The sequence below is a fragment of the Juglans regia genome, chromosome 11 (assembly GCF_001411555.2).
Source record: "Juglans regia cultivar Chandler chromosome 11, Walnut 2.0, whole genome shotgun sequence".
In the NCBI taxonomy this organism is placed as follows: domain Eukaryota; kingdom Viridiplantae; phylum Streptophyta; class Magnoliopsida; order Fagales; family Juglandaceae; genus Juglans; species Juglans regia.
The window spans coordinates 6403024-6475112 of record NC_049911.1 but is presented as its reverse complement, the minus strand read 5'-3'; the positions used below and the strand labels follow the sequence as shown (position 1 = coordinate 6475112).

Below are 72089 nucleotides of genomic sequence, written 5' to 3'. Positions count from 1 at the left end.
TAAGGAGATCGATCCCTCATAAAACGGACGGACTCTCCACAAACTCTCTACACAGAAGCTCCCTACGCCCAAACTCCACCACACACAGCAACTCCAAAGGATTTTCCTTAAATTCCTCCATTGTATTGTGCGCTATGTGAGACCATGAGAGATTGTAAAAGCACCCATTATAGTAGATTTCACACCCAAACAACCCGTGGACGTAGGCATTATGCCGAACCACGTAAATCTTTGTGTCTCTTTATTTACTTTTATTCGCTTGTTTATTATTTATCATATGGATATACGCGAATAACACCGTATCGAAACCCGAAACTTCTCGTGGGCCGGGGATGATTCTTTTCTCCTTTCCAATTTGTTGTGCAAATTAAGACATTAACAAAGACTATTATATATGTATATATTGTTAATTTCAACTCTATATGAAATTAAAATAATATGTCATAAATATATATTCACATCTTATATCTTCGGGTAGTTTAATTAGATCAAAAGGATATTGTTTACTTCATTGTTTTTTTCTTTTCGAAACAAGATTATCGAACGTTCAAAATTATCTTCAAAAAAAATTAATGACGATAAATATTCGGTTTTTCTTTACAAGTTCTCTCTAGAAATTAATTTATGAGTACTGCTAGAGTCATCGCTTGTTGGAAGCTATCGCTGGCTCTAGCATGTGTTTATAGTTAAATTTGCAACATGGAACACCACAAATAAATTTAGAATATTATTAAAAAATACTTCCTTAATTATAAAGTAAAAAAAAAAATTATTAAAAAATACTTCTTTAATCACGAAGTAAAATAAAAAATTATATTTTTATTTTATTTCATCATTAAGAAAGTATTTTTTAATTATATTAAAAAATATTTATTTTTTAAAAATATTTAAAATTATTAAAAATAATTTCTATAAAAAAATTTAAAAAATATATATATAAAAAATTACGCACTAATACAAACGATAACTCTCACCGAGAATTGAGAGCGAAAGGCTTAGCATTTTTCTTAATTTATTTATCTCCAAGGCTAGCGCCAAGCAACCAGCTAGGCCTACCTACCAACGTTTTGTCCTCTTCCTTCTTTTCCACTATCTAAACAATTCAATATAAAATTATCTCCGACACAAACAAAACGTCAGAAGCGTACGTGGGACAGCTTGCATATAATATGTCTATTTGATGGCTTACCAAATAACAAACTGATTACTCTTCGTGAATTACCTTCTTTCTTCTTCTTATTTGTTGTATATTCGATGACCTCATGTGATGAGGTTTGCATGCTTCTGGTCGGTGGTGACGAAATCGAGTTCCAAGTCATGAGACGTAGAATTAAGGTGGATGCAGGAGTACACAAAAGTCGTGTTTACCGATCGAGCCCTTATTTGGTGTCGATTTTAGTGGAAAAAGATGAACAAATTAGCCACGGCACGTATTACATGCAGACGTAGAATCCTGGCTTTTTCTCGTACCTACCAACCTGTTGTCCTTCAAAAAAAAAAAACACTACGCCTCGTCCGTGAATCCTCTTGTACGTAGAAGGGCTGATCTATCTATAAATAGGTACCTTTCCCTTAACATAATCCCCACAAGCTCCCAGTTAGTACTGCAAGCGAAGAGAGAGTAAGAGAAGCGAGAGTTAGAGAGATGGAAGTTATGAAAGTGCTGCACATGAACGGAGGAATGGGAGACTCGAGTTATGCAAACAACTCCTTGGTTCAGGTGAACTCAGCAACCCTTTGCACGCATGTCACTAACATTTAAGTACAAACTTTGTGCACGCAACTCATTATTATAGATGACTCTCCAATTGTGCCCCCATTAAATTTCTTACGATATATGTACACACACATATATGCATATATGCCAGAGAAGAGGAATTAATTTTACGGTACTTTCATTTGAAGTTAGGCTTCTAGCTCATCATCGACTGCAATACTGATTTTACTAGCTAGTAAAAGTTCCCATCGGCCTCCTGGGTTTTTCCACCACAAGTCCTGTTCCATCACAAGTTAATTTACACTAGCTAGCTATCTTTTCCTAAGGACATTGGATTGCGTGCGCTATATTGCTGCATTTCATGTTAATCAGTTTTGTAAGTGACTTAATTTTATCCACTAGTGAGGAACGAAACGAAAACCAAATTATTTATGCACACTGTACGTTCATCATATGTTCTAGATAATTGCAAGTCATGTGATTCTCGCTGCATTTCTTCATGAAAATCATTGATATATATCAGTTAGTTTCACACTTTATGTGCACACTGTAGATTATATTTGAAGAACTCATGATCTAAGTTCATTCTTTTGAATTTGGACAGCAAAAGGTCATAACTATGACCAAGCCCATCACAGAGAATGCCATAACCCAACTCTACTACAGCACGTTGCCAAAGAACCTAGTCATCGCAGACTTGGGTTGTTCTTCCGGACCAAACACTTTGTTTGTAGTTTCTGAACTTATCAAGGTAGTGGATCAGCTTCGCCGAAAATCAGGGCATGATCAATCACCTGAATATCAAGTTTTCTTGAACGACCTTCCCGGAAACGACTTCAATACCATTTTCAAGTCGTTGCCAAGCTTCCAGAAAAAAATGCGCAATCAATTGGGGGCTGGTGCAGGTCCATGCTTCTTTACAGGAGTTCCTGGTTCTTTCTACGGCAGGCTTTTCCCAAGCAAAACTCTGCATTTTGTCCATTCTTCTTATAGCCTCCAATGGCTATCTAAGGTAATTAACATTTTCTATAAAAGATTAATGGAACATCTAGTACTCCCATACCCAATGATAAAGGATATATGGATGAAAGTGCGCGTGAAACCGTGCAATAAAGGAAATATATGCATATATAGTCATGTATAAGTTCGGTGCATGGAAAATTTAAAGATAAAGTAGACGAATTCAACAATTTTACATGGGATTCCACTTTTTAATGCTTAAGGATATGTCATAGAGGTCCCCAATTTCAACTGCTGAAGAATAACCTCTGCATTCAGTTAATTGATTATAAGCAAAGAAACAAGTAAAAGAATTAACTTTTTTAAGGAACTAGGGCTGGAGAAATCCACAAAGTCTTTCATCATAGATACTTTTGCAAACACCAAACGAAATTGAATCACAATGAAATAAATTCATTGCAACAAAGTGTGTCTGTCTTACTCACTTCAGAAGTGAATGTTACTGTTAACTAGGTTCCTGAGATGGTGGAGAGCAACAAAGGGAACATTTACATGGCACAGACAAGCCCGCCAAGCGTACTAAGGGCTTATCATGCACAGTTTCAAGCAGATTTCTCAATGTTTCTGAAGTGTCGTGCAGAAGAGTTGGTGCTAGGTGGACGAATGGTTTTAACATTTTTGGGAAGAAGAAGTGAAGATCCATCAAGCAAAGAGTGTTGTTACATATGGGAACTTTTGGCTATTGTGCTCAATGAAATGGTCTCCAAGGTAAACTATAATCCTAGTTATTAATTCCACTTAATTGACTAGGATTCATATATAAATATATATATATATATAGGAGAATAATGATCTATGAACCAGCTCACAATAATTGGTTATTATGTCTTAGTTATTGAGTTGATGAAAACCAACAACTTCATTAATTATATTTTTTTAGGAAATATGCTTCATCATCTACAGTAATTACAAGCTTCATTGATTAATTTTCTGATATAAAAACTTCTGTGTTTTTTATTTTCCCAATTACTAACTATATATATAAAAAGATCAGTTTGGTTATACAAAATCAAACTATTTTATCTCATCTCATCTCATATAATTATTATAATTTTCTCAAATTCTTATTCAAAATATAATAAATAATTCAACTTTTTCAAATTTCAAAATAAAAATAATATTATAACAATATTTTATTCAATTTTCAACAAAACATGTCATCTCATCTGAATTGCGTAATGAAACAAGACAGCTTCCAAGCTAAGACTTATGTTTTATTCTCTACATTCCTTACAGGGACTCATAGAAGAAGAAAAAATGGATTCTTTCAACATTCCTCAGTACACACCATCTCCATTAGAAGTGAAATCTGAAATTCAGAAAGAAGGATCCTTCTTCATTGATTACCAAGAGGTATCTGAAGTGAATTGGAGCGTTAATAATACAAGTTGTGAAATAAACTCATTTGATGATCAGTTTTGTGATGGCGGTTATAACGTTGCAAGCTGTATGAGAGCTGTGGCCGAACCCTTGCTTGTTAGTCACTTTGGAGATGCAATCATTGAGGAGGTTTTCAAGAGGTATAGGGAAATTCTTTCCGATCGGATTTTTAAAGAGAACACTCGCTTTTTCAATGTGATTGTTTCCTTGATAAAAAAGGAATGATCATGAACAAGAGATAAACACTAGCTAGAAGTACTACTGTCATATTTAGTTTGAAATAAAAGGTGGTTTCTTCAACTAATATAGCTAGGTATGTACGCGCTATACTTATATATCCAAGAATAGTTGATCTGTAGTTCAAGTTATGTATTGTATGTTTCTTTTCTAATTTCGGTGCAGAGGGTTCATTAATATATTATCCAGTAGTAGTACTTGTAGTACTGCATGCTTTGTTTTTAAATGTGTGCTGAGTTATGTGTATGAAAGTTTCCCTTGGAATTCTCAATTTTGTGAATTTGATTCCAGAGTTCTACAACATTTAAAAAAATCCGAGACCTGATCCACACAATTCTGCCAATTTGTTTTCAGAAAATGTCGAAGTGGCCTATATAATGTCACGAATCTTAGTCCACGTACTTAAAATAAAAACGAAAAATAAAAAATTTAGATAAAAGGAAAAGCAAAGAAAAGAATGTTATTAGTAAAAAAAAAATCCGAAAAAAGAAAGAATATTACTGTTACAGATCTCAAATTTGAGATCTAAAAAATATTTTGAAAAGTATTTTTTTTCTTCTTTTTTTTATATATTTTTTTAATCATTATATATATTTTTAAAAAAATAAAAATTTATAATATCATTAAAAAATATTTTTTTAATCATTTAATAAAAAACAATTTTCATTCAAGATATTTTTAAATTCCAAATCCAAAATCCAAAACAATGAAAAACCTCATCCCAGTACTCCTCTGTGATGGTAAATTTGAGGGGATCGCGAAGATCGTTTCCAAATAGGAAAATGTTACATGCCCCGCTGGGGGCTCCCGCTGGGCCTGTAGCATTTTTTTATATATTTTTTTTAAATTTATTTTTATATAGATATTTTTAATAATTTTAAATATTTTAAAAAATAAAATAAAAATTATAATATTATTTAAAAATATTTTCTTAATTAAGAAGTAGAATAAAAATTAATATTTAATGATTTATATTTTACTTTCTGATTAAGGAAGTGTTTTTTTTTTTTACTTTCTGATTAAAGAAGTGTTTTTTAATGATTTGTTTTTTACTTTCTAATTAAAGAAGTGTTTTTTAATGATTTTTTTTTTTTTACTTTCTGATTAAGGAAGTGTTTTTTAATGATATTTTAAATTTATTTTATTTTTTAAAAATATTTATAAGTGTAAAAAAAATCTATATAAAAAATAAATTAAAAAATTACACATAAAAAAGTATATGTTAAGCTCAACGGGTGCCCCCAACGGGGCTGTAATATGACTATTTTAAATATTTTTAAAAAAAATCATAATATTATTAAAAAATATTTTCTTAATCATGAAGTAAAATAAAAAATTATAAAAAAATATTTTTTTATAATTTTTTATTTTACTTCGTGATTAAGAAAATATTTTTTAATATATATTTTTTACTTTTAGATTAAAAAAATATTTTCTTAATAATATTTTAATTTTATTTTATTCTTTTAAAATATTAAAAAATCTATATAAAAATTATTTAAATAAAATATATATTAAATAATACTACAGTCCCAGTCAGAGCTCTCAACGGAACTGTAGCACTACCCTTCCAAATATGACCCATATACTCTTTCAGGGATATCTACATGATAAGACGGGGCAATCTTTTCCTGCAATTGAACAGTACGGAAGATTTGGTCATGTGGTGGAAGATTTGGTCGATGACTTTTGCTGCACAATTTTCATTATATATATTCTATATTCTACATTTTATATTTTATATTTTATATTTTTTCAATAATTTTTTAAAATGTATTCTTTTTAAATTATTTTAAATTTTAAATTTATTATTTATATAATAAATATTTGATAAAACTAAAAATTAAAAAAATATAAAATATAATATATAAAAAAGTTATAAAGATTTATTGATAGGAGATATCTACCATGCAAGATGCTTTAATGAAAGGGAGAAACTTCACAAAATACATCTTATGAAATAAACTAGGGGTGGGCAGCGGGGCCTCGTTCCCCGCTGACCCGCCCCGTTCGCCCCGCCCCCGCACATGCGGGGCGGGGGATCCGGCCCGCTAAAGCAAGGTGCTGGGGGCCCCGCCCGCACCCCATGGAAGATGCGGAGGCGGGGGGCGGTTGGGGCGAGGCCCCGCCCCGCTTGAGTTATATATATATATATATATATAAAATATAATTAAAACTATATATATATAAAAAAAAAAACAAATAAGTAGAGTGAAACGGCGCCGTTTTGTTATAGACAAAACGGTGCCGTTTCACTTAGGTCCGTCTGGTAAGTGCCGCCCCTCAACTAATAGTGAAACGGCGCCGTTTCACTATTAGTTAAGGTCCCCCCCCCTTCCCCGCGTCTGCTTCCCATTTCTCATTTCTGCATTCTCCTTCTCGAACTCTCTCCTCTCTCACTCTCTGTCTCTGAGTCTCTCGCCGATCTCTCACACTCACTCTCTCTGACTCAGTCTCGCACTCGCATCCACAAGCCTCTCTCTCTCTCAGTCGAATCTCCGTCTCGCACGAGCAGCACCACCGCTGCCACTTCTCCGTCTCCGTCTCTCACTGGGATTTCGCCGCCACTCAAAGGTAAGAAATCCGAAACCCATTCTTTTTTTTTTTTTTGTTTTGGATTGGAGATTGGAGGAAGGTTGGGTTGAATCGGAGATGGAGGATGGGAAATTTGTGAATTTGTGTGCTGTGGAGAATTTTGTTTGTGTGTTTGATTCGTCTGTTTCTTTGTACTTGTGTGTTTGTTTTTGTTTGTAGATTGGAACCCTAAATCAATTTAGGGGTTCAATCCGAAACCCTAAATTGATTTAGGGGTTCAATCCGAAACCCTAAAATTTTAGGGGTTTCAAAATTTAGGGGTTTCAATTGAAACCCCTTAATTTTCAATTTAGGGGTTTCAATTGAAACCCCCTCAATTTAGGGTTTCGGATTGAACCCCTAAATTGATTTAGGGGTTCAATCCGAAACCCTAAATTGAGTTAGGGGTTTCAATTGAAACCCCTTAATTTTCAATTTTGGGTTTCAATTGAAACCCCTAACTCAATTTAGGGGTTTCAATTGAAACCCCTAACTCAATTTAGGGGTTTGAATTGAAACCCCCTCAAGTTGAGGGGTTTCGGATTGAACCCCTAAAATTGAGGGGGTTTCAATCCGAAACCCCAAATCAAGTTTGGGGTTTCAATCCGAAACCCCAAATCAGTTTGGGGTTTCAATTGAAACCCCTAACTCAATTTAGGGGTTTCAATTGAAACCCCTAAAATTGAGGGGGTTTCAATCCGAAACCCCAATTTCAGTTTGGGGTTTCAATTGAAACCCCTAACTCAATTTAGGGGTTTATGTTTGGAATTATGTCGTACGTGATTGATAAGTGCATGTTTGGAATTATGTCGTATGTTGATTGATTTTTTTATTTTTTGTTGTGTTGTGGAATCAGGAATGTCTTCTCAAAGAGAGTTCACTGATAGCTCTCCCACCCCTACCAGTACCCCTGCCCCTACCAGTACCCCTGACCCACAACCTAACCCTACTCCAACCCCTGGGAGTGGGAATACACCTTGCCCCGCCCCTAAGCCCACACAAAGTAAGAAACCTGTTTCCGTAGTTTGGTCTCATTTTACCAAACTAGAGGGTGGTGACCCCAATAACCCACAAGCTAAATGTAATTATTGTGGGAAAATATATGGATGTCACTATAGGAAACATGGTACATCCCAGTTAAAGGCCCATTTAGAGGAACAATGCAAGAAGAGTCCAATATTAAGATCCTTAGTGGAGAAGGGTCAATCAAGACTAGAAATTGGACTAAAAAAAATGGCGGATGGGAGTAGTGGGGGTTCAACATTGAAGGGGTTCACAAAGTATAATGTTGATGAGTGTAGAAGGAAGTTAGCTCGTATGGTTGTCATAGACGAGCTACCTTTTCAGTTTGTGGATGGGAGAGGGTTCCAAGAATTGGAACCTAGATTTATGCTTCCTTCTCGCCACACTGTGGCAAAGGATATTAAAAAGATGTACTGGAAAGATAAAGATGTTTTGAGTGGCCCATTGGCGAGTTTGGTAGTTTGTCTCACTACCGATACTTGGACTTCAGTCCAAAATTTTAATTATATGTCTTTGACTGTCCATTTCATTGATTCTGATTGGATTCTCCATAAAAAGATTATCAAGTTTTGTCAAATAACTGATCACAAGGGTGAGACAATTGGGAAGGCCTTAGAGGCCTCAATCAAGGAGTGGGGGTTGAGTAGGGTTTTGACAGTTTCGGTTGACAATGCCTCGTCTAATGATGTCGCCTTGGGATATCTGAAGACTTATCTTAAAGAGGCAAATAAGACATTCTTGGGTGGTGAATATTTGCATGTTAGATGTTCTGCACATATCTTGAATCTAATTGTGACTGAGGGGTTAAAAGATGTTGATAACTCGGTTGCACAAGTTAGATTGGCTGTGAAATTTGTGAGGTCTTCTCCTTCTAGATTGGAGAAATTCAAAATTGCTGCGAAGAGTGTGGGCATAACATCAAAGATGGGTCTTTGTACTGATGTTCCCACCAGATGGAACTCAACCTTCTTGATGTTGGAGGCAGCCCAAGAATATAAAAAAGCCTTTCAATTATTGGGTGATGAAGACATTCAATATGTCAAATACTTTGATGAGCACGGGAGTTTAGGATTGCCTAATGATGATGATTGGGAGGTAGTTGCTACATTTGTTGATTTTCTTGGGCTGTTTTATGAAGTCACGTTGAAGTTATCTGCTTCTTTGCACCCTACATGCTATGAATTTTGTCAACAAATATGTAAGGTGAAAGAAGAATTAGACGACATGTGTAGGGGTTCCAATCTAAGGATGAGGGGGATGGCATTGACCATGAGGGTCAAATTTGACAAGTACTGGGGAGATTTGACTAGACTCAATATTTTGTTATATGTGGCTACTATTCTTGATCCCCGTCTAAAAATTTCTGGCATGTTATATGGTTTGGGACTTGCGTATGATCAGGCTTGGACTGATCTTATTGGTGAGATGGCCCGCGATACCCTTCATAGATTTTATGATGAGTTTAATGCAATTAAGGGTGGTACTACATCTACTACACCTACACATATCCCAACACCTCCTCCAGACACCGGGGCAACAAAGAAGCGTAGATTGGCATGGACGAAAACCCTCGCACATAATCCCACACTAGTCCATCAATCTACGGAGGTGGTTTCAGAGTTAGACAGTTATTTGTCAACGGATCTTATTCAAGATGATGATGATTTTGACATTTTAGGATGGTGGAAGGTAGCATCAAAGAAATATCCCATCCTTTCTGAGATTGCCCGTTGTATATTGGCCATCCCTATTAGCACCGTTGCCTCGGAGTCTGCCTTTAGTACCGGAGGGCGCATATTAGATCCTTTCCGTAGTTCATTGTCTCCTACAACTGTGGAGGCATTGATATGCACACAGAGTTGGACGATGGGAAATGATATTTATGTTCCGGATGTGTTAGATTTTAAAGAGACTGACGAAGAGGGTGGTGATCAGTCTGGATCTGGACCATCTGGTAATTATTGTTTTTATTTTATTATTTTGATTTATTTATATTCATTTCAATTTCATCAGTATTTATTTATATTCATTTCAATTTCATCAGTATTAATTTTAGTATTGATTGTTGTAGCAACACATGAGACGACTCAGACGATGTCTACCTCCACTGCTATATGAACATGTGCTCAAGCCTCAAGCCTCAAGACTACCCATCCGGCCGCCCCAAATGTCACAGTCAAAGACCCAAACCGCTCGCATCTTTTTTTTGATTATTAATTTCGTAGATTTTTAAATTTTGAATTAGTCTATCAGATGTATGTATTATATATTTTATTTGTAATTTTATAATGTTGATACAATGTCCCTTAGACACTTTTATTTGTAATTGTTTAGACAGTTAGACTTTTCATTTTATTTTTGTAATAGCTTAGTTATTATTATTATTTATTAGTTTATTAGGTAGTAAACTTGTAGTCTATACTCTATAGTAGTATTTCATTAGTCTTAATTATATAAAATTGTGTTTTTTTTTTTTTAACTCTTCTTTTTAAAAAAATGTAAAATATATTTTTATGGGCCGAAAATGGCCCAGAAGCTGTTTCTGGGCCATTTTCGGCCCATTACAGCGTTTTCTGGGCCAAAAAAGGCCCAGAAACCGCTTCTGGGCCTTAGGCCCAGTACTGCTGCAGGGGTGCGGACGGTGGACCCCCTCCACCCGCACCCCGTCAACCGGACGGGGTCCCCCGCCCCCGCACTCCGGGGGCGGGGGGCGGATGAGTCTATTCACCCCCCGCCCATGCGGGGGCGGGGGGCGGGGTGGGGGCTACCCCGCCCCGTACGGGGCGGGTAGCACCCCTAAAATAAACTCATGAAAAATGTTTCAATTGTTCCTCTAAACAGTGAAAAAACTCAATAAAACAAACTTGACTTTTGGAGAAAAAATCTGAATTTTGTCCATTCAAACAGTACTAGTTAGGAACAAAATCAATTGTCCTAAAAGTCATTGCCGGACGATTTACTATTAGTTGTTCGAATGATGATATTCATTTGAGTGTTTGAATGGTTTATTAATTAATGCATATAAATTGTAACACCATGTACCAAAAGGGTTAAGGAGATAGTTTCTGCCACTTAAAATCACATCCCAATAATATAGGTATAAATTTCAAAAGCTCTATAAAACGTAAAACTAAACATATACATTCCTCTATAAGGACATCAGTAAATTCCTACAATATATAGATATATATATATATATATATATATAAAATAAAGAACTCCAAAAAATCTCAATAAAATCACCAATATCCCAAATTCCCAATCCAAATATTGAATAAGACCCTCTATTAATTTCTTGTACCCTTTGGCACTTATCCTAGTTTGTGAATCCACTTGTGCATCTGAGGCACTACTCCACTACTTTCTACTATTTTTGCCCATGATGCTTCTTATTCTTGATCCTCAAGTACTGAAACATCAAAATTAATTGAAAAATAATAGAGATAATTAGGTGAGTTATCAACAACTTAATAGATAGCAAACATATACTGATATGTAAATATAAGTCAGTTACAGAATATAAAAAAGCAGAATATCAAAATAACTAAGCGATAGTTCACAAATATAATCAAAGGTGCAGAGACAAAGAAGGTGGAGAAGCTTAACAAAAAACATAATCAAAGGGCACGAGAGATAATGTGAAACACAGGGGGTAGAACAACGGAAAGAGAAGAGTTTTTTATAGGTTTGACAAGTGAGATGAGACACAAAATTCTTATCTCATCATTACAATTTTTTTAAATTTTTAAATAAAATATAATAAACAATTCAATTCTTTTAAATCTCAAAACAATAATAATTTTAAAAAATAATATTTTAAACTATCGAAACCTATCCTTTTGGGGAACTACAATAGAGACTCAAACACAGAAATCTATTGTGACTGCCCCAAAATATATTTCCAAAATGTTGATTCGGATGTTGGGCTCAGACGGAACAATCCCGAAAATTTTTACCATAATTTTGCTCAAAAACTTGTTTTGATCGGTCAGATCTAGATACTCCTAGAATATTCATATACCTTTGAGCACTCAAGAAAAAAAGATACCCATGTAGGACATGTATTTACTCTACACTAGGAGGAATTCCCTCGGAATCCTTTCCGGTTACCTCTTTCAATGCAGTATTTTATGCAATGTGCTCTCCACTTCATTCTCGACTGGTTGTTCATGGTTTAATTAGTTGGATGAGAGGATCAGTGGGTCTCCAATATTCATGATGATCAATTATTCTTGAGTTAAGTTCCATATAATTAATTTTCTGTGTTCTATTCATGGTTCATAAACATATTAAAATAACTATGAGTACTATCATATATCATAAATGTTTGTAACCCTATATGAAATTTAATTAATGCGTACATATATTTATATAATATTCCCTCCTTCATATCTTCATGAGGTATACTATAACAGAATGTGTCTTTTGTAACAGAGAAAACTGTGACAAAAAAATGGCAAACCGTCACTAAAGATATTTGGTGACGGTTTGAAACCGTCACCACGACCGTCACAGAAAACATTTGGTGATGGTTTACTATTCAACCGTCACAAAAAATATTTTTAGTGACGGTTGGAAGTGTTCCGTTCGGTACAACATTCGAATGTTCCTTTTTATGTGACGGTTGGGAACTGTCACAGAAAGTCACGTTCGGACGTAAAATTAAACGTTCGAACGTTAACCCGACCGATTGGCGTTCGAATGAAAAAATTTGACATTCATTGAGTATCGTTCGAACGTATCATATTTACGTTCGACTGTTAATACGTCTGAACGTTAATTACAATAAACGTTCTACTTTTCATTCGAACGTAAACGTAAATGTTCAAACGTAACACGTTTAAAGTTATGACGTTATTTCAAATGTAAACGAAGGAGCGTTCGAATGCAAGTGCTTTGTTCGTTTTAGTGTCAGGACGTTCAAACGTAGAGTTTTACGTTCGAACGTTGCTATCCAATTTATGTATTTAAGTTGAGCCAACGTTCGAACGTATAGATCAGAAATACTAATTTCATAAAATTTAAAAACATAATATCAATTGTATCATATTACATACAATCAATTAACAAGTAACAATGTCTTATAAAAGTACAAAATTAGATATTAAAACTAATCACAAATATTGATAAAATTTATTTCTCCTTTTTCCCTCGCCCACTGCGATTCTGTTGCAACGACATAACACGCTCCATTTGCACCATCATCTCCCGTTGTACTTGCTCTTGCACTTCACTACGTATTCTTTCCTTCTGGTCTCTCTGTTGGTCCTGCAAATGCGTCTCTGAATGAGACTGTCGTTCTAAGAAAGATTCTAACTCTTGCTGTCTCGACCTCATATACTCATTATCACGCCGTGTAGCTTCTAAATCTATCGTAAGATTATTAATTTGTGAAGGCGATGAGGTTGAGGAGGATGAACATCTATGCTTGATAAATCGTCCCAAACCTCTTGCCACATTAGACTGCGGCCCGAACACTTGCTTGAATATGTCTATGTCACTAGGAGAGGATTCCTCATAAGCCGATTGCATCTCCACCATTTTTTCCTGCAATTTAAAAGGTAATGATCGTAAATAATTAATAACGTAATAAAAGAAATAGAAATAAAAAATAAATTATTCAAATGTTATATAAATAATTTATTTAACAAAATTAACAATACTTACATCATTATCTACAGCGACAGGATCCATCCACTTAATATGCTCATTAGTGTGAGCAACATCATAGACATGAATGAGGAAAAAGTTTTCAGGATCATCACGTTTTTAACAAAGCGACATTAGCAATTTTAAAAAGATAATGTTAGTACTTAAATAAAAGAATATCAGGAAAATAAATGAATTCTATAATTTTTTAATTACCATTTTTTAAGTAAGACGGTGGAATGACCTTGAACCAACACGATGGTGGACAGTCAGAGCGGATCTATTATGTGAATTTGGAGAACTCAAGTGCTACAAAATAAATGAATTTTATATTTTTTTAAATTTTTAAATTTTTTAATATTTTTTTTTTAAATTTTTTTGAATTATTTCAAATTTTCAATTTATTATTTATATAATAAATATTTGATAAAATTAAAATTTTAAAAAATTTTAAAAAATATAAAATATAAAGTGTGAAAAAGTTGTAGAGGTTTATTGATAGGTCATATATACCATGCAAGATGCTTTAATGAATGGGAGAAACTTCACAAAATACATCCTTATGTGGGGATATTGGAGTACTAAAGATATTATATGTACAACGATCATGATAAAGTTACAGATTCAATGTACATGAAATAAACTCATGAAAAATGTTTTAATTGTTCCTCTAAACAGTGAAAACACTAAATAAAACAAACTTGACTTTTAGAGAAAAAATCTAAATTTTGTCCGTTCAAACAGTAATAGTTAGGAACAAAATCATTTATCCCTAAAAGTGATTGTCAGACGATTTACTATAGTTGTTCGAATGATGATATTCATTTGAGTGTTTGAATGGTTTATTAATGCATATAAATTGTAACACCATGTACCAAAAGGGTTAGGGAGTTAGTTTCTGCTACTTAAAATCACATTCCAATAATATAGGTATAAATTTCAAATGCTCTATAAAACGTAAAACTAAACATATACATTCCTCTATAAGGACATCAGTAAATTCCTACAATATATATATATATATATATATATATATATATATATTAGATAACTAATTCTGTTAATTAGTTATGTTGGTTATGATGCTTTTACTTTTATAGCCTTCAGTACTTTACATGTATAAAAGTAGAGCTGTAACTCCAGATTGAATACAAGAATACAATTCATAATTTCTTCTTCTCAGTTGATAATCTCATTTCATATCTTTCTAAGTTGTAACATGGTATTAGAGATGAAACTCTAGGGTTCCATCTTTTTTCTCTCGTTGTAATGGCTGATGTAGTCCCAAACTCTATTTCTGTTCACACGCATGATCAACTAGCGGATCCCTACCATCTGCAGAATGGAGATTCGACTGGTTCTGTGTTGGTTTCTCAAGTCCTCACAGGGGATAATTACCACACATGGTGTAGATCAATGCAAATTGCTTTGAAGAACAAGATGTGGTTCATCAGTGGAGTTATACAACAGCCAGCTAATTCTGATCCTTTGTATGAATCATGAGAGCGATGCAACAACATGATACTATCTTGGATTTTGAACTCTGTTGCGAAGGACATTGCAGGAACAATTATATATGAACAACTACAAAAGAAATGTGGGAAGAATTAAAGAATCAATTTTCTCATGGAAACGGGCCAAGAATTTTTCAACTACAGAAGGATCTTGCTTCATTGTCACATGATCAGTTATTTGTAAGTGCTTACTATCGAAAATTTAAGTGCTTATGGGATGAACTACTTAACTACAATCAGATTCCCAATTGTACATGTGGAGCATTAAAATCTTGCAGCTGTGGTGCTGTCAAAGTTTTTTTAGAATATCAACATAGACAGCATGTCATTCAGTTCCTTATGGGATTGAATGAAAATTTCTTTCACATTAGAGGACAAATTTTGCTTTAGATCCACTGCCACCAATTACCAAAGTATTTTCTCTAATCATTCAAGAAGAGAAACAACAAGAAGTTGGATCTACAAGTTCATCTAATGTTGAAATAGCAGCATTCTTGAGTAAGAAAGTAGAAAATCCTAGACAGAATTTTGGGAGGCAGCAAGTAAGAAAAGAAAAATTGCTCTGTACTCACTGTGGTATGACCAATCATACAGTTGATAAATGCTACAAGATCCATGGGTATCCTCCCAACTATAGGCAGCATAAAGGGAAATTTTCCACAGCCAATCAAGTCATGGCTCAATCTACGAGTAATTCTTTTGAATCCACAAATTCACTGCCTTTCTCTCAAGAAGAATGTCAGCTATTACTTGCTTTAATCCACAACAAACAACCATCTCAGGATATTCACCAAGCAGCAATTGTTTCTTCCATTCCAAACTTGTTATCCTCTTCAGCAGGTATAAATTAATCATATAAATATGTTTCCAGCAATTGCTTTAATGTAAACATGCCAAACATTTCAATTCCAAACACCTGGATCATTGATACAGGTGCCACAGACCATATAATTCATTCAGTTGATTGTTTTACAAACATCACTCAGAAACTCAATTCTTCTGTGCAACTTCCAAATGGTGAAAATGTTCCAGTTACACATATTGGAAGTGTACAAATATCTGATCAGTTAATTCTAAAAGATGTGTTATGTGTGCCATCTTTTTCATATAATCTAATTTCTGTCAGCAAACTAACCTCCAATCAGATATGTTGTTTTATTTTTACATCTAATGATTGCTATATTCAGGGCCTTACCCCATGGAGGATGATTGGGAAGGGTAGAAGAGTTGCTGGCCTATATCTACTGCAACAATCACAAGCTAATGTTGTTGACAGTTTTTCTACTTTTTCAAATACCAATTCTGTAATAAACTCAAAGTTCCATCTCTGGCATTGTAGACTTGGTCACCCATCATTAGCTAAATTGCAAGTTCTTTCTAAATCAATTCCAGATGTTTCTTTTCCAAATAAAGAGGTACATACAAATCATTGTTCTGTATGTCCCTTAGCAAAACAGAAAAGATTGTCATTTCATACACATAATTACAATGCTAGTTCTCCTTTTCAACTACGGCATTGTGATATATGGGGGCCTTTCTCAGTTCCTACCCATGATGGATTTAGATACTTTCTAACAATAGTTGATGATCATTCAAGATCAACATGGGTATATCTCATGAATTCTAAATCAGATGTGAGGAATATTTTCAATTCCTTTTATAATCTGGTTTTTACACAGTTTAAAGCAAAAATGCAAGGTGTAAGAACCGATAATGGTCCAGAGTTTAATATGTTAGATTTATTCTCTTCAAAATGTATTATTCATCAAAAATCTTGTGTGGAAACACCACAACAAAATTCCATAGTAGAACGCAAACACCAACATCTTCTCAGTGTAGCTAGAGCTTTGAGGTTTCAATCAAATGTACCTTTAAATTTTTGGGGTGAATGTATAATCACAGCCACATATATAATAAATAGGATTCCTTCTCCTCTTCTAAATAATCAGTCACCTCATGAAATTTTATATGGAAACATTCCTTCATATATAAACTTGAAAGTTTTTGGTTCATTATGTTATGCTTCAACTCTTATTCAAAACAGATCCAAGTTTGACTCTAGAGCTAGAAAATGTATAGTCATAGGATATCCTTTTGGCACAAAAGGATACAAATTGTTTGATCTAGAGACAAATTTGTTCTTCGTTTCTAGAGATGTTGTGTTTTATGAAACAGTTTTTCCCTTTTATTCTGATCTTAAATCCTCTCATGCTCCATCTCAAGTGGTAATACCCAAATACAATCCAGAAACAATATCTACTACACCTCAGACTAAAACAGTACCTCAATTTGAATCTAACATCATTGATTCATCAAATACTACTTCTTCAAACACACCAAACCAACTCAATATTCAAGATGAAACTCAATTTCCTCACTTGAGAAAATCTACTCGACAGCATAAAGCTCCTGGATATTTGCAGAATTATCATTGCCATCTTGCAATCTCTACCTCCAACACATCTCCTGAAGGTATGCTCTGTAAGCAAGCAGGTACTCCTTACAACATTTCTGATTTCATATCTTACTCAAAATTGTCATCCTCACATCGTGCATTCAGTGTATCCATTTCATCTCAAATAGAACCCGAATTTTATCATCAAGCTGTCTATCATCCTCATTGGAGAGAAGCTATGTCCCTTGAACTAGCTGCTCTAGAATCAAATCATACCTGGACACTTACTGAACTCCCACCAAATAAAATTCCAATTGGTTGTAAGTGGATTTATAAAATTAAATATAAGGCTGATGGTTCAATTGAGAGATATAAGGCAAGGCTAGTAGCAAAAGGATATACTCAAAGAGAGGGTCTTGATTTTTTTGAAACTTTTTCCCCTGTTGCAAAAATGGTGACAGTAAGGTGTTTTTTATCATTGGCTGCAATACATGGTTGACATCTTATTCATCTTGATGTCAACAATGCATTTCTATATGGAGACTTGGATGAGGATGTTTACATGAAGTTACCACCTAGATATCTTCGAAAGGGGGACACCAGAGTGTGTAAATTACAGAAGTCACTCTATGGCTTGAAACAGGCTTCTAGACAGTGGAATTCGAAATTCATAGCAGCCCTACTTCAACTTGGTTTTCAACAATCCAAGTCAGACTACTCCTTATTCACAAGGCAAAAAGGAACTGAATTTGTTGCTCTATTAGTATATGTAGATGACATACTTTTAGCTAGCAGTAACATGGCAGCTGTGGAATCAATTTAAATTGAAGGATCTTGGCCCTGTCAAGTATTTTTTGGGTATGGAAATTGCTAGAAGCAAACAAGGCATTTCCATATGCCAAAGAAAGTATGCTTTGGAGTTGATAGATAGTGCTGGTTTACTTGGTTCCAAACCAGTAAATTTCCCTATGGATACTCACTGCAAGCTCAGCAAGGAAGATGGGGAATTAATAGAAGATAGCACAAGTTATAGAAAAATTATTGGAAGATTATTATATCTTACCAATACACGACCAGACATTACCTTTTCTGTGCATCATCTAAGCCAGTTTTTGGATCAACCTCGAGTACCACACATGCAAGCTGCTATGAGAATTTTGAAATACATTAAAAAGGCTCCAGGACAAGGACTTTTTTTTCAACATCTTCTTCTATTCAATTGAAAACCTTTGCTGACTCAGATTGGGCTAGCTGCCCTGACACAAGAAGATCAGTTTCTGGTTTCTGTGTGTTCATTGGAGATTCACTTGTGTCTTGGAAATCAAAGAAGCAGAAAACTGTTTCCAGGTCATCTGTGAAATCACTTGGATTATTTCTCTACTTTTAGACCTGAATCAAACACTTTCCAAGTCTTCACTATTGTTCTGTGATAACCAAGCTACTTTATATATTGCTGCCAACCCAGTGTTTCATGAAAGAACAAAGCATATAGAGTTAGACTATCACATCATAAGGGAGAAAATACAAGTTGGCATTATTCGAACTTTACATGTATCTTCCACTCATCAAGTTGCAGACATCCTAACTAAACCATTGGGTTTTAATTCTTTCTTCTCTCTTTTGTCCAAGATGAATGTGCATAATATATACAATTCATTTTGAGGGGGACTATTAGATAACTAATTCTGTTAATTAGTTACGTTGGTTATGATGCTTTTACTTTTATAGCCTTCAGTACTTTACATGTATAAAAGCAGAGCTGTAACTCCAGATTGAATACAAGAATTCAATTCAGAATATCTTCTTCTCAGTTGATAATCTCATTTCATATCTTTCTAAGTTGTAACAATATATATATATATATATATATATATAATAAAGAACTCTAAAAAATCTCAATAAAATCACCAATATCCCAAATTCCCAATCCAAAGAAAATAACAAATTTTTTGAATAAGACCCTCTATTAATTTCTTGTACCCTTTGGCACTTATACCAGTTTGTGAATCCACTTGTGCATCTGAGGCACTACACCACTACTTTCTACTATTTTGCCCATGATGCTTCTTATTCTTGATCCTCAAGTACTGAAACATCAAAATTAACTGAAAAATAATATAGATAATTGGGTGAGTTATCAACAACTCAGTAGGCAGCGAACATATACTGGTATGTAAATATAAGTCAGTTACAGAATGTAGAAAAACAGAATATCAAAATAACCAAGCGAGAGTCCAAAAATATAATCAAAGGGGTAGAGACAAAGAAGGTGGAGAAGCTTAACAAAAAAGATAATCAAAGGGCGCGAGAGATAATGTGAAACACGGAAGGTAGAATAACGAAAAGAGAAGAGTTTTTTTATAAGTTTGGCAAGTGAGATGAGACACAAAATTCTTATCTTATCATTACAAATTTTTCAAAATTTTAAATAAAATATAGTAAACAATTCAACTCTTTCAAATCTCAAAACAATAATAATTTTAAAAAATAATATTTTAAACTACCAAACCTATCCTTTTGGGGATCTACAATAGAGACTCAAACACGGAAATCTATTGTGACTGCCCCAAAATATATTTCCAAAATGTTGATTCGGATGTGGGGCTCAGATGGAACAATCCTGAAAATTTTTACCATAATTTTGCTCAAAAACATGTTTTGATCGGTCAGATTTGGATACTCTCATAATATTCATATACCTTTGAGCACTCAAGAAAAAAAGATACCCATGTTGGACATGTACTTACTCTACACTAGGAGGAATTCCCTCGGAATCCTTTCCGGTTACCTCTTTCAATGCAGTATTTTATGCGATGTGCTCTCCACTTCATTCTCGACCTGTTGTTCATGGTTTAATTAGTTGGATGAGAGGATCAGTGGGTCTCCAATATTCATGATGATGAATTATTCTTGAGTTAAGTTCCATATAATTAATTTTCTGTGTTCTATTCATGGTTCATAAACATATTAAAATAACTATGAGTACTATCAAATATCATAATTTTTTGTAACCCTATATGAAATTTAATTAATGCATATATATATTTATATAATATTCCCTCCTTCATATCTTCATGAGGTACACTACAACAAAATGTGTCTTTTGTGACAGAGAAAACCGTGACAAAAAAATGGCAAACCATCACTAAATATATTTGGTGACGGTTTGAAACCGTCGCCATGACGGTCACCTAAAGTGCATCACAGAAAATATTTGGTGACGGTTTACTGTTCAACCGTCACAAAAAATATTTTTAGTGACAGTTGGAAGTGTTCCGTTTGGTACAACATTCGAACGTTTCTTTTTTTGTGACGGTTGGGAACTGTCACAAAAAATCACGTTCGGACGTAAAATTAAACGTTCAGACATTAACCTTACCGATTGGCGTTCGAATGAGAGAATTTGACGTTCGTTGATTATCGTTCGAATGTATCATATTTACGTTCAAATGTTAATGCGTCCGAACGTTAATTACAATAAACGTTCAACTTTTCGTTCGAACATAAACGTAAACGAAGGAGCGTTCGAATGCAAGTGCTTTGTTCGAACGTTAATCGCTTTATCGTTCGAACGGTTTGTTCGTTTTAGTCTGAGGATGTTCAAACGTAGAGTTTTACGTTCGAACGTTACTATCCAATTTATGTATTTACGTTCGAACGTTGGTTCGTATGTGAACCAACGTTCGAACTATTTTAATTTACATTCGAACGTACAGATTAGAAATACTAATTTCATAAAATTTAAAAACATAATACTAATTGTATCATATTACATACCATCAATTAACAAGTAACAATGTCTTATAAAAGCACAAAATTAGATATTAAAACTAGCCACAAATACTGATAAAATTTATTTATTCTTTTTCCCTCGCCCACCGTGATTCTGTTGCAATGACATAACACGCTCCATTTGCACCATCATCTCCCGTTGCACTTGCTCTTGCACTTCGCTACGTATTCTTTCCTCCTGATCTCTCTTTTGCTCCTACAAACGCGTCTCTAAATGAGACTGTCGTTCCAAGAAAGATTCTAGCTCTTGCTGTCTCAACCTCATATACTCATTCTCACGCTGTGCAGGTTCTAAATCTGCCGTAAGATTATTAATTTGTGAAGCAGATGAGGTTGAAGAGGATGAACATCTATGCTTGATAGATCGTCCCAAGCCTCTTGCCACACTAGACTACGGCCTGAGCACTTGCGTGAATATGTCTATGTCACTTGGAGAGGATTCCTCAGAATCCGACTGCATTTCCATCATTTTTCCCTCCAATCTAAAAGGTAATGATCGTAAATAATTAGTAACGTATTAAAAGAAATAGAAATAAAAAATAAATTATTCAAATGTTATATAAATAATTTATTTAACAAAATTAACACTGCTTACATAATTATCTGCAGCGACAGGATCCATCCACTCACTATACTCATTAGTGTGAGCAGCAGCATAGACATGAATGAGATAAAAGTTTTCAGGATCATCACGTTTTTAACAAAGCGACATTAGCAATTTTAAAAAGATAATGTTAGTACTTAAATAAAAGAATATCAAGAAAATAAATGAATTTTTTAATTTTTTAATAACCATTTTTTCAGCAAGACAGTGGAATGACCTTAAACCGGCACGATAGTGGACAGTCAGGGCTAATCTATTCTGTGAATTTGTAGAATTCAAGTGGTACAAAATATATTAAGAATGTTAATTGTAATATGTATACATATAATATATAGAATGAATGTGAATGTAAATAATTAAAAGATATAAATGTAAAATACCTGATAATCTGGAGATGCGAAAAGATCACAACACTTTCTCCAATCATCTGACTTCATCTACTGAAAAGGAAACTGCGCAGCCTCTTCCAACGTCTCAAACTTCTTGAAGTGGTCACGACATCGTCCTTTGTGACGTCGAATTAATGTAGCCATCAACTCATTTACGGTTCTCAAATCCTCTCTATGGCCAAAGTCGAGGTCGAATTCATCCTAACAAGGGAATCAGGTAAAAAATATAATATACTAATCTAGGTGAAAAAAATGTACTGAAAAGTAAATTCAACAGCACACGAGTTCGAATGTGTTCCTTAATCTCATTCGGAAAATCTCACCATGAGCGCACATAAAATGGAGCATAAGCTCGAACTACTATGCTAATATAGGAGGAAAGCGCTGCTGCACTATCATCCACTCCTCCAGTGGAATTATCAGGAATTGTGATCTTCTGTTTTCCACGCCTTCTATTTTTTTAAAGAGAGATTCCACGTGTATAGCCACGATCGCGACGTGCAGATGCATCAACTACATGATAATAGATAGTATAATTATAATTATATAGTTATTGAGACAAAAGTATTAACTATATGATTAATTATCAACAACAATATTTCCTTACCGGTAGCTGTCGACTGGCTGTTGTTCTGTTCTGTATTAGCTTGATCTTCAGGAACGGATTCTTCGAGTGAGGAGTCCTTAATGGATTCAGGACTTGGACTTGCCAGAGGCACATTTTTTCGTTGTCGTTTTGGCGACATTCTTGAAAATTATTAATTATATCAAAGAAAATTAATTAGAAGAAATTATGAAAATTCAGGATATTTTATAGTCACCTATATGAATAAAATATTTAGTACTTTTATTCTTCATCTTCAGATGAATTTTCTATGCTTGTTTCAGAATCTCCATCAATAACATCTTCATCATCATCATGTACCTCTTCTTCATTGTCCTTATGCACCTTTTGCCTGGATTCTGACTCGTCTTCATTTTCTGACTCTTCTTCTTCTTCTTCCTCTCCACTTACTTGAATTGAATAATCATTTAATACAAACGGGTCAAGATGGATGGGTGGGACATCATATCTACACAAGGAGAGCAACTCAAGTGTACCGAGGTCAACAAACAAGTTAATACCCTCTTCATCTTCCTGGTATGCCTCTACAATCAGAGTGTCATCTTCATCTTCACTATTCTCGTAATCTGCACTCGTTCCTGCTTCATATATATTTCAAGGGACAAATTTTTGTACAACTTGCTAAGTTCTCTCTCCACTATCTTCATCAGCACTTTTCATTGGATCAATCAAGCAATAGACTTGGGTAGCTTGACAAGCCAATACGAATGGATCATCTTCGTACCATTTAGATGCAATTTTGACACTCGTAAAGTGATTATCCCTATGTATCGAAACCCGACCACCGCCTAGATCCCACCAATCACATTTAAAGACATATGTTACAGACCCACCTAGATATTTTAATCCGATAATATCACGTATAACACCATAATAGTCAATATCATCTATTCCATGACTCCCCTCGACCAACACACTACAGTTTTGAGTCTTTCTATTACGTTCACGGTCCAAAGTATGGAATCTATAATCTCGAACCGTGCATGCAGTGTATCGAAGTGCTCTATTTGAGAGACCATGGGCCAATGCATACAATTCAGAAGAAATTGATCCGGGATCACGAGCACGTTGTTCCAAAATCTAACAATTGAAATAATATATATTTATTATTTCATTATCCAGAGTTAAAAATTTCAAAATATAACATATATATAATTTTAGTTCATACACGTTCTTCAAACCATCCAGGAAATTCTTCCTCGTGTCTTGGCTCTATATTTTCTACGCCTTCCGTCCTAAGTTGTCCATGTGCTCATTGTTATAACATGTTGTAAAAGAAGTATATTTTGAGCACAACAATTATAGTTAATTTTAAGAAAACTATAATTATTCAAAGCATGGAACGACATACCTAAGATAATCATCAATCTCCCGACAATTATTTATCACATACCACCGAACTTTACCCAACTCTCCATCAATAATATACTATATATATTATAGTATAATATTATATATAGTATGCTATATATAACATTATAATATATAACATAAGCATTTATAATATAATATATTATAGTCAATATTTTGGAAAGTAAATTGACAAACGTTCAAACGTAATAATAATTACGTTCGAACGTTTTGTGTATATAACGCCAAAACCGAATGTTGAAAGGAGATTTTCAACATTATCATCGTCATTCTGTTGCACGCCGCCACTCCTTCATCGCCGCCGCAGTCAAACTCCGCCACAACTGTCACTAAAAGGTAGGCATTAATCTTTTATTCAAATAACATGTATTTTATTTGATAATTGGATTGAGTTTTGTTTAAAACGGGATAAGTGGTAGCCGGATTTTTAACTCCATTTTCTGGCCACCACAGCTTGCCATTGGCCAAATAGTCACCGTAGAAATGTTTCTTGAAGTGTATACTTCATTTCTACGGTGATATTTCAGCATTTAGAATCTTGTAGAGTAATTTTCAAGATTTCAATAATGGCTGAGTCGACTTAGCCTATGTTGTAATGTTTGAACGTTTCACCAAAACGTTCGAATAACGTCTGAATGTAAGACAATGACGTTCGAACGTAGAAGCCATAACGGCTATTTAATTGAAACGTCGAACGTAATGTAAGACAATGAATGTTTGAATGTAGAGGCCATAACGGATATTTAATTGAAACGTCGCACGTTTGAACGCTACGACATAGGCTAAGTCGACTTAGCCATTATTGAAATCTTGAAAATTACTCTACAAGGTTCTAAATGCTGAAATGTCACCGTAGAAATGATAAGATGAGCCCCATCGACATGACCACGCATCGACATAGCATTGGACAGGCGAGGGGACGTCAGCCACGCCCTGTAGAGGATTTAATTCCTTCGATGCAGCCTGAGTCAGGTCATGTGGGGACTAGTAGTCAGCATACTCCGAGTACATTTGCAGGAGATACGCGGCCTGCTTGTGTTGATGCGGTCATCTCATAGCTGACTGCGCATATCGATCATAAGATCGATTGATCGCTCGAGGCTATATCGGCGTCTGTTGCCGAGCTCACCCATCGTGTAACTATACTCAACGACAAGGTTGATATCTTGACTGAGGAGGTATGGAGTTCAACTTTCGCGGACAACGTTATCATCTGACTATTGTTTACTATATTCTATCAAATTTTGTATTCTATTTTTAATATTTGTAAAGAAATATATTATTGAATATTTCTATTGTTTTTTAATTTCAATTCGTAATCTTCTTTAATGTTATATTTTTCAACTTTAATACTAAATCACTGCATTTCAAATATATATAAACATAAATATATATTTATATATTACAAATTGTGTATATATAAATATATACAAGTAAATTTTTTAGACTTGTTTACAAATTATGCCCTATAAAAATCACATAATTTTTAAATTAGAGTCATATTTAATTTAAATTTACAATGAACGTTCGAACGTTATTAATTAACGTTCGAACATTGGCGCAAACATTTCACGTTCGAACGGTTGCGCCAAAACATTTCACGTTTGCACGTAAACAGCCATAACGTTTGAACGTATATGTGACGTTCGAACGCAAATTTCTCATACGTTAGATCGTAAAAAAAAATCTCATCTGACTTTAGTGATGGTTTCCAGAAACTGTCACAGAAAATGCCTTTTAGTGACAGTTTAGGGACTGTCACACTTTCTCAACCGTCACTAAAAAGCAATTGTGTTGTAGTGGTATGTACGTGAGAAAAGAAGGTTTCAACTTTTTTTTTTTTTTTGCTTATTACATGTCTAGCTAGCTATTTATTTTATTTAGCTTTTTTGATATGTAAAAAGATGATATTTATAATCATAAAGTGCATAAAAATTACATAATATTGTACTTTCCTTTACTCTAAAGGACTCTGCTACACCCACGAAAGATTTTTACAGAAAATCTTACAAGAATCCTTCGAAAGGTAAATTCTTTATTTTTTTAAATATTTTAAACATTTTTAAGTAATACAAAAAAAATTACAAATTCATTTAAAAATAATTTTTTTAATCATTAAATTAAAAAAATAAAACAATAAAATACAATTCGATAGAGATTTTCGATAGAAACTTTATGTGGGAATACTATTTTCCTAAACTACTAATAATGAGAAAAGAATGCTGAGAGAGGGACTTGAAGAAGGAAAATAAAAGAACTGGTGTATCACGTGCGAAGAGTACTTGCATTGGCTTTAAGCATGTTTAAAATAAAAAATGTAGTATTGTGTGCTGTGAACTTTAAACTATCAACGTTTAACGATATTTTTCACTTTTTTTTTTTCTTTTATTTTGTTGGAGGAATCTGGCCTCGCTGTCCACGTACCTAACTTACCCTTCATCGGGCCCGTTACAGCTATATTATATTCTTCCCATGAAACTAAGCCAACCGCTAACTTCTGAGAAAAGGGTTGGTATCTTCGACTATAAATAGGGTACCTCTCCCTCAACATAATCACCACAAACTCACATTCGACACTACTGCAAGCTCTGTGTGTGTGAGAGAGAGAGATGGAAATTGTAAAAGTGCTGCACATGAATGGAGGAATGGGAGACACAAGTTACGCAAATAACTCCTTAGTTCAGGTGAACTACTTAAGCATTAACCCCCGTTTTGTTATGGTATATATTCTTAAATAAAGTTAATCGAATTATTTCAAAGAGCGAAATTTTTATAAGGTAGGTTGAATCTTTGCTCGTCTTACAGTCTACATCACTTTGTTATTTACACCTCTACTTCGCTTATGAGTCTATTAGAATCTTATAAAATTTTGCGCTTCAAGATCAATAGATCTAAATACATAAAACTACACCCATTTAATGTAAATACATAAAACTCTTATTTAAAGAATTTTCACATGGGAGGTTAATTAACTTCCCTCAAGTTAAGTAGTAGTTTTAGAGAGTTGATTAATAACTTCTCCACCAATGTGGACACATCATACGTCATGAGGTACCACTACTACTGTTGCTGGCTTGATTAACGTATGCAAAGAGAATTTTATGGTACTTTCATGTTTTATTTGAAGTACTTAGGCTTCGTACTCTTCATCGACTTCGATTTTACTAGCTAGTAATAAAAGTTACCAATCCACAAGTATTTTCCCCCACGTCTCGTGCCATCACAAATGTGCCGATGAAACTAGCCTGCTTACACTGGCTATCTTTTCCTACGCATGGATATATAGCTTCAAACGTTTGACTTGGACAAAAGCTGTTTCGTTAAAAGAAATATTGCTGTATTTCGTGTTAGGCTGACAGGTTTGCTAGTGTGATTTTAGCACTTTTTTTTTCATGAAAATCATTGATATAGAGCAGCTATTTGCACACTTTCTGTGTAAACTGTAGAGTATATATACATGGAGAAAAACTCATTCACGTTCTATGTTTTGGATATGCAGCAAAAGGTCATAACCATGACCAAACCCATTACAGAGGATGCCATTACCCAACTCTACTGCTGAACGTTGCCAAAGAGCCTAGTGATCGCAGACTTGGGTTGTTCTTCCGGACCAAATACTTTGTTCGTGGTCTCTGAACTTATCAAGGTAGTGAACCAACTTCGCCAAAAACTAAGGCATCAATCACCCGAATATCAAGTGTTCTTGAACGACCTACCGGGAAATGACTTCAATACAATTTTCAAGTCGTTGCCAAGCTTCCAGAAAAAAATGAGCAGTCAATTGGGAGCTGGTGCTGGTCCATGCTTCTTTGCAGGTGTTCCTGGTTCTTTCTATGGCAGGGTTTTTCCGAGCAAAACTCTGCATTTTGTCCACTCTTCTTATACCCTCCAATGGTTATCTAAGGTAATCAACTTTATAGACCAATCCGACAATTGTATGGGGGATTCCTCTTTTTTATAGTTTTCACATGAGACAATTTTGCTTTATTAAAAAGAAATATATTTCAACTTCATTGGATCCCAAATTCAGTAATAGAAATGAATGTTGCTGTTAATAATTAGGTTCCAGAGAAGCTGGAGGGCAACAAAGGGAACATTTATATGGCACGGACAAGCCCGCCAAGCGTACTAAGGGCTTAACATGCACAGTTTCAACAAGATTTCTCAATGTTTTTGAAGTGTCGTGCAGAGGAGTTGGTGCTAAGTGGGCGAATGGTTTTGACACTTTTGGGAAGAAGAAGCGAAGATCCGTCAAGCAAAGAGTGTTGTTACATATGGGAACTTTTGGCTATTGTACTAAATGAAATGGTCTCCAAGGTAACCTATAATTCTATATATCAATAGACTCATCATGATAATTTATTAATCAGCCATAAATAATTGGTTTCATTAAGTATTAGTTATTGAATTTGCATTTGGGTAGTGAAGTATTCTCAGGTATTCTATGAATAATAGTGAGAAAATAATGAAAATGTAATGAATAGTAGGAAAAAGTAGGAAAAAAATACTCATAAAATAATGAATAATAGTACTGAGGTATTCTGAGAATACTTGAGGTACTCTCAGTACTCTCATTACTAAGAATTCACAAAAAAAGAAAAAATTCATTATATTTTCCATTTATATTTAGAAAATATGTCTCACCAAATACATTACTTAATTTGTGTTCTCTACTATCTAAATCCTTGTAGGGACTCATAGAAGAAGAAAAAATAGATTCTTTCAACATTCCTCAGTATACACCATCTCCATCAGAAGTGAAATCCGAAGTTCTGAAAGAAGGATCCTTCTCCATTGATTGCCTAGAGGTATCTGAAGTGAGTTGGAGCGTTTATAACAACAATGATGGTTATAATGTTGCACAGTGCATGAGAGCCGTGGCTGAACCCTTACTTGTTAGTCACTTTGGAGAAGCAATCATTGAGGAGGTTTTCAATAGGTATAGGGAAATTCTTTCTGATCGGATTTCAAAAGAGAACACTCGCTTTGTCAATGTGATTGTTTCCTTGATAAAAAAGGAATGATGATCATGATCAAGATAAATCATGTTAATGGCTTTCTTTGTAGTAGTAGTACTATCATAGATAGATTGAAATAAGGGTTCTTCAGCCTTGCAGCACCATTTCATGGCATGAATGAATCATGCACTTAGCTATATATAGTTTGTAATGGTTATCTAAGAATAATTTGGTAGTTAAAAGCTAGCTACTCATGTATGTTTCCTTTCGAATTTCCATCCAGATGATCAGGGTTCAAAAATGTATTATCCGCTGGTCATGATGCTTTGTTATTAAATATACGTACGTTGTTAAATTATATTAATGCATGTATGATCAAAAGTTTAATTTCTTTATATTATATATTTCTTCATGAATTATGAATAGGAGATTCACTGAAACCGAACGAGTAAATTATAAAATATTTATATACCATGGCTAGCTAGCTAGCTAGCATGTTTCTGGGGATCGGACCATTATGCCGAATGACCCAAAAGATCACTATGAACAAACAAAACAAAACAAAATGAAAAAATGAATCATCTGAAATACCATGAACAAATCCGGTCGACCCATTGCGACTAATAACTAATTGCCTGCTCCAAGCTGGCCGGATTGGAGACTCAAAAACTGAGCATGACAAACTAGTACAAAACTTGAACATGAACTTTCTCATTCCATGTGTAACAACCGGTTCCACCATGAAAACTGAAACCCAAGCCCATACTAGATGGAAGCCTAGCCTTCATGAGAAACCGACGCCGTTTTAGGTAAGCTATCACCCTTTCAATTTTTTTTTTCATTCTTTTCTGGATCCCGACAGTTACTCCTCCTATATCTTTCCATTCAGTTTTTTTTTCACACCTTCGAATCCCTCTCCACCTCAAGTACCACCTCCCCACGCCTCTGTAGTTATTGTTTTCTCCCTTTTAAGTTCTCTCCCAACAAACTCTCTCTATCAGTTTCTCTCATACTCTCAGTTCTCTCTCTCAGATTCTCTCTCGTTCACTGCAAACATCCATGCAGACATCGTAGGCCAGGGCCATCACTCACTGCTGCAACATCGCCAACCTTTCCGCACGGCCACCATCACGCCAACATATGGCTTTCGCAGATGGACCCACGAGCCACTGCTCACCCTTTCCCAAAATCACACGCTGTCACTGTGAGACCCCCCTGCAGACCACTAACCCCCACAGACTTGCACCACCCAGCCACTGCCTTGTTCACACCACCACCATGCAAGCCTTCCACGTTCCCTCGATTCCACCCACTTTGCCGCTACCCTTCACCGTGAAACTCAAGCCATCATCGCAAGCTAAGAGGCCTCTGTTTTCACTTGTCAAAAACAGAGCATGCTTTCCTTCTAACTTTGCCTCCATGCAAGCCACCTCAACGTGCACTCAAGCCTTCATCAACCCTTTCCGCCGCCTCAACCTTGCATCAAGAACCCCACGGCAACGAAGCTCTGTCACGCCCAACCAACCACCACCAACATTGGTGGGAAGTAGAAACAAAAACTGCTCTGGTTTAAGCCCTTAGAACAGAACAACGCCACAATCTGGAGTCATCGTGAGCCACCGTCTCAGCACCTTCACAACTCTCGACTAGTCCCTGTCGGCATGACCTTCATACTCTCTCCCTCTCTCTGAACTCCACCGCTTGCCACAAAGGAGACTACCACGATTGTATCTCGCCAGCCCAGCCCCTGCATCTTCACGTGTTCACTGCTCTCCCTAGGTGAGTATTCTTTTCCTGTTACTCCGTGCTCTCTCTCTTTTACGTTAACTCTCTCTCATTAATTTCTCTCCCACTCAGTGCCCCGCCAACGCCCACACAGCTGCCGTCCACCGCCCAGCTCACCACTCGTCATGCTCTCCATCTCTCGGTGAGCCTCCACCTCGTGAATTGTTGTTCACGATTATATTTTTTCTTAATAGAATTCTACTGAAGCTTAGCGTAACTTAGTCATGCAACATATATTTATGTCACTAAATTACTTGGTTACCCTTTGAGTTACCACTATATTAATCTGTCTTTAAACTTTTAACATGTAATAGATGACTCTATTTTAATTATGTTTCCAGTACTTTAAATTATTTTTAAAGTAAAGATTTCTTTAAAAAGTAAACGATTTGGTGTAGGTTTATTTCCCCTGCCTTAGTATTATGATATTACAAGTTTGCCCTTTAAGTACAAGCCAAATCATAAAATGGTTTGAGTTCATATTTTTCATTGGGTTGATTTTACGACGAGTTTCAGTATGATTTCAAATAACTTTTATGTTAATGTTATGGGAGTTTCATCTTATTTTATATTATTAAAAAAATGTTTCTAAAGTACTTTAAATTTGTTATTTCCTTTTGAAAGAATAGTTGATAACGTTGTATTTTTTACTAGAATCTAGTTTATTATATTGTTGATGCATAATTTAAAATATTTTGGTCTAATTATATTATCTAGTAACAGATTTTATAGTTACACTTCAATAGCTAATAAGTTAGCTTTTTAGTGTTTTAGTCGAATTTATTAAATGGACATTGTTGATCTTAGAAAGTGATAATATATTTTGAGATTATGAGAATTTTAGGTTTTGAGAAATTAAAATAGGTTATTTTAGAAGGTTAGGCTTAAATATCGAAATCTGTGATTGATTGAAAACTTACAGAAATTATGTGATTATTTTATAGGTGAAGATTTATAGTCGACTCGACATTTTTGAGAAAAATTCTTAAAAAGCTAAGTTGTCCAGGTAAGTGAGGTTCATATACTAGTTTTGCATAAAAGAAATTAAATGAGGTTGACTTTGAAAATAAGCATGTTTGTTTTTTTAAAAGAACTATGAAAACAACCTCAAATGTTTATTCTACATATGCATAAATTCTATATAAGAAAAAGTGTTTTTCTGTCATGACTGGTGTAGACATGAGCTAGTTTTGTATATTTTGTTTCTGAACTATACAAAAGAGCGAATATGAAAATCTAAAAGTTTTGTTATGAACAAATGAAAATATTTTGATTCTGTTTATCTCGAACATATGAAGTGATCTAAAGCTATTAAGTATTTTGTTTTGATATGATGTGTCATCTAAAAACCTTGGCATGAAGTTCTGATTCTGTATATGATAGTGATCTGATTCCGATGATATCTGTTCTGTTTTCTGTTAAGGCCCAGCCACGGGTATAATGGTGGTTTAAAACCCTATCACGGTGGTGAAACATGGAATATGGCCCAGCTACGGGTATAATGGTGGTTTAAAACCCTATCACGGGGGTTAAACATGGTATTTGTCCTGATGTGATGCTAAGAAATGATATGATTATAATATTTCAGTTTGGAAACATCAATGGATTTTCTTTTTGGGAACAAATTTGTTTTTTCTGAAAATTTCGCTATGATGTTTTGTAACAAGTTTTGTTTATGCATTCGGAAAGAAAATATGTTGTTTCTGCATTCTAAAAGAAAATTTGTTGTTTTTGCATTCTGAAAGTAAATGTCTTGTTCTGCATACCGAACTTTATAAATGCTCATGTTTACATGCTAGTATATGCTCTCTGCTTACTAAGTTGTTGATAACTCTCCACCTTATTTCCACAATATTTTTTAGATATTATGATGGTTCAGCTGAGGATCAAGATTATGAGGCATTGGGTGAGATGATTTAAGTGTAGTGGTTCAAGCATAGGAAGTTTTTTTTATTGTGTTGTAATGACTTGGCATTTTGGAAAATTGGTTATATTGAGGAAATTAGATTGAATCGAATTTTCTAAATGATATTGGAAATTTGGAGTTTTTTTTTTTTTTTTTTTATTGTTGGGATGTGAGTTTAAGTGCTAGGAAGTAACTCTCCGACCCGTGCGAGACCGGGGCATTACATCATGCCCAATATCACTATGAATCATGAGCAAATAAGAAATATTAATTGCAGATTGACTCCGTACGTCCAGCAAAAAATGAATATATATATAAATAACAAGAAAACTGCTTATTTGTGACTAGTTAATTCCAGTGAAATAACTATTTGCAACTAAAATTAGTTGCGAATAGTCTTTTGATTGCAATAAATTGGTCACAAAAGTCTATTTTTCTTGTAGCATCCCGCGTCTATCACCTTCATACGACCTAGATAAGCTACTTTATTGGTTGCAAACCTGCACTTAGACAATTTAGCCAATAGTTTGTGTTGCTTCAATAACTTTAAGGTTTCATTCAAGTGCTTCTAGTGATCCTCCAAACTAGTGCTGTAGACCAGTATATCATAAAAAAAAAACCAGTATGAACTTCCTGAGATAAGGCCTAAAGATTTCATTCATCAAACTTTGAAAAGTAGATGTTGCATTAGTAAGTGCAAAGGGCATCACTAGGAACTCATAGTGCTCATCATGAGTCCTAAAAGTTATTTTATGCACATCCTCATGCTTCATTGTTATTTGGTGGTATCCTGAATGTAGATCCAACTTAGAAAAAAAATTGGACCCACTTACTTAATTCATTTAGCAGCTCTTCCACCACTAGAAGAGAGAACTTGTCCTTCACAGTCCACCTTATTTAAAGCCCTATAATCCATACACATCCTCCATATTCCATCTGCCTTCCTTACTAACAATATGGGAGAGGAATAGGGGTTGTGGCTAGGTCTGATCACTCCTGAACTCAACAACTCCTTTACTATTTTTTCAATCTCTTCTTTTTGGAAGTAGGGATAACTATATGGTCTTACTGAAGTTGGTTGAGTGTTTGTTGTAAGGTGATGGCATGGTCATGGGACCTTTCAGAGGGTAGCCCTTTGGGGTCTCCAAAAACCGAGGAATACTTGTTAAGAATTTTTTTTATGGTAGGGGGTAGAGTCTTTCTTTACTTCCACCATTTGTAACAATAAGCCCTTTTGTCCCAGCTTACTGTTCTTATTGACATTCTCCTCTTCAATTCACCTAGCTAGACACAACCCTCACAGTTCCACAGACTGATTATTATACTGGAATTGCATAGACAGCTCCCTGAAATCCCATACAATTGATCCTAGTTCATGCAACCATTGCACCCCCAGCACCATATCACTACTTGCCAACACCAAAACACATACATTTGTGGTAAAAACAATCCCCTACAACTTCACTCTCAAACTTGCACACCTTCCTTCACTTTCCACCTGGTCACCATTGGCTACTCTCACCCACAACTTTCCTCTTTAATCACTGAGAATTCCCCTTTTTTGACTACTGAATGCCCAAAAAATCAAGAGTGATTCCCGAGTTTATTAATACAATGACCTATTGACTTCGTACCCTTCCTTTCACCCTCATTGTTTTGGGGCTCAAGGATCCAATTAGTGCATGCAAAGATATCTCAGGTTGGTTAGCACTAGTGACAAAATACAAAACTTCTCCACCCTCAACCACTTCCTCTATTTTTACAGATTTAGTGGGTTCTTCTTCTATTTCCTCAATCATAAGTAACTTGGGTTCTTGGCAACTAGGGCTAGGATTCCACTTGGAATCACAGTAGTAACAGAGACCCTTGTCCCTCCTATCCTTCATTTGTTGTGGTTTTAGCTTTTGGACTGGAATAATAACCTTGGCATGGTGGTGTGAACTGTTTGTGAATTTACTAGAGGGTGCTTTAGAATTCCTCGTTCATGAGGGTGGTACTGACCCCTAGTATTCTTCCTAAAGACTCCCAGATTCTCTTCTTGGATCTTTGCCAAACTATAAGTTTTTTTTTTTTTTTAGCAGGATGGCACCTCCAAAATTTATTGAAAGAAATCATCACTTATAGCGAAGGAAAACCTTATGCATCCGATCAACACCAAACCAATAAACCAACCAGTTAAACAATAAAACAAAACGTGTAAAATGCACAATCAAACAAAAAACCAATGAAATAATAACAACCACTAACGTCGAATGTTCAGCAAACCCAATCTATCCATTCGAATCATACCTCCCAAGGTGCTGGGAAGCAAAACAAAAACCTCAAACCTCAAACCTCCTTATTAACCCTACTTCCCCATATCTTGCCAAACAATCTGCAGCCAAGTTCCCCTCTCTATATTGATGAGCTATAGAAAAATCAACAAATTATTGCGATTAAACATGTGCACAGGTAGCCTTATCTCATCTCTTAGCCCACTTAAAAAGCAGCTGAGCTTATACCTTTCTGAAAGGCTTCTCAGCCTATTAGATAACCCCTCAAAACTGGACTTATACTCTTCTACTGAACCAGTTTGTTTCAACCTAGTTAGAGATTTCATGGGATCATCATAAGATGATGGCCCAAATCTCACTAGCAAGGCTCGGCTAAATCTCTCCCAATCAAGGATGGTTCCCGATTCCTCCAAATCTTGCAACCACACTATGACCCTCCATGTAAAATGATGCCAACCTCAGCTTATGCTGGGGCAAAGTGTTGTGATATGCAAAGTAGTGATTGGTCTTATACAACCAACCAATTGGTTCCTCACCATGAGAAGTAGGGAAATCAATCCTTGCATGCCGATGATGGAGCTCCAGCCCATGCTCTCCATGTGCAAACCAATGGCCTTGATTGTCAGATGAAGATTCTCCATGTGAGTTGTTGTTGTTGTTCCTTTTCTGTAGCTCAATCGTGATCGTAGCCAATTGTTGCATTACTGAATTTGATTGCCTTTTTAAAGCTAACATTTATGTGTCCAAGTTCTTGAATTGTGAGTCAGTGCACTTCTCCAAGGAAGATAGCCCATCCTGAAGTTGATTGAGACGTGTACCCTCTGCCATGCTACTAAGCTAAAGGTTGAAGAAGAATTTTGACAAAGAGATGGTCACTATGGATCACTCTCTCATACCAACTGTTACACTCTCAAATTCGTGATGTAATCACTACAACAAATTATGTTTTTTGAGACAAAATTTTGTCTCAAAAAATACAATTTTCGTCCCAAATTAGAATTGGAGACGAAAACATTTCTTCTCAAATTTGTGTCGGAAAGACCGTCTCAAAATGTGTTTGGAGACAAAAATCAAATTTCGTCTCAAAAAATCATTTTTAGAAACGAAATTGGACGGATCCAGTCAAAACCGTTCGAACGGATAATTTTTTTTGAAACGACCTGATTTCATCTCAATATATTGTCCGAACGTCCATTGGAACAATATGAAATACTCATTTGAACTAATGTCCATATTTGATTATGTTCGTACGAACTGGGTGTTCGAACAGATATTATGCGTTCGAACTAATAAATTTTTCAAATGACTTGTGTTTGAACAAAACTTATGTCTGCTCGAACATAAATAATTCTCAATAAATGTGACATCATACGATTCTATTTTCGTCATTCATCCGTTAGGATGTTCACCATACATTATGTAGCCCTTTGAACTCTTTGAATATCTTATAAAGATATGTTTGCTCTAGGCCAAATTTCTCATATTTATGGAAAATGGTGTGAACATAACCACTTGAACCCCAAAGCCAAAAATGATCCAAATTTTGTTTTATGTCATTCCATAAGTTATATGGGGTTGGGGAATAGACTTAGATGGCACAATGTTCAAAATGTAGGCAGTAACTAAAAGAGCATCCCTCTAAAATGATATTAGCAGGTTAGCTTGCAATATCATTTATCTAACAATTTCCAATAAGGCATGATTCCTCATTTCTACTACACCATTTTGTTGTGGTGTGCTAGGAATTGTCAATTGCCTACGCATCTCATTTTCCTCACATAGTTCATGAAACTCTTTCGACAAGTATTTGTGACCCCAACCAGTGCGTAAAACTTTTAAATTCCTTTCTACTTTTTCTCTCAACCTTAGCTATAAAGTGCTTGAAGTAGTCTAATGCTACAAAACGATGGAAGATCATATAAACATAACTAAAATGTGAGTAGCTGCCTATAAAGGTGAGAAATTAAGAGGCGTCATAGTGAGCCTTCACATTCATAGCTCCGCAAATGTTAGACTAGACTAGCTCTAAAAGATAAGATGCCCTATAAGCCTTTCCAAAAGGCTTCAGACAAGCTTTTCCAGCTAAACAGGGCTAATACGTAGCTAGGCTTATATTAGCAAGATACTCCAATAGGCGTTCTCTTGCTAGTCTAGTCATTATGTCGTTTTCCATGTGGCCTAGTCTAACATATCATTTCAATGAATTGGAAACAACATTCTCATCATTTGAAGCCATAAAAGAAAATAAGGAATCTAAATCCAACATAAACAAGTCAATCAAAAGAAAATCATGTCCATACAAAACCCTATCCAAATAAAAGTCCAGTTGAGAGCCATCACAGTGAAAAGTAAAACCAAGTTCTGATGTAAAAGTAACTGAAAATTGGTTACATTGAACACTAGGTACATAAAGTATATCATGAAGAAGTAACAAGCACCCTAGATCCATCTTAAGTTGGTAAGTGTCATCTCCAAGCACTTCTTCTCGAATTTCATTACCCAATATATTGTACTATCTGACAGCTGTTATTCTTTTGTAGTCTATGAACCCAACTAAATTTCGAGCTACACATTTGGTTCCTCCTGTGTCTACAACCCATTCAAGGATCGAGTGAACAACAAAAATATATGAACAAACCACAAGTAATGAAAGGGTTGTGTTTAGTGGATACTTTTTTTGCCTCAGTGCAACAAAGACTATTTGCCTCTCTAGCATATCTCCCAATTTACTTGCGTTTAGATCTGAATGTCTTGTACTTCCCAACTTGGACAAGAAGAAGAGTATTGCGGTGCACATTTATGCACTCTGCCTCTAGCTCCAAGTGGTGGAATATATCAGTAAAAGTCTTAGTATTTTTACTGTGTATCAAAACCAGCTTCATTTGCCCTTTGTTGAGTCGGAAAAAGATCATATGATAGCGATAATTTGTTGTTCATCAATGAGATTTTTGCCAACAACATTTTGATCATGAATCAAGACAAACATCGACCTTGAATGCTTAGTCATTGCATGTTTAAAGTCCATAACATATTGCTTAAATCTCAAAGTAAGAGCACAGAGCCTAGTAGTTGATGTCTCTCATAGGCAATTTCCAGCTGGCTTCACATATCCTAGGTAGTTGGGCAATTCTCAAACTTCCTAATAAGATCATTGTGCATGCTACTAAGCATGGTAAAGCGTGCGCCGATTTTTCTTTGCCCAAGCATAATAGGCTTCCATATCGTGACGATGTTGGAAGAATTCCCTTCCTTAGGTTGTTACATAAGACGTAACATTTTTTAGGACCTCTTGTTCATTAAGCATATATTATATTTTTCTATACCACATGTCATAGTTGGTCTCATCCAGTTTCTCTCCTTTAATAAGGTCAGCAACTGTGTTATTAGTGGTCATTATCACGACATTCATTGCTTGAGATTAAAGTTAGCACACATTTAGTTTTATTCCAAAATCTATGTAGATCATGGAATCCCTTCCTTCATAGTGAAATAAAATTTTTTATAAAAAACTACTAATCATCTCCCACTATATAAGTCAAAATACCACATCTAGTTAATTTTGAATAAAATTTATAGAGAAGACTTAAAAACTCGTAACTCATGCACATTTAGTTCATTCATCTAGTATGAAAAATCCATAATTGCTTGCACTAAACACATTGTGCATAGGCTCTACCCAAAGCCTCATTGGTAATTTGGTGCATCATATTAAGGTGACCCTTAAAGTATATCAAGAGACGTGAAACACATTTATTTACAGGTCCTCAACAATAAAAATGGCATTCCCAATATTACATTTTCAAACAAAATCCTATTACAAATCTTCTAGGAAAATAATAAATATATAGGGATGTCGTGTTACCGATATTCCTATAAGCACCTTACCAATGTAAATAAGGATAATGTTGTCATTACACCTTGTTAACGTCGTGTTTCGCACACCTTTGGGCCAGGCTCTGACAACTTAGGTCTTCCGTAACGGGCTTGCCAAAGATAGAAGAGAAGGTAACTAGGAGAAGGTGGCCTTGGGGCCGAGGAGTCTTCGATGCCAAAGTTAGTAATATTCGTGTCTACCCCATGAAGTCTGTGTGCTTCTTATTGCTCCATGTGTCAAAGTCCTTTAATGCAGTGTGGCTCAGCGACGACATCATTAATGTGATGTGTAGCCCAGGTAGTCGTGTCATTAATGCGGCATGGTTTTCTGATTTCCATCTCCCAGACAATATCCTTGCTGGTCCATCGATATCCTTTCTGTCAAAAGATCAAGGGTTCTCCGCACATTACGCCTACGATGCGGACAAGCACTCGAAAGCTGGACACTAATCAAGGGGCCTTCAGATCAACGAGTCTCATCTCCTGCAGCACACTTCCTCCTGTAGATTGCATCCAGAGGACCCTACCCATGGGCCGAGTTGGAGACTTTGTTCGTTTTGGGCTTGGCCTTTGGTCTTAATTCCTTTAGCTTTCATTAACATGCATGCTTTGAAAGGGGGGTAGGGGGAAATCCCCTTACAATTACTGTGCTAATTCTCACCGGATGAGTATGGTGGGAATTCATCATTATTCTAACTCGCCTTGCTGTTCAAGTCTAGATCCTTTTGCTCATGTGTGCACGGCTCCGAAGTTCAGGAAAACTCCCGACGTTTGGTCATCCTAATAATGCTTCCCCATCGCTCTTGATTGGCTATCCTTTTGATGATTCTAATGACGTATTTTCAAGCTCATTAATGTTGAGGGTGTCAGGCGGCTCTTCGCATTTGCTTCGCTTCGTGGATTACACTTCTAGAATTCGAAGTGGCTCATACTTCTCCCTTCTGCCATGGGGTGTGGGAGACCAACCGTGGCCTTGCCCCTATATAAAATCAGAGTTGGAGTTTCATTTATTTTCATTACACTGTAACCTTTTCGCCATTCTCATTTTTTCAAACTTTTATTTCCTCTACTCAATCTTCTTTCCATCCTTCACTATCTTACACGTCGGCGACAATGGCCTCGGAAAAATCCACTCAACCTAATGTCTCTAGTGGAGGTGATGCTGATGATGGGCAGTCATTTGGGGGAAGTTAATGGCGTTCAAATGCCTCTGCGTTGATGTTGTCCTCACTGGCAATCACTTTCCAGGAATCGGACTCAGTGTTTTTCGAAGTTCTTGATCCCAATTAGGGTACCGTTGATACTGGGGGCCATTCCACACAAGTAGCCCTATTCCCTTCCACGTTTTCGTGCGGCCTGAGGTTGCCTTTCCCCTGCCCTGTTTGTGACCTTATTGACAATCTTGGTTTGGCCCCCTCTCAACTGCATCTGAATGCCTGGAGGCTTTTGATTTGTTGCAGCATTATCTAGCTGCGTGCTCTGCTGGAATCGGACCCAGACAATGCAGACCTTACTGGCTGTGCGTTCCTCCTTACTCATAAGGTGCTACGACAAAAGGGGAACATTTGTAGTTTCAGGGCGATACACGACTTGGTTAACCTGGAGCCGAGGTCTGGCAAGGTGAAGTGAGCCGCCGTGAGTTTTTTATCCTGACGAACTGGGGGAGGGTCCCAGAGGACAAGGTTGTGCGTCTGTCGGCTACTTCCAACGAGGCACGGCGTATTACAGCTGTTCGAGAATGGGTGCAGAAGAATCCTGATGGCATCTTCTTTGAAGTCCTTCTTTTTTAGGAGAGCTTAAGAGATTCCCTACCTCCCCTTGGTCACATTCCTTCTCTGTCGGGTAAGTGGAAGAAGCCTCACCTAGAGGGCGCCCTAGTCAACAATATGCTCCTTTTCGGAGCTTTGATTCCTCCATGGCGGGAGTCAGCTACCCTAGAGGTCTACCACCCCGCTACCTTGGTGAATCTGGATGTTGTATTTCGCTCACGATCAAGGAGTCTGGCCGACGACTTGCCCATCCAAGCAGAGCACCAAAAGGGGGATGATTCCCTTCCGGATATTATAGTCGGTGCAGGTTTGGGGGGTCCGTACAATGAACTGCCTTCCCAGGCAAGCACCCAATAGAGGGTGATGCCCTTTTGAATGTTGTAATCAACTCCAGTCTGGGAGGTTCTTTGTGAAGGCCCAATCGCTCCTCCTAAGGAGGTCGTGCAATCATTTGACGCCGAGGGCTCAGTAGAAGTCATTCCTCCTTTGTCCTAGCTGGAAAGGGGAGGGAGTCGTGTGGAGGCCAGCAGTCAGGTCGTCGAGTGCTTGTCCAGCTTTTCCCACGAGGTTCAGCCGTTCCTTTGTATCTTTTTCCTTCTTCTTCTTTTTAGTCTTCCCTTACTTAATTTTTGTATGTTGGCCCTTCTTGTTGCCAGGGTACCTCTCAACTAGTGGCTTTTATTATGGACGGCCAACACTTCCCTTTGCTATGCTCGGATTGAAAGGGAAGTAAGGGAGTTATTGGATCGCGAGCTGGAAAGGGTGCGGCTTGACCTAACGGATGAGTGCAGGAGTGACAAGAAGCTGGAGCGCCACAAGAAGAAGATAAAGAAGAAGGCGAGGGAAGAAAGGGAACAATTGGAATGGCTAAACTAGAGTCTTCGGGATGACCGCTCCCAAGTAGAGGAGGTTGCCCTCTGCCAGGATAGGCAGCTGAAGTTGTTCCTAGAAGTTCGCAACCAAGTGTGGGGACACGGGCTTGCTGAGGGCCGTAGGTCGATGCGAGACCACCTCTTAAGGAGTCCAGAGCTGCGTTCGCTGTCATTCACGAAATATCTGCGAGGCCTTAATCTTGCCGACATTCCTACCAACAAGGCAGCAACCTGGGGATGAAAGAGATGTCTGACGCTTTCCCAAGTCTGGTTGTTCCCGCACCAGTCACTCCAGGGCCAGGTGATCCTGATGCTCCAGAGATTGGTGCTCCCGGCGCTGAGACTTGACTGTTCCATGCCTTAATTTCCCAACGTGTTGCAGCTCAATTGTTTTGTTCTTCCTTTTCTACCCTTTTTGGCTGAATGTATGTACCTGCATTTTGTCGCCCAACGACTTGTATATAAAGTTAATTAATGAAAATATCTTGCTCTTTCATCGTATCAAGTTGCCCATTATGTTTTCTTTTCGTGCATTCTCTCATTTCTCTCTTCTTTTTTTTTTGGTGGCAGGCCTGGGGGAGTTTTGGCGTAGGAGTCCGTAGGGTTCCTACCAACCCCCCTAGCCGGTCGTTCATTTGTCTGTGTTGCACTCGTTTGCCTTTATTGGATAGTTGTCCTCCCAGGACCTCCTGCGATCTTTCTCGACGATGCCTTCCCAATTTCTATCATACCCGCTGGCCATAGCCGGCTATGTCTTTTGTATATTCCCTTTTCCACCATTCCATTCCTCTTTTTTGTTTTTTTTTTGTGGCCGACCTGGGGTGCTGGCCACAAGGATCTGCTATACAGGGCTTTAAGGCCCACCCCGCCAGTACCCGTGTAATAGCCCACTAGAAATTCACTAGTGAAATTTCTATTGATTTTAGGAATCTCGTGAAAACTCTATAACCTTTTACAAATCAACCAATCACACGGGTTTTAGCCTGTCAACATAGTAAGTGTTATTACTCACTATGGTAGTTGAAATATGAGTTTAATTATTTGAGATAGTTAGAAGTGTCAGAATATGTTTTGATCTACACCATTAGATTCAATTGATTATTTACAATTTTATGGCGCAATAGCCCATTTTCATAATTCTAGACGAAATGTCGATTCGAAATTGTGAAATTATTTTTTAGAGGCACTTCAAGGTTGTGTTTCGGTAAAGGAATTTCACTATAGGTTAATATAAATATTTAAGATTTTTTAGTACTAAGTTTGTTATGCATTTCTTCGAAGTGAATAGTAACCTCGATAAGCACACACAGTGCAGTGTTTTCAAAATCACAATGTGGAATGTCTAAATAAGGTTAGAGAAGTTTTATTTGGACACTTGGCAAGATCTTAGCCACACATAGTGAATAGTATTAGACACTTGGTACCATGAGGTACCATTAGATAGATTTGTGAAGGAAATCAAGGTGTGAGATCATGCCACCGAAGTAAAATTTTGTTTCATCTAATCAACCAAATTGTGCCAGACTAAAGAAGATTTCAATCCTAGCGAAACTCTAAATGGTTGGAATCCAATTCAAACCCCAAAAGCTTGGTTGAAACCGAAACCCTAAACGATTTCCCAGACCCTAAAGTTAGCCTCCAAACCCTTTTTAATCTAATTTCTAGCATTGCGTTTAATCACTTGATTAAATCACTTTCACATGCTATTAATTAATCAAACCCTTATTATAAAATCATTATACAACCTTTTAAACCTTGGAAATTTGATTGGGCCAAGAAAAACTGGATTTGGGTTTGATAGCATCTCAAACCCTAACCAAACCCCCTTTAAACCCCAAATTGAAGCCCACTTGGTTGAGGCCCACCAAGGCCCACGAATTTGGCCACCTTGGCAAAAAATTTTGAAGAAGCTTACTCCCTCACATGGCAAACCATTGGCTGCACCCAATAGTGTATTGATGTGAAGGAAAAATCCACCATATCAACCTCCATATCTCACAACTGCTGCAAGCAGTCCTTGCTCCTCTCTATTCTCCACTTTATGTCACATAACCACCTCCAATCAAGGGTCATTCAATTCCATAACTTCCCCCCTCCAGAATTCTAAATTCGTGCAAGACACATTCACTCCCTTTTATCACTTCTTCGCTCCGTTCTTAGAGAGAAATTCAAAATAGCTTTCTCGAGCAGATTTTTGGGTCTTTTTGCATCGCGATTTTTTACCCCTTTTAAGTATTTTTGCACGATGACTCCTTCATAAAATTTGTTCGTCTTTGAGTGTTTCGGTGGATATCTTATTAGTCTCATTCCATGCTCATTTGGTCGGTCAAAAGTATTTTTAACCATGGAAAGGTGATTTTGGGCATGAAACTGGAGAGTGTTATGGTTTGGAAGTTTTGACCAAGCTAGTGGACATATCTTGGTCCGCAAATTTTATGCAGTGTTGTTAGCATGTGTTTATGAATGTTCATTAAGGTGTTGTTGCATGAATAAAACTTTTGATGATAGATTTCCTTAGATCTAGGAACTTGAAAACTTATGTTGTTAGCAAGTGGAAAAATAGTTTTTGTTCTGTGAAACATTGAATGTTTTGTGGTTTAATCTTATTCCAGAGGCTTTGATATTTTTATGTAGTGATCCTAAGCCTCTTATATACATGTTAGGATGTTATTTTGAAGATATTTAGTTTTAATTTTAAAGATATGATTTTTCTATGCAAAAGGATTTTGGTTAGACCTAAGATTTGTTGTTATTGGGTTAGATCTATGTTTTATTGAGTTTTAACCATGTGATTTTAAGATTGATGGTTGGATCCTCTTTAGGACACATTTGTAAACCATGTGATGCGGTAATTTGAAGATCACATGTCTTTAAAACATGAATCAAGAGATTGATCAAAGTTAGCTGAGAGAAAATTTTCTGTTTTTGTACTAAGTATAAAACCAAAAACTCCAAGTGTTGTTTTGTAATTTTTGGTGACTTTTGTTTGATGATTTAAAGTATGGCTGATCTTAGGATGGTGTTATGAATATGTTAGAAGTAAGATTTGATTTTTTTAAATTTTTGGAGATGTTTTTATTAAGGTCAAAACTTGTGATTTAAGGGTTTACTTTTTGTTAAAAAGTTTGGGTCTTGTTACAAAAAGTTTGATGTTGATGAGTACAAGTTATAGCACCTGGCCCATAGTGTTGATTCCGTACAATCTTCCACTATGGAGGTGCATGAAGGCGCCCGACTTTTTGTTAGCTTTACTTATCCCTAGCCTGAGATCACCTGTGAATGACATTGACGTATTCATGCAGCCGTTGATTGAAGAGCTAAATGAGTTATGGCAAACAGCCGCTAGAACTTTTGATGCATCCATGTCGACATCTTTTCATTTGCATGCTACGGTAATGTGGATGATAAATGACTTTCCAGCATATAGGAATCTTTTTGGCTAGAGTACGAAATGGAAGTTAGCATATCCGACGTGTAATAAAGAAGTTGCTAATGAGTGGTTAAAATATTCTCAAACGTTGTGTTTCACGGGTCATCGATGCTATCTACCAGCAAATCATGCATGGAGAAGAGAATGTACTAAGTTTGATGAGAGAGTAGTGGACATAATTGTACCAAATGAGTTGTCTGGGGAAGAAATAGTAGAACAACTGGTACATGTTAGAGCGAACAATTTTGGCAAAGGTGAGGGAAAGAACAAGAGAAAACGAGGTGTAATAGAATTGAATTGGATAAAGCGTAGTATTTTTTTTTACTTGCCGTATTGGTCGTCCAACATGTTGCGACATAGTTTGGATGTAATGCACATAGAGAAAAATATATGTGATAATATACTGGGTATATTGATAAGCATTAACAAAAAGACGAAAGACACGATCAAGACGAGGAAAGATCTTTAGAGAATGAGAATTAAACATAATCTATATTTGTGGGTGGAAGGCAATAGGGTAGTCATGTCGCATGCATGTTTCACCATGATGAGGGAGGAGAGGATGAACTTTTGCAAATGGTTTCAAGGTATGAAGTCGTCAGATGGTTATGTTTCAAATATTGGTAGATGCGTGAGCCCTAATGACTGGAAAATCAGTGGATTGAAAAGTCGTGACTGTCACGTATTTTTGCATAAGTTATTACCTATGGGAATTCGTGGGAATCTGACATCTAATGTATGAGTCGCCATATCCAAACTCTGTATGTTTTTTAAGGATTTGTGCGCTCGGGTAGTAAATCGAGATGTGTTGCGAAAATTCGAAGAAAACATTGCAACTATACTATGTAAATTCGAGCAAATCTTTCCACCATCATTTTTTCATGTCATGGTCCATTTAGTAATACATTTACCGCGAGAGTACTGTTGTGTGGACCGGTGCAGGTCCGTTGGATGTATCCAGTTGAAAGATATTCGAGTTGACTGAAGCACACTATTGGGAATAAAGCGAGAGTAGAGGGTTCAATAGCAGAGGCCTATATACACGATGAATGGTTAACATTTTGCTCTCTATATCTTTGTGGTGTTGAGACAATTTAATCGTCAAGAGAGAAATGCTGATTTTGCTACTCCGTCTCCTCGTGAGCTATCAGTGTTTTCCCATAATGTACGACCAGTGGGTGCACAAAATGTTTACGATTTAATTGATGGAGAGTTGGATAAAGTTCATTGGTATGTGCTAAATAATTTCTGGAAGATTGATGATCATCTCAAGTATGTCGTTGCATGCTTCGAATAATTCTAGTTTTCTTCAAGTTTAACTATAACTGTAGTGCTCAAAATATACTTCTTTTGCACTTATATATAATAGTTAGCACATGGAAAAACTTAGGACGAAAGGCATAGAGAATATAGAGGCAAGACACGAGGAAGAATTTCTCGGATGGTTTGAAGAACATGTATGAACTGAAATTATATATAAGTTACATTTTGAAACTTTTAACTCTTGGTAACTTTTAATAAATATATATTATTTCAATTGTTAGATTTTGGAACAACGTGCTTGTGATTCCAGATCAATTTCTCCTAAATTGTATGCATTGGCCTGTAGCCCCTCAAATAGAGCACTTCGATACACTACATGTATGGTTCGAGGTTATAGATTCCATACTCTGGATTGTGAACGTAATAGAAAGACTCAAAACTCTAGTGTGCTAGTCGAGGGGAGCCATGAAACAGATGATATTGACTATTATGTGTCATATGTGATATAATTGAATTGAAATAGTAGAGAGATAACTTGGTGAGTCATACAAAAATTTATCCCTAAAAATATATATAAAGTAGGAACGAGTGCAAATTACGAGAATAGTGGAGATGAAGATGACACTCCGATTGTAGAGGCATACCAGGAAGATGGAGAGGGTATTAACTTGTTTGTTGACCTTGGTGCACTCGAGTTGCTCTCCTTGTGTAGAGATGATGTCCCACCCGTCCATATTAAATGATCATTCAATTTAAGTAAGTGAGGAGGAAGAAGAAGAAGAAAAAGAAGGGTCAGAAGATGAAGACGAATCAGAATCTGGGCAGGATGTAGATAAGGACGAAGAAGAGGTTGATGATGATGAAGAAGATGTTATTGAAGGAGATTCTGAAACAAGCATTGAAAATACATTCGAAGATGAAGAATAAAAGTACAAAATATTTTATTTATATAGGTGACTATAAAATATTATACTATTCATAATTTCTTCTAATTAATTTTCTTTGATATAATTAATCATTTTCAAAGATGCCGCCAAAACGACAACGAAGAAATCTGCCTCCGCCAAGTCCAAGTCCTTAATCCATTGAGGACTCCCCACTCATAAAATCTACTACTGAAGATCAAGTTAACACACGAAAGAACAACAACCAGTCGACACCTACTAGTAAGGAAATATTGCCGTTGATAATTAATTATATAGTTATTAATTTTGTCTCAATAACTATATAACTATAATTATACTATTATCATATAGTTGATGCATCTGCATATTGCGGTTGTTGGTATTTCTCTTGAGAGAAATGAAGGCACGGAAAACTCAAGATCATCATTCCTGATAATTCTACTAGAGGAGTTGATGATAGTACATCATCGCTTTCCTCCTATCTTAACACAGTAGTTCGAGCTTATGCTCCATTTTATGTGCGTTCATGACGAGATGTTCCGAATGAGATTAAGGAGTACATTCGAAGTGGTGTGCTGGTGAGTTTAGTTTGAGAGTACATTTTTTCACCTAGATTAGTATATCATATTTTTAACCTGATTCACTTATTAGGATGAATTCGACCTTAACTTTGGCCGTAGTGAGGATTTGAGAACTATGAATTAGTTGATTCCTACATTATTCCGACGTCATAAGGGACGATGTCATAACCATTTCAAGAAATTTGAGACGTTGGAAGAGGCTGCGCAGTCTCCTTTCCGGCAGATGAAGTTAGATGATTGGAGAAAGTGTTGTGATCTTTTCGCATCTCCCGATTATCAGGTATTTTACATTATTTTTTAAAATCATATTATATGTATATATTAGATCATATTTTTTCTATATATTATATGTATATATATTACAATTAACATTCTTAATTAATTTGTAGCACTTGAGTTCTACAAATGCACAGAATAGATCCACTCTTACTGTCCACCATCATACTGGTTCAAGGTCATTCCACCGTCTTGCTGAAAAAATAGTAATTAAAAAATTATAGAATTCATTTATTTTTCTGATATTCTTTTATTTAAGTACTAACAATATCTTTTTAAAATTGCTAATGTCGATTTGTTAAAAATGTGATAATCCTGAAATCTTTTCCGTCATTCATGTGTATGCTGCTGCTCACACTAATGAGCATAGTAAGTGGATGGATCTTGTCGCTGCAGTTAATTATGTAAGCAATGTTAATTTTGTTAAATAAATTATGCAACATGTGAATAATTTATTTTTTATTTTTATTTCTTTTAATACGTTACTTATTAATGATCATTACCATTTAAATTGCAAGAAAAATTGATGGAGATGTAGTCAGCTTCTAGAGAATCCTCTCCTAGTGACAAAGACATATTCACGCAAGTGCTCGGGCCGCAATCTAGTATGAGACGATCTTTCAAGTATAGATATTCAACCTCATCGACTTCACAAATTAATAATCTTTCAAGTAGAGACGCGTTTGCAGGACCAACAGAGAGATCAGGAGGAAAGAATACGCAGTGAAGTCCAAGAGTAAGTGCAGAGGGAGATGATGGTACAAATAGAGCGTATTATGTCGTTACAACAGAATCTCGGTGGGCGAGGAAAAAAGAAGAAATAAATTTTATCAGGGTATATAACTAATTTTAATATTTAATTTTGAAATTTTATAAGATATTGTTAGTTGTTAATTGATGGTATGTAATATGATACAATTGATATATTTTAAAATTTTATGAAATTAGTATTTCTAATCTGTACGTTCGAATGTAAATTAAAAATGTTCGAACATTGATTCACATTTGAACCAACATTCAAACGTGAATACACAAAACTATATAGTAATATTCAAACGTAGGCCTCAATGTTCGAACGCACTCACCCTCAAACAAACAAAACGTTCAAATGATTAAATGATTAATGTTTGAACATACCTCCGAACGTACCACTCGCGTTCGAACGCTCATTCGTTTACATTCGAAATAACGTTTGAACGTTAAACTCATTACGTTTGAACATTGGTTCGTTAACATTCGAACGAAAATTTGAATGTTTACTGTAATTAACATTCGGACGTAAATATGATACATTCGAACTATAATCAACGAACGTCAACTTCTGTCATTCGAACGTCAATCGGTTGGGTTGTCATTCAAATGTTCATTGGACGTCTAAATGTTACTTTTTGTGATAGATCTCAACTGTTAGAAAAAAAAGCGAACGATCGAACATTCAACCAAACGGAACACCTCCAACCGTTACTAAAAATACTTTTAGTGACGATTAACAATAAACCGTCACTAATTATTTTCTGTGATACACATTAGGTGACAGTTTGAAACCACATTAGGTGACGGTTTGAAACCGTCACCAAATATCTTTAATGATATTTTGATAATTTTTAGTGACGGTTTTCTCTATTACGAAAGCCAAATTGTGTTGTAATGTAGGGGATAATAATGGTAAAACAAACTTTGAAAGATGGGGCAATTAATATTCTAAAGACAAATTTCATTCACAATCCCAGTACACAAAAAGATATAGCGCTAGGCCTCATGATGATCTGGAGCATAATTAGAAAAGAGGAATACAATAAATTATTAATTGTAAAAGAGTTTGAGACTTTTGGTTGTCACGATCCGATATGCCCTTTGGGCCTAGTAAGCTCTGAAAATATTGGTCAACTTTTTTTTAGAAAATTTTTAGATATAATTATTATATTCTTATACATCATTTAAAAATATATAACTTTATTTTTTTATTCTCATTTTTCTTAATATATGAAATATAAAATATAAAGCATAAAGATAAAAATATAAAATCACATATTTTTAAATAATGTGCTGAAGTGTTAATCTTCTGTATAGTTTAACTCTTTTTTTTATATATATTATAATAATTAATTAAATTTCTTCACACGTGAAAACGAAGCCAAGCAACTTGACCGCCTTCTTGGACCAATTAATGTATAAGTATAAAAAAACTCTCGTTTAGTTTATTTAATTGTTTTTTAAAAAAAAAAAACTTATTTGAAAGTCAATTTATTCATACACAAAACAGATTATTGATATATATAACGATTTACAACATATAAAAAAATAGTATTCATCCAAGACACTCGCTCCGATCGAATTGATTCTCAAAACTTTGTTTTGATATTGAAAAATTATCTCAATTCATCTCATCTTATCATTATAATTTTTTTAAATTCTTACAGAAAATATAATAAACAATTAAATTTTTTTAAATCTCAAAAAAATAATAATATTATAAAATAATATTATAACAATATTTTATTCAAACTCATTTAAAACCATCTCATGATCTTATCTCAACTCAACTCATTATCTAAACCGCACCAAGTTTTCAATAAAATTTATATCTACCATTATTGAACCCGTGTCATGTGGTTCAGTATGGATCATATATCCGTCGAGAAGAAAGCAATTAGGAATTAAATTAATTCATTTGTTTTGAAAAGTAATTTTTTCTTAATGCATACCCGCAGTGCTGATCAAAATAATTAACTACTACAAATCATGTACCATCTTGCTTTATTTGATTCCATTTTGTAGTAACTTTCGTTTCTTTTCTTTTTTTGTATTTTTTACTGTCATCCAGGGCTAAATTAGGTCCTAAAGAAGTGATTAATCTACCTTGGAACTGGCTGGATCCCTAAGTAGGGGATAATAATATTCTGAAGACAAATTATTTCATTCACGATCCCACAGTACATAAAAAGATATAGCTAGGCCTGATGATCTGGAGCATAATTAGAAAGGCTGAGAAATACAAGGTACATATTATTACTTATTTGGTCCAGAAAGGCCATATATATATGGGTGATGCTACAGCCCCCGCTGGGGGTGTAGTGTTATTTTACATGTGTTTTATTTAAGTAATTTTTTATATAGATCTTTTATTATTTTAAAATGTTTTAAAAAAATAAAATAAATTTAGAACATCGTTAAAAATACTTCCTTAATTAGAAAGTAAAAAAAAAATCATTAAAATATACTTTCTTAATCACGAAGTAAAATAAAAAAATATTTGTTTATGATTTTTTATTTTACTTCGTGATTAAGAAAGTATTTTTTAATAATATTTTGAATTTTTTTATTTTTTAAAAATATTTAAAATTATTAAAAAAATCTATATAAAAAACAATTTAAAAAAAAAAAACAAATAAAAAATACACTAATCTCCAGCGGGAGCTCCAAGCGGGAGCTCCCAGCGAGAGATATAGCATTTCCCTATATATATATATATATATATATGTAAACACCCAGACAACGATTATCCTTTTTTTGTCAGAGAAATAGTCACATTCATGATGCTGCTGCTCTCTTTGGAAATGCTTCCAGCAAGAATTTCTTTGTACTTGCGGAAAACCTCCTCTATGATTGCATCTCCAAAATGACTGACAAGAAAAGGTTCGGCCACAGCTCTTACGCACATTGCACTATCGGCAAGTGCCTCAGACAAGTTGCGCTCACCAAATACTCCATTTGAGTTCAGTAACCTCCAAGCGATCAATAGAGAAAGAACTCTCCATCAAAACAACAGATTTCGCTTCTGACGCAGATGGCGCATAGTGAGGTAGGTTGAAGGAGTCTAGTTTTTCTTCTCCAATAAGTCCCTATATGTATCATATAAAGATGAGCAACATATGTTTCATCCGTCGTCGACTAATGCTACGTAAAAAACTTCAAATAAACAAGTCTCATACAAGTATTTTGTATGCATACCTTATCGACCATGTCACTGAGTGCGATTACTAAAACCTCCCAAATGTAACAACACTCTTTGCTGTTGCTGGATGGATCCCCACTTTTTCTCCCCATAAACTTTAAAACCATTCGCCCTCCTACCACCAACTCCTCTGCACGAGACTTCAAAAACATTGAGAAATCCATTTGAAACTGCGCATAGTAAGCCTTTGCCACATTTGGAGGGCTTTTGCTTGAGATATAAATGCTCCTTTTGTAAGGCCCAGTTTTATTTTGGTGAGGCCGGTTCGTGCGTTAGGGCCCAGCCCCTTTTCCTTGGTGGTGTGCGAACGGCGTCGTTTTGAAGGTTAGTAATTCCTTCCTCAGCTCTTCTCTTTTTCCCCCCGATTTCTTTTCCCCCTCTTCCTCTTACGGTTTCTTTTCTTTTCCTTCTCCTTCTGGGTTTTCCCTCGTGCAGTCTCACTCTTCACAGGTAACCCACTTTTGCCGACCGCTCTTCTTTGTTTTCTTTGGGTTGTTTTCGTGCCTCTGAATCAAATAATCTCCTCATTTCGATTTTTCCCTCCATGGCAGCAGATCACAGTGCTTCTCCCTAGCGTGTACCTCTGTTTTCGGTTGTTGGTTTTTTTTTTCTCTTCTCCTCTTCATACGCGGCTCTTCCTCTTCCACTTGGTGATTTTTCTGCCTACAGGTATCTCTTTCTTCCTCTCTTTTATTCTTCATGTTAGACCCTGAAATTAACCCTCTCAGTCGACCCTCTCTGTTTCAGCACTTGCAGTTTTAGTTGTTGCTTGTGGTTTCTGGTTCTTGGGCTTTCGGTTTTGGCTTTTCGTGTAACCAATGAAGCCATTATTGGAGAATTTTATTTTTTTTCGTTGGTAAGCCATTTTTCATTCTTGGTCTCATGCGCACGCACACACACTTTCACTTCAAGGCAGTTTATTTTCACTTCAATGATATACTTGAAAGTGTTGTTCATGAGTTCTCGGTCATTTTTGTGAGTAAGCCAACACTTTGTATTGGAATGGTCTTAGAATTGTGGATTATTGTGGGTTGGTCGAGCAGTAAACCGAGTGACATTTGGAATTGTTTAGGGGCTGTTTTTGTACTGTTCGGGTTTCTATACGACTGTTTGAAGTGGAGGTTAAATTATTTGGAATTACTTTGTTGTTGTAGTTTTGATTGAGTTGTGAGGATTGCTTGGAGTTAGGGGCCTTTGAAGTGGGGTTTATATTTTGATTATTTGGTGTTGGACGTTGACTTTGGAGGGTGTTTTAGTAAATATAAAGATTAGTATATAGTATTTTGGATTGAAATTAGGGTTGTCCAGCTTACTACATGGTTGGCTTAGTAAGCTATTTTTTTGCTATAATATGGTTTGGGATTGTGGGTTTTAATTATTTAGATGGAGGTTGTGTCATTTCTTCTTTTAACACTTAGTTTATATATTTTATTTTATGAATAGGTGAGTGCAGGTAGTAATTCTCCAAGTCACCAGGGTTTGGGGCGTTACACCTGATCAATTGAAGATCAGGGCAAAAGATGTGGCTAAGACGGCGTTCAGGACCCAATATGGCCATTATAAGTTTTTGGTAATGCCTTTTGGCCTGACTAACGCCCCATCAGTATTCATGTACTTGATGAACAGGGTATTCCACGAGTTTTTGGATAAATTTGTGGTGGTTTTTATTGATGATATACTGATTTACTGCAAAAGCAAGACTGAGCATGAAGAACATTTGAAGTTAGTACTTGGGACACTCAGAGATAAGTAGTTGTTTGCTAAGTTGAAGAAGTGTGAATTTTGGCTTGATTCAATCACGTTTCTGGGACATGTAGTCTCGAAAGATGGCATTTCAGTGGACCCAGGAAAAGTGGAATCAGTGGTTAATTGGTTGGCACCGAAGAATGTTCACGAGGTTAGAAGTTTTTTTGGGATTGGCGGGTTATGACCGTCGATTCATTGATGGGTTTTCTAAGATAGCAGTTCCTCTCACTACACTCACCAGGAAAAATAATAAGTTTGAATGGATAGCAAAGTGTGAAGAAAGTTTCCAGGAGTTGAAACAGAGATTAGTGACAGCCCCGGTGTTAACAGTTCCCACAGCTAGAAGTGGATTTGTTGTCTATAGGGATGCATCTAGGCTTGGATTGGGTTGTGTACTGATGCAACATGGGAAGGTTATAGCTTACGCCTCACACCAACTAAAAGTATATGAACAGAATTATCCTACACATGATCTGGAACTAGCGGCAGTCATTTTTGCACTCAAGCTATGGAGACACTACTTGTATGGGGAAAAGTGCGAAATTTTTACGAATCACAAGAGTTTGAAATATTTCTTTACTCAGAAGGAATTAAATATGAGGCAGAGGAGATGGCTTGAGTTGATCAAGGATTATGATTGCACCATTAATTATCACCCAGGCAAGGCTAATGTTGTAGCCAACGCCCTAAGCAGGAAGTCAATGGGATCGACGGTTGCAGCCCTTACCACTCAGCATAGATTGTTGATGGACTTAGAAAGAGCCGGTATTGAAGTCATTGCTAGTGATACAAATGCCTTCATGGCTAGTTTAGTAGTTCAACCTGCCTTGATAGAGATCAAAACTGCTCAGGAAGTGGACTCAGGGTTGATGAAGCTAATGGAAGAAGTCGGGAGCGGGGACAAAGCTGATTTTAATATTTTCGAGGATGGAGTTTTGAGGTTTAGAGGTAGAGTATGCATACCTGCTGATGATGAACTAAAAAGGGTAATTCTTGAAGAGGCACACCGTTCTTTGTACACTGTTCACCCAGCGAGTACCAAGATGTATCGGGATTTGAGAGAGTCTTTTTGGTGGAATGGCATGAAAAGAGAAATTGCTAAGTTTGTCGAGCAATGCCTAACTTGCCAACAAGTGAAGGCGGAGCATCAGAGACCTACAGGGTTGTTACAGCCACTCCAGATTCCAGAGTGGAAGTGGGAGCATATCTCCATGGACTTCGTGACAGGTCTACCAAGGACCTTAAGCGGACAAGATGCGATATGGGTGATCGTGGATCGCTTAACGAAGACCGCCCGTTTTGTGCCCATTAAAGTTTCTTATAAATTGGAGAAACTAGCTGAACTGTATGTGCGGGAGATAGTGAGGTTGCATGGAGTACCGGTAACCATTGTGTCGGATAGAGATCCTCGTTTTACATCTAAGTTTTGGCAAAGCTTACAGGAGGCAATGGGTACTAAATTAAGTTTCAGTACTGCTTTTCACCCTCAGACAGATGGATAGTCAGAAAGAACTATTCAGATTTTAGAAGACATGTTGAGAGCGTGCATGATGGATTTCAAGGGATCTTGGATACAACATTTACCATTGGTCGAGTTTGCTTATAATAATAGTTTCCAGGCTAGCATTGGGATGGCACCCTACGAGGTTTTGTATGGCAGAAGGTGTAGATCTCCTTTGTTTTGGGATGAAGTAGGTGAAAGAAAACTTCTGGGGCCAAAGATTATTCAGCAGACCACAGAAAAGTTAGATACCATTCGGGCTAGAATGAAAGCAGCTCAAAGCCGACAGAAGAGTTATGCAGATAAACGCCGCCGTCAGTTAGAGTTTGAGATTGGAGATAAGGTATTCTCGAAGATTTCACCAATGAAAGGAGTTATGAGATTCGGAAAGAAGGGTAAGTTGAGTCCTAGATACATTGGACCGTTTGAGATTCTTGATCGGATTGGACCAGTGGCTTACAGGGTGGCTCTACCACCAGCATTCTCGGGAGTGCATAACATATTTCACGTGTCTATGTTGAGAAAGTACATCCATGACCCCACTCATATTATAAATTATTAACTCCTTCGAATTCAAGAGGATATGACCTATACTGAGGAACCAATGCAGATTTTGGACAGGAAAGAGCAAGTGTTACGAACTCGAACTATTCTGTGGTTAAAGTATTGTGGAATAATCATGCTACCAGTGAAGCATCTTGGGAATTCAAGGAAAAGATGCGAGTAAAGTATCCTCACTTGTTCGAAGGGAGTTTTTATAGCTTGTAGCAAATTTCGAGGACGGAATTTTTTGTAAGGGGAGGAGGATGTAACGCCCAATTTTATTTTGGTGAGGCCAGTTCGTGCGTGAGGGCCCAGCCCCTTTTCCTTGGTGGTGTGCAAACGGCGTCGTTTTGGAGGTTAGTAATTCCTTCCTCATCTCTTCTCTTTTTCCCCCCGATTTCTTTTCCCTCTCCTCCTCTTACGGTTTCTTTTCTTTTCCTGCTCCTTCTAGGTTTTCCCTCGCGCAGTCTCACTCTTCACAGGTAACCCACTTTCGTCGACCGCTCTTCTTTGTTTTCTTTGGGTTGTTTTAGTGCGTCTGAATCACATAATCTCCTCATTTCAATCTTTCCCTCCATGGCAACAGATCACTGTGCTTCTCCCTAGCGTGTACCTCTGTTTTCAGTTGTTGGTTTTTTTTTCCTCTTCTCCTCTTCATACGCAGCTCTTCCTCTTCCACTTGGTGATTTTTCTGCCTACAGGTATCTCTTTCTTCCTCTCTTTTATTCTTCATGTTAGACCCTGAAATTAACCCTCTCTGTCGACCCTCTCTGTTTCAGCACTTGCAGTTTTAGTTGTTGCTTGTGGTTTCTGGTTCTTGGGCTTTCGGTTTTGGCTTTTCGTGTAACCAGTGAAGCCATTACGGGAGAATTTTAGTTTTTTTTGTTGGTAAGCCATTTTTCGTTCTTGGTCTCATGCGCACGCACACACACTTTCACTTCAAGGCAGTTTATTTTCACTTCAATGATATACTTGAAAGTGTTGTTCATGAGTTCTCGGTCATTTTTGTGAGTAGGCCAACACTTTGTATTGGAATGGTCTTAGAATTGTGGATTATTGTGGGTTGGTCGAGCAGTAAACCGAGTGACATTTGGAATTGTTTAGGGGCTGTTTTTGTACTGTTCGGGTTTCTATACGACTGTTTGAAGTGGAGGTTAAATTATTTGGAATTACTTTGTTGTTGTAGTTTTGGTTGAGTTGTGAGGATTGCTTGGAGTTAGGGGCCTTTGAAGTGGGGTTTATATTTTGATTATTTGGTGCTGGACGTTGACTTTGAAGGGTGTTTTAGTAAATATTAAGATTAGTATATGGTATTTTGGATTGAAATTAGGGCTGTCCAGCTTACTACATGGTTGGCTTAGTAAGCTATTTTTTTGCTATAATATGGTTTGGGATTGTGGATTTTAATTATTTAGATGGAGGTTGTGTCATTTCTTCTTTTAACACTTAGTTTATATTTTTTATTTTATGAATAGGTGAGTGCAGGTAGTAATTCTCCAAGTCACCCGGGTTTGGGGCGTTACACCTTTTGTTATTCTCCAAGTGTTCAGGAACCTAATTATGAACAGAAACAATAGTATTCATTATGTATTTCGTAGTTTTAATACACTTAATTGAAACAATAGTATTCATTATGTATTTCGTAGTTTTAATATACTTATTAGACACAATAGTATTAAAACGTACGCCAATCCACATATTCAAATTACTAGAAACTTATTATCTAGAATAAAGAAATTATGGGAGGAGCTCAAAGGGCAAGCCGAGGCTTGATGTAGATCTTAACTGGGGTAGGTCGAGAGTACTTCGAGACTCTACTTACACAAAAATCCTTAATTCGGCACCATCTCCAAGGTTTGAAACTCTACTTACACTGGATGTAAGGTTGTAATCGATCTGAGCCAAGCCGGTGTTTGGCTTGCCGAGCTCGGCTCGACTCGACTCAAAATACTCGAGGCTAAGCTCAAGATTTTTTTTTTATTATTTGTTCGAGTTCGACTCGATAAGCTAAACTCTTAACTTGAGCTCGAGCTCAAGCTCGAGCTTGAATTGTTTATTTTTTGGATAAGATTTAATAATTAATAATTAATAAATTAAATAAAAAATAAAAGATCTAATATTGAATTTATACAACTAATAAATAGAACCTCTATTAAATTATAAAATTTTAAAAAGTTTATAAATAATTAATATCGAACTAGTTGATATTTATCCAAAATAACAATATATATATTATATACCTACATATATTATTAATATATGCACTTAATATGATAGCATATATCTATTTTATATATGGTTCACACATACTTGTATATGATTATTAAATTTTATCAACTAATTATTATACAAATTATAAAATATACCTATAAAGTATATTCACTATATATACATAAGTAATTAGATTATATATTATATATTTAATTATAAAAGTGGTATACTTATATTATTAGTTAATACATATATATATGTATGTATATATATAGGTGTATATATATATTTATCAATATATGAATGAGTTTTCATCGAGTCGAGCTAACGAGTCAACTCGAGCATAAACGAGCTAGCCTTAACGAGCCTTAGTCGAGTGTCGAGTTTTGTCGAGTATGTGTCATTCACAAATCGAGTGAGTATCTACTTTCACAAACAAGTTTTTTTTTTCTTCACGAGTCGAGTTCGATTCGAGTTTAACCCAGTGGGCTATCGAACAGACTGGTTCATTTACAGTCCTAACTGCATACAATCCCATTAGGTCAAGAGTTTGAAAGTACTCCACTTTGTCCTCTTATATCCCTAGTCGGCTGAGGAACTAATTTTCAATGACATGTTTGTTTATTTTCCTTAAAATCAATACTCTTGTTTATTCATTTCTTTTTGAAAATATTTTAGTTCATAGTGATCAACATATATAATGCAAAGATCACATTCATATTTACATTCTATATAACCAATGGAGGCTATATGAAGAAAAGGTAAAATGAAGACTCTTTTTGAGAAAAAGCCTGCCATAAAAGGAACCTGGAACTGCCAAGATGAAACACGGACCAGCATCCACCCCTAGTTGAGAACTGAACTTTTTATGGAAGCTTGGCAATAAGTTGAATATGACATTAAAGTCATTTTCCAGAAGGTCATTCAAGAACACTTGATATTCAGCTGACGGCTAGCCTTGTTGTCGGCGAAGCTTTTCCACTACCTTGATAAGTTTAGAAATTGCGAACAAAGTATTAGGTCCAGAAGAACAACCCAAGTCTGCAATGACTAGGCTTCTTGGTGAAGTGTTGTAGTAGAGATTGCTTATAGCTTCCTCCATGATGGGCATCGTCATAGATATCACCTTTAGCTGTCGAAAATCCGATAAAAGAATTTCAATGAGTTAATCAACAAGCTTAATGCCCATAAGTTGGCCGGTAGATAACTAATTCTCATCAATCAATTATTTTGACAATGAAATGAAAAACATATTTTGAATTATTAGTATACAAATGCATATGCATACGCGAGTGCACACACACGCTCATACAAATCACCTGAACTTTGGAGTTCATTGCATAACTTGTTTCTCCCATTCCTGCATTCATGATTTCGATCTCTCCTACTCTCTCTTTTTGTGATTTGGTAGCTGAGTGAGTTTGTGCTTATTGTGTTGGCGTAGAGGTACGCCTATTTATAGTGGTGATACGACAGCCACTGTCTCAAGAAATAGTATAATCTTTGTTTTACTGATCATATGGCTCGTGAAACACGTGGACTACATGTCAGGATTATCACGTGTCACTTACATTGCCAACAAGGCTTATATATCAACCATTTAATATTCTAGTTTCACGCCCATCTTTGTTCACATTGAAAAGGAGATATAATTGGAATAAGTTTTGGCCAAAACACACACACGATGAAAAGTTAGCGATTTAATTAATTTTATGTAAGAAAATTTTTGAAAGTGTTGTGCACGGAATTGAAATTTACTCTATAAAGATATATCCAATGGATCATGCCTTGAAGATCGGCTTCCCGACCTCCAAAAAATAAAAATAAAAACGTTTTGGCCAAAATGGGGTTCGAGAAAATTCTTCAAATCCAATCGATCATGTATTAATTTGCTAAGACTAAGAGACGTGTACGTCCTTCAAATATGTGTAATAAGAGACGTGTTATATTTAGTGGTCATTGTCACTCCTTAATTAAATCATTTTCATCTACCATCTACGTGCGAACTACATGCACGTCCTGAATCTAATATCATTAATTAGTTCTGCCGAAGTATGTCGTTTTGAAAATATAAAAGACGTATTTTTATAGACTTTCGCTTCAAAATCTGAAGGAAACTTACATGCATGCGTTTCTTAACTGCTCGTATGAGTAGTCTTGCCAGCTAGCGTACGTTATCTATCTGCTTTATTCACTTGAAAAAAAACGTTTTTGTTGAAGTACTTAATGTTTTATTTGATCTATTTATTCAAGAAGTTAATTTATTAATTTATTTTTACATAATTTTTTTGTATCTATATATAGTACTCATATTTATTTATTTATTTTCGCAAATGTCTTTATCCGGTACCAAATGTGGGGTACTGGGCGTGGTTGTACGAGGGAAATGGCACAATTTTGATTTGTTAGAGACATGGCCCATGCCATTGATTTCTCAGCTCCCAATTTAATAAATTCCTCCAATAAACATAAGTTGACTTGTAAGGATTATTGTATTTACAAGTTTCGTTGCACACAGTGTGGAGTGTAATTAACAGAGTAGTGCTTGCTGTGAGACTCATTCAACTCAAAACAAAAACTAAACTACCGATTCTTTTTAAAAGGAAAATTTTATACACTACATTATTATTCTACTCTTATTCTATTATGTAAGATGTAGAACATTTACTATCATTAGATGATAAAGAATCATTCAAGGGTATGCAATGCCTTCCTGTGAAGCAAGGTTCCTATTTTATAGGTAAAGGAGATACCTATTACAATTATTAAGGCAAAGAGTGAAAGTAGTACTGAAACAAATAGTGAAATCAGGAATTTGGCAGTTGGAGGCTAATTAGTCTTGGGAGGACAGTAGTCTATCTTTTGTCTATGTCGAATCAAGTGAGAAGGCCAATTAGTCTTTAGGACGGTAGCCTTCAACAGTTCTTGTTGGTTTGTGCCGACAGATCATTCATCTTCAGATAACCTTGGGGTATCTTCTGGATCATGTCCAAATATATTGTTGTATGGGTCAACAACTGAAGTTTTGGAAGATGCTTCTGACTGGTTATCGGATTCATCAGAATTATTATTTTCAAGCGATTTCTTTAACAAATAAATCAAATTTTTTTATTAAACCCTCCAAGAACATTCTTCTTTTTAGACTTTGAAGATTTATCAGATTTAATAGTTGTAAAAGGGGAAGCAGCTTTTTCCTTGTGTTTAGTATTCTCAGAAGTAGTGGTCGCTTGGATCAGTGGGTATCCAGGCGATGTTGATTGATGAACAATAACAGGGAATTCCTTAGTATTTTTCAGATCAGGAACAGTCTGGGAGAAATCTCTGGTAATCTGATCAATAATGTCTTGTGTATGGGGATATCTGTCCGACCACTTGACAAAGCAGTATCGAACCAACGAGTCACCATTTCTCTCATAACTCCATTTTAAAATCCAAGGGACCTTGTACCTTTTACAGAAATGGAGGGAGTACATAAATTTAGCATCATGTCGATTCAATTTTGAAATAATTGCTTTTGCAAAACTTTTAATAGCTTTCTGAAGTTGTTAGGGAAAAACTTCAGGAATGAGGCCAAACTAGTTCCACCATTTTAAGAACCAAATGGGAAGCTTGCCTTTGAGTTTTTTTTAATCAAAATTAAGAAATCAGGAGTGACTCATAACTGGAGTCTGAAATAATATGAATTTGGACTAGGCATCAATGTAATCATAATAGCAATAAACAATTTCATAATTGGAAAGTCTTCTTGAAGTAAAGGGGTGAATACCCCAGTCTTCTTTGGTAATGATGTTCAAAATGTAAACATTGTGATAAATCAATTTTGATTTATCCGTTTTATCATAAATGGGTTTAATAACAGTGGATTTTGTTTGGAGCAGAATACCAGAATAATACTAGAGGTTTTTGGCCGAATTCTCAGGAATCTAGTGAAAACTTGGAAGAAAATAGCTTGAAGCTATTTTGAAGGGATCTGTATATATTGATCGATTAGATTCAATATAGAAAAGATTTTGGGAAATTTTTTTTTTAATACACTCAGTTTTTGAAGTAGTGGAATATTGAACGGGTTTAACAGAAGAAATTGGTTTAGCATATGGGTCATAAGGGGATGCAATAGTAGAAGCAAATGAAGCAGGTTTAATAGTAGGGAAACTCCCAAGAATAGTAAACCTATTAGCAATTTCTAGTGGGGAAGCAGGATCATTTTTAATGAGCTTGAGATCAGGAATTGGTGGAGGTGGAGCAATCTTTTTTCCTTTATCTCTCATCTTGCTCATGGTTGCTGCAAGAATTCACGAGTAAGGAAATCATGAATGAAATTATCAGAACCCTTAATATATTCAATATCAAAGTCAAAAACACTTAATATAGCTTGTCATATGGCAAAACTATGTTTTGATACAATGTTTTCAACATTTTTTTCTAAAACATATTTAACAATTTTGCAATCAACGCGTAGTAAGAATTTTTTCTTTAACAAATCACTTTGAAATTTTGAAATGCATAGTACTATAGATAAGATTTCTTTCTTAATAGTACTATAATTAAGTTGTACACTGTTCTAGACTCTAGAATGGAATCGAACAATTTGTTCGGATGAGCTTGGTGAAACAATTTGTTTCAGAATGCCACCATAACCAATGTCAGAGGCATATGTTTCAACGATTTTAAAAGAACCAGAAGTAGGGATACCAATACACGGAAGAGTCTTGACATGTGCCTTGATTTGTTTGACAATAGTAGTAAGAATTTCTGACCAAGAAGGAGGATTGTTGTGTAGACTTTCAAAAAGTTGGCGACATTGTTTCCTCATATTTTGGTAGAATTCGACAACATAGTTGAGAGAACTAATGAATCTTTATAATTGAGTTTTATCAAGAATAACATCAGGAAATTTGCTAACAAATTCAATAGTCCAGTTGATTGGTCTAATTTTACTTTCAGAAATATCATAACCAAGGAATCTGATCTTGATTTCAAACAATTTAATTTTTTTAGCAGAGACAACAAGACCATTCAACCTAATGATATCTAGAAACGATTGCAAATGTTTCCATTGTTCAATAATATATTTGAAAAATATGAGAACATCATCAATGTAAACAATGGTGAAATGGGTGAATGAATTGAAGATGTCATTTATAATATTTCAGAATTTACTAGGGGCATTTTTTAGATCAAAATGTATCATATTCCACTCGTAGTGTCCAAATATGGTAGTAAAAGTCTTATACCTATCGGACTCAATAATCTGGATTTGCCAAAATCCTGACTTTAGGTCAAAATATAAGAAGACAACTGCATCACATAACCTATGAATTAAGTCATTCTTGTTGGGGATAGAATACATAATCCACTCTAAGACTTTGTTCAAAGGTTTGTAATTAAAAACTAGTAGGGGTGGTACTCTCTCAATTTCTACATTTTTTTGGATATAGAAAGCAATACAAGACCATGGAGACTTGCTAGGTCTAATAATTTGTTTAGCAAGAAAATCGTTGATTTCATTTTTGCAAAAATTCTAAAGTCTCACTATTCATTTGAATAGGTGGAGCTTTAATTTGAATGTTTTTTTCACAAAAATTCTTAATATAAGGTAAAAATAATTACATGTTTCTTTCTATGCCAAAAGGCATTTCGAAGATGAGAACAAACATTGTTAACCAGTTTTTTTGTAAAAATCACTAATTTTTTATTGAAGCAAAGTATTAGAGAGTTGTTCTAAAATCTTTTTGAATTTGATTTCCTGTTGCAGGAAATTCAAATGCTTTGTTTTTGCAAAAAGCAAAGATTTCAAACTTTTGTCTATATTAATTTCAAATTTTGAAATAAATTTAAACTTAACTTTTTGTACAAAAGGATCAATAGTAATACCATCCTTTTCAGAAAGAAATAGATACAAAGAAGAAATAAAAGGAATTCATAGTATGACTTTTTCAGTCATATTTTTAACAAGCACAAAAGGAATTTTAAAATAGACATTATCTTGGCAAACAAGAGCAGTATTAAGCTCATACTTGATCTTCATCTAAGATCCATTTGCTAAGAATAATCTCTCAGTAGATTTCTCATAATATTTACTAGGAATTATTCTTTCTTGGAGTCAATTCATATCAGAGCCAGAATCAATCATAGCAACCATAGAAAATTGAAATTCATGGCAAACAATAATAGAAACTCTAGAAAACCATTTAGGAGGAATCGTATGATGAATTAAATAGATCTGATTCTCAAAAGATTTCTCTTCTTTTTTACTAGAATCAAAATCATTTGTTTACTTATTATCAGAAGGAATTTCTTGATTAAATTGCTTATCAATTTTTATGCACAATAATTCTTGTTTAAAAGAATCATTTTCAGATTTGAGATTATTGATTTAAGCTTTTAATTCAATAATTTCTTTTTTAATGAAAACAACTTTACGTTGCAAATCATTTGTAGAAATATCTTTGGGTTTTTTCTTTTAAAGTCTTCTCAAAGTTTCATGAAAATTAATTTTTTGTTTAGGAGTCTCAGGTTCTTAACAAACCATTATGTTTTTGAGCTTCTGAAGATATTCTTCTTTAAGGTTAGGATTAGTAATTTCGGAAATCAAAGTTAACAAAAGGTTTTATTGTTCTTCTGCCTTGGTTAAAACATTGATTTTTTTATTCAAAAATTTGCAACAAGAATCATTACAATCAAGCTTAATATTGAGAGAATCAGATGATCCGATTTCTAAGTGATACTTAGAATCACTAGAACTGAATTCATTGATGTCAGATGATGATGAAGAATTTGTTTCTAGAAGACGAAACAAATCTTCTTGATCATTGTCATTAATATTCAACTAGTTAAGCTTGTTTTTGAATTTATTGGGCTTCTTGGGACATTTATCAGCAATATGTGCAGGTTTGCCACAATTAAAAGATCTCCCTTTCGAAGGAGTTTGAAAACTTTTTTTTTTTTTGCTGGAAGGTTTTTTGAAAGTTGTTTTTGTAAAAATCAGTACGTTCCTTCTCATTTTCCCACCATAAGGTTTGGTAAATTTACTCGAAAATTTTTGTTTTTGTCTAGATAGAGCAATAGGAAGAAAGCTAAATTGTTTACAGAAATTTCTCATTTCATATTTGGTTTTCTTACTATTTTTCAACTGTTGACGAATCATTCTTTGATCATTACACATACTAATACCAAGCTTCTTAATTGTGCTGAAGATATCTCCATAGGTGTAATCATCATAATTAAGGAGTTCCGAAATATCAATAAGTTCATCCTTAACTTTGTGAGCAAATAAATGAGGTAATCCATCAATAAATTTTTCTTTCCAATAAGGCTTATGATTATCGTCTCTAAGCATTACTCTGGACATGAAAACATATTGATTCCATCTATAATCAGACATTTGACGATATCTCCAATTATTCATATAATCACTAATACGGTTAGTAATGTTGGAGGGAGTTCCAACAAAATTTTTAACAATAGTGTAGATCAAAGTATTAAAACTATAAGGAATTCTCATTCCTATGGTTTCATAAAAAATTGACAACCCTTCTTCATCATGCTTAATAGCATTCTAAACGGGTTTCCTTGCTTCTGTTGTAAGATGTTTATCCCACCAGTGTCGAAACATTCCAGATAAATTGGTAGTTAAAATAGTGATGATCTCCGGTTGTTTGAGATCTTTGTTAATATAAACATTTGCAACCGTAGATATTTTACTCATGGTATTGAGGATCTCTTGATTAGATAATTTGTCAATATTCCATTTGTAAATTTTGTCGGCAGAATAAGAGGATTAGGTTTGAAACATTCTTTCTTCCAACTGTAAATCAGGAGGTGTTGATAGTGGGATCAAAATAGGACGAGATTATGAAATATAATACTACTCTTTTCAAAAATAGTAGATGTAGAACATTTCTATACCAACGGCATGTTTAGAAAGATTTGATTAATAGCCCTCTATACTTTTCCTTGTTTGAGATTCGGCTCTTGTGCGCTGTATGTAGTCTTAACACAAACTCATGCTATATATGAAAAGTTTTGAGTTAGCCAATTTTAGAGGTGTAAAAAAGAGTTGGAAAACCGGGTGAACCGGGTAGAACTGGTGGGTTTAGTCCAGTTTATAAGCGGTTTGGTACGGTATCCGTTTATAAAAACCGAAAACGATCATAAACGATTGCGGTACCAATTTTCATATTTTACAAACCGGTTTAAACGAACTGGATTGATATATATATATTTATAATTTTTTATGTTATATTATATATTTATAACATGAAATTCTAATCATATTATCCAAGTTTATTAAACTTATAACATAAAGTTAATATAACATGTGTTATAACATAAAATTACTTAAGGGTGGGCAGCGAGGCCCCTCCGCTCCGCCCCCGCGTGGCGGGACGGGCAACCCCTCTCCACCCATGCTGGGGCATTGTAACACCCCGTTCCCGAAAAGACATTTTAGAATTTTTGAAGAGCCAGTGTGCTACTACTAAACTTAAATATAAAAAGCTTTTCCTTTTTAACAACGCGCCAGATACGAAAGAATTCCATAAAATAACAAATTTCAATAAATACTGAAAATTCAAAATAAAGTCTGCGGAAGCATTTATAAAAAAAAATACAGAAGTCTTATATGCTTATCAAAATAATTTATTTAAACCATAGAAATAATCATAGCAAAATCTGTCTAGGTCTCAGCCTTGTCTCCCGGAGTCAAGTCCTGTCCTGCAGTCTCATCTTCATAAATGTCATCACCTGGGGGGTTTAAAAACATGAAAAACAAACTAAAATGAGTCGAATACTCAATAAGCAACACATCATACAGTAAACATAAATAAACATAAGGTGTCTTGAAAAGCGTGCATATTCATAAATACATGCATAAAAATCATGAGCATGAACATTAACTGATCTTTCACTTATCATAGGCCGTTACCCACTGTTGACCCCCGTGAGTTAGGGTTAGCGAATCTAAAAAGATTCCGATTCCGCCCGTGGCCGCGGGTTGTGGAATCCATACATAAGGAAGACAATACTGGGTGCACTACCAGCATGCACGACCTGGCAATGCAATATGCCCATAACATAGGTACCGTTTTCATATCATAACATAGGCCGTTACATATTTTATCAAATCATACTTGCATACTTGTCATTTCATAGATTTCAAAAGAAATCACATACATATCATATCATAGATTTCAAAAGAAATCACATACATACTTGTCATATCGTATCATAGATTTCAAACGAAATCGCATTCTTTCATAAACGTCGTGATACATGTTTCATCGCATAAAATCATGATTTTTCATAAATAATTTCATGAATAATCTTTCACATAAAATCATGCATTTTATAAATAATTTCATGAATAATCTTTCACATAAAATCATGATTTTTTCATGATTTTATCATGTTTTGGATACGTAAAAAGGGGTTTCCAATAAAGGGCATACATGCATAATATCTTTTATAATAAAAAAAAAAAAAACAAACAGCTCACTGTACATACGCGTAAGGATATGATCATGCTACTTACCTTACAATGCTAAACCACTATTTCCGGCACGTAATCGGTCGCCTATAAAAATAAACACGTATTTTGCATAAATTTCTAATTAAACAAGAAATTTTATTGAAAATCTAAACTATTAAAAAAAACATCCTGTATTTTCTAAACCTAAAATCTTCCTAACACTGAATTATTCTAAACCATAATCTTTGGAACAAAAAGACCTAAAGCCAGTAATTAAGAGCCCACGCAAAAAAAATAAAATTAAAGCTCAAAAATAAAATATAAGTTCAATACGTTGCTATTTGGTTTAAAACTAAGGGACAAATATGTAATTTAAAAATAAAAGAAACTACCCTTCAGTAATTGAAGCCGACAGAAACAAAACTCATTCCAACATGAAGACAAGTATTATTTGAGGGAAAAATAAGCCGTGCGATATCCTTACCAAGAGAGGAAGCACGCGACAAAGCGGGGGCTGAGGAGAGGGTGGCGAGTGCGGCGGCAAAGCTCTGAGAGAGAGAGAGGAGACGAAAAGTGAGAGAGAGAGAGTTTACGGGATGAACTACATGCCGTGAGTGATAGAGGGAGAACAGAGAGTGAGAATCACGGCGTGAGGGAGATGGACAGACTTACGTGCAGAGGTCCGGGCGTAGAGTAACCCAGCTGCGGCCGAAAGGTGTGGACGCTTCCGACGAGGAGAGACGGTTGCTAAGGTGGAGGCTTGGCTCTACAGTGGCTCCGAAAATACTCTGTTTTGAGGGCCAAAAAACAGAGGAGGCTGGTTGATGGCTTTTTCCGAGGCAAGTCGAGAAGTGATTCTGCTAGCTGGGCAACGAGGTGGTCAGAGGGAGGAGCTGCGTCGTGGTTATGGAGGGAGGCAAAGTTTTATGCTCTTTTGTGGGGCTGGGGTAGTGCTAACGCACGGTTTCCGTCTCGCAGATGGCCCTCGATTTCCTATTTCCTGGACGTGGCCTGGAGGCCGTGCATGGAGTAGGGGCAGCGTGCGAGGGCTTAAGGAGTGCGGCTGGTAGTTTGGGTTGGCGTGGAGGGGATCATAGTGCGACGTGGGGAAGAAGGTGTGGGTTTGGTTTCCATGGAAAATTTTCAGAGAGGAAAAATAGCTTGGCGGCAGTGGCTATGCCTTTCATGCAGAGGAGAGCTTAACTATTTATAACCTAGCCAGTTGAGAGCCAAGAGAAAAACCCTAGGATGAGAAACGTGAATGTGGAGGAAAACGGATGAAGCCCGTGCATGCATAGAAATCTAGCACCGAGAGGAGTCTACGTGATGGAGGGCTATTGCGGCAACCATCAAAGTTCTCGTATGTGTATAAAAAAAAAGACATGGTGGAAAACCCTAGAGAAAAAAATATAAAGGAAGAGACGTGCATGTGAGTGGATTGTTTGAAATTCAAAGAAGAAGAAAAAAAATCCGGCAAGAGGAGTTGTATTAAGAAGAGGATTCAAGGGCTTGGACCGAAAAATATTAACAATATTAATAATAATAATAATAATAATAATATTGATAGAGTCTTAATAAAATTATTCAAATTTTATCCCTAAAAAAAATATAGGGTCGGGTCGTTACAGGCATCTAGGGTCCATAGCGGGGGTGGGTGGCGGGGAAGGTCCAACCCTGCCTAGCATTTCCCCCGCCTTGCCCCCGACCCCATTTATATATATATATATTATATACATATATATAAACATAAATATATATTTATCTTTTACAAATTGTGTATATATAAATATATATTACAATTTGTTAGACCTGGCAAATTTAAAACCTACATAATTTAAAAATTAATACACTATAATTCACACAAAATATACACTAATAAATTTAAAAATTACATAATTTTTAAATTATAGTCATATTTATAAAATTTAAATTTATAATTTGAATCTAAAAATGTATTTTTAATTACTTTTGTATTTATAAATAATTTTTAAATCAAATAAATATAATTCTTTTTAAGTGAAAATAGACAGACTGAATTAGAAATCACCCCGCATCCCACTCAATTTTAATAATGAATCAATTTGATATCCATGTTTAAATTTTTAAATTTAATATATATCCATAAAATTTAAAAAAAAATAATCCATTCCAGTTAATAAAAGGCACGTGTCCAAAGACAAGTACCACGCGTTTGAAAACTCTCTCTACTCTATTGAAAAAAACCGAAATAAAAAATAAATTCAGGAAATTCTGTTCACACGTCATGTCAGACACGTACTTCTGTCTACAGGGTTTGTGGAAGATGTGACTAAAAAGCAGGAAATTCATTTGATGTACAAGATAGCTACCTTAATTAATTGGGCGATGGCTGAAGTACGTAGGTAGGTGTTCCTATTTTGATCATCAGCAACATAAACATGCGCATGATTTAATGGCAGTTGTATTTTCATGGTCACGTTTTCTTTTTTGTCGTTTTAAATCTCATAAAATAATCGTAGAATAATATTTATTAAGGTAGATGGAATCAAAAAATTTCACAAAGTTAGTCAATTATAAACGTTAGAATAAAAAGAGACATGTTGAACTTGAGAAGGAGAGGCCTATTGAGCTTGAGAATGAAAGGCTAGCTGAACTGGTGATGATGTGGCTTGTTTTGATGGAGATAATCTAACCTGATGCAATGGGTCTTCTTCATCATCACTGTCTGAGACTTATGACATTGCCTCGACTAATTTCTTCAAGTCTTTCTTGCTTGTAATGGATGCTAATTGAGCTTGAAATCTACACCACTAGACTAGAACTTTAGGGACTTTGGTAATTTTTGAAAACATTATTACGACATGATCATAATTATATGTTTATATTGAGATAATATTCTACTTCTTTGTTCACTTGATAGATAATGATTCCATCAACCTTTCAATTGAGAGTGAAACCTGTAACAATAATGTGAGGTATTTGATGATATGTTTCTCCATTGCCTTTATAGACATTAGCAACCATAATAATTTCTTGAAAATGATTTAATATTTCATATTCAGATAATCCATCTAATTCCATTCATATAGTACGCCTGGTGAAAAAGCAGATCTTACTATATGTTTTCTTTCTTCAAATTGCAAATCAAATGGGGTTGACCTGATGATCAGTTTTTCTATTACTTTTATAGACATAAGCAACCATAATAATTTCTTGAAAATGATTTAATATTTAATATTCAGATAATCCATCTATGTTCTATTCATATAGTACGTCTGGTGAAAAAGCAGATCTTACTATATATTCTCTTTCTTTAAATTGCATATCAGATGGAGTTGGCCTTGGATACCAGTTGCAAGTAATAGAAATGTGTTTTTTAGAATCCCTAGCTAAATACTCATTAACATGGCCTCCTCTAATCTTGCTTATTTGTAAATCCATATTCTTAAACTGAATTTCGATGTTGCTAATTTTAGAATAATTTTAGAGTCAGATATAATAGGCGATTCTGTTTTACTTAATACATTAATATGAGGTTATTTTGAAGTAGAGACACTATTAGTAATATTTAATTTTTCTAATTTATTAAAGATTTTTTCTAATTAATCATTTTTATTTTTAGACTTTTTTAAATGAGATGAAATCTCATGGGAAATAAATAAAGGGGTTCATTTGCTTCTATAACAGTAGGATTAATAAGAGATAATTGAGTCTCAATTCTCTTTAATTGTTTACTCATAGTTTTTAAAAAATAAATTAGTATATTTGTTTAATTGGATTATGTTATCCTTGTTTTTAATTTTTGTTTTAGAATTATATTTCTTTATTGGTGATGCTTAGATTTGAGTACCTCTTTGGTTATACTTAATGGCTTCAAAAGGGGAATATTTTTTATAAACAATTTGATCACTCTCTTCCTCAATCCATTGATTAGTAGTCCTATTTATGGTTGATAATTGATTTGATTTATAGATATAAAACCATTTAAAGAAAGATATATTAGTTTGTATATCTTCGAAGTACTCTTAACATTTCTCTTGAATATAATCTCGTTCCATTTTTGTAAAAGTTGAGAAAAATATTAATCTCTTTTGCTCATTTTCTTTTTTCATATAATCTTATTTAACATATTCTTTATTAATCTTGAAATCTTCCTTACTAAGTGTGTATATTTGAGTATCCTCTCCAACTACTTATGAATATATTGTAGAAGATGATTTTTTTACTTGCTCAAGATTATAAAAGGTAGATGCTATACCAGTATTAACAGTATGTACAGGTGTGTCAATAATATTTCTAGGAATAACTCCCCGGATCTGGTTGTCCAGATTTTGGGATCTGGTGTCCAAGTTTTGAGATCTATTCTGATAAGCTGAAGTAAGAACAAATCTAGGTGTGTGGTAACTAGAGGGTGCTTGTGAAGAATAATGTTAAAATAATCTTCTAAGAAGTTGAAAAGCTATTTGAACTAATCCGTCCGTCTTTTGGTCTATGTATTCTAAAT

At 35.4% G+C, this 72089-nt stretch overlaps 1 protein-coding gene and 2 pseudogenes across 1 annotated transcript; 2 read left to right on the top strand and 1 right to left on the bottom strand.

The window, feature by feature from the left end:
- The first annotated feature begins 1582 nt into the window (after window positions 1-1582).
- LOC108991173 (salicylate carboxymethyltransferase-like) lies at window positions 1583-4634 on the top strand. The gene is made up of 4 exons (XM_018965332.2): window positions 1583-1720; window positions 2322-2729; window positions 3191-3445; window positions 3974-4634. The coding sequence occupies exons 1-4, from the start codon at window positions 1646-1648 to the stop codon at window positions 4340-4342; spliced, it is 1107 nt and encodes a 368-aa protein (XP_018820877.1). The 5' UTR covers window positions 1583-1645; the 3' UTR covers window positions 4343-4634.
- A 22189-nt stretch (window positions 4635-26823) lies between these two features.
- LOC108991174 lies at window positions 26824-29625 on the top strand (annotated as a pseudogene).
- Window positions 29626-51680: 22055 nt separating this feature from the next.
- LOC108991172 lies at window positions 51681-59507 on the bottom strand (annotated as a pseudogene).
- Window positions 59508-72089: the final 12582 nt, after the last annotated feature.

Bases quoted from the DNA above. Each gene is read 5' to 3' on its own strand.
- LOC108991173 (XM_018965332.2), top strand. From the start codon at position 1,646: ATGGAAGTTATGAAAGTGCTGCACATGAACGGAGGAATGGGAGACTCG. The intron at 2,730-3,190 runs GTAATTAACATT...ACTGTTAACTAG, and splicing joins GCCTCCAATGGCTATCTAAG to GTTCCTGAGATGGTGGAGAG. The intron at 3,446-3,973 runs GTAAACTATAAT...CATTCCTTACAG, and splicing joins TCAATGAAATGGTCTCCAAG to GGACTCATAGAAGAAGAAAA.